General features: G+C 44.9%; 2 protein-coding genes across 3 annotated transcripts; one reads left to right on the plus strand and one right to left on the minus strand.

Moving 5' to 3' along the window:
• Positions 1 to 12,157: 12,157 nt before the first annotated feature.
• LOC136486890 (uncharacterized) lies at positions 12,158 to 23,391 on the plus strand. 2 transcript variants are annotated; one of them, XM_066483951.1, is made up of 6 exons: positions 12,158 to 12,341; positions 19,354 to 19,426; positions 19,812 to 19,905; positions 22,406 to 22,522; positions 22,601 to 22,652; positions 22,730 to 23,391. In XM_066483951.1, the coding sequence occupies exons 1-6, from the start codon at positions 12,309 to 12,311 to the stop codon at positions 23,126 to 23,128; spliced, it is 768 nt and encodes a 255-aa protein (XP_066340048.1). In that variant the 5' UTR covers positions 12,158 to 12,308; the 3' UTR covers positions 23,129 to 23,391. The 2 variants fall into 2 exon arrangements, with proteins under 2 accessions (XP_066340048.1, XP_066340049.1); XM_066483952.1 differs by lacking the exon at positions 12,158 to 12,341 and adding an exon at positions 12,631 to 12,778.
• Positions 23,392 to 23,582: 191 nt separating this feature from the next.
• Positions 23,583 to 27,841, minus strand: LOC136485165 (glutamyl-tRNA(Gln) amidotransferase subunit B, chloroplastic/mitochondrial). Its single transcript, XM_066482102.1, has 8 exons — positions 26,993 to 27,841; positions 26,060 to 26,269; positions 25,452 to 25,592; positions 25,167 to 25,370; positions 24,660 to 24,857; positions 24,455 to 24,523; positions 23,988 to 24,104; positions 23,583 to 23,904 (listed from the first exon to the last, which is right to left on the minus strand). Exons 1-8 carry the CDS (start codon positions 27,617 to 27,619, stop codon positions 23,827 to 23,829), a joined length of 1,644 nt encoding a protein of 547 aa, XP_066338199.1. The 5' UTR covers positions 27,620 to 27,841; the 3' UTR covers positions 23,583 to 23,826.
• Positions 27,842 to 72,089: the final 44,248 nt, after the last annotated feature.

The raw sequence follows: 72,089 nt of genomic DNA on the forward strand, positions 1-72,089 counted from the left end.
CTAGGGCACGTTTCACCGCTCCCCTCAATGGTTCAGCCAAGACCTGTGTCGCCTACCATCATCATCGCTCGGTGGATGTCATCATCATGCCAGGCCTAATGCCGATTGTTGATGACGCTGCGAGCGTCTTGGTGCGGACCGGGCCGTTCATGTACTAGTGGTCGGTGTAGAGCAGGTGCTAGGTCAGACCATGGTGCAGCTGCTGCCTCCCAAGCCACGCTTGGCGGCTGTAGAGGTGAGCGGATGGAGCGATCCGTCTGGTGCACCCCCACTCCCTCAGTGGGGAGAGAGGGCACGTGTTGGAGTCACGATGCGGAGCTTTCTGCCTATTGAATGGTGGTGGCTTCTACTAGTGCCCGGAGGTTTCAATAGACCGCCCACTCCTCGAGGTCGACAGGCTAGGAACGCCACGTAGAAGCATTGCCGCAGCAGCGATGTTCTAGCTAGCCTGAGTGAACTGTGGGGGATCGTTCCCCTCGTTCACAATGTCACGCCGGACCTGGCAGGTGCAACCTCGGGCGGCGCCTACTGGGTCATGCACATGGGGCGCAACGTGCTGCATCGAGCGCACCGGCACAGGTGGCAGCTAGTTCTGCCACTATCGTCGTAGCTCCTTAGCGTGCTCTTGTGCAAGCACGAGGGCCCCCACATGTGGGTCTAGAGGGGTGTGAGTCTGTACAGACTCCACAACCACCGGTGGCTACCCTAGAGCATCCGCCATAGCGCACTCTTGGGACAGACGGTGGCTAGGTGCCACGTAGTCGATGCTGGAGCCATCGCTCTCAACCTCATCATCTAGGAGTTCGTGGAAAGTGGTGGGAGCATAGCTCATCATTCCCACGAATTCAGATGTGAGAGAGGGCGGCGCCAGCATCCTTCGAAGCCCCTGAGCGCACGCGTCCACAGGAGACGTGGTGTCATAGGGGAACCAGTCGTACAGTGTTTGCGGTGCGGAGGTGTAGTACGCCGAGCCTGATGCAGACTACGCCCGATCTTCTGAAAGGTATGATAGTGTCAACTAGTGGAGGCTCGATGTTCATGATCTAGGCTTTGAACCAAGACTGATTTAGACCCCCACAACCGTTACACCGCTGCTCTGTTGGTTATCAACCACGCGAACGTGATTGACCTCGTCGAGAAGGCTTTCCTGCAAGCGAATCGAGAACACAAGCAAGAACGGGATGAACGCAATATGAAATTGCAAATAAATATGAGGCTTATGATAACAAGAAGGAGTTCAAGTCTTTATTCGAAAGGACTAATTGCCACAGGCAAAGAAGATCAAGAACTGAGGCCCTGGTTCACAGCAAGCAGCCTTGGCGGCACAGTTGCAGCAAAATGATGTCTGTTTCACGAGAAAATAAAGAACTAAATAAAACTCAAACCCTAAGGAGAGCGATGGCTACTATTTATAGAGTCTTGGGCGTCACCCCCCTGGACGCGTCCCCTAATGGGCCCAAACACGATACACGGTCCAACAAACCAAAAGACGGTATCGCAGCACCCTGGCAGATTCTAGATGCTAAATTGTTTTGACGATTCCCATTGATTTCGAAGGTCTATTGACATGAAACTACTTGGATTGACTTCCTTATCAAATTATCTTTCCAACCATATGTGGATCATCAAAAATGGAGTCAGGATGCATCCAAGGTGACTAGTTTAAGGCAGACTGGTCCTGGAGGACAAGGCAGACTCGAACTTGAGTTGCTTTGGGCCTCCACCTCGGGGGCTCGAACCGAATTAGCCTTGGGGCTCTTTCTTGACTTGGACACCCTTGCTGGCCTCCTACCCCTCCTAACCATGCACCAAACATGGTTGTAAGCATGGATGTCATGCCCTCATCATCCTCCCCTTCTTGACGAAAAGCCGTCCTCGGCGTCGATTTTGTTTGAAGTTGATCCTACACAACATGAGGACAAACGAGGTTTTCAAAATAATGGGAGTGGACAATGTTGTGAGAAAGAATATGACCATATCTCTAGGTTTGTAGCATGTCATGTCCTACATACATGTAGTCTGCTCGATTGAAATACACACGATCTTTGCCAATACTATCCTGCAAAAGATTAGTACTAACAAGAAACATATGCTCCCTTTCTTTGGATTCCACTTGTGTTCGAAAAGCAAAACTAGAGGAATATGACAAAATAACAGTGTTGATTTTACTGTCCTCTAGTTGATCATTACTTTGCACAACAAAAGAAGAATTCGGATTTGTATAAATGTAAACTCATTGTATCAAATATTATCCTTGGTTGTTATATTTGCCAAAAACATGATATGTATGTCAAGAGAACCATGGCAAATCAACATATGCATAAAGTTTCTCCTCTAAAGAACTAAGATTATACGGAACATCAAATTCAATGTAACCCAAAGTATTTAAAGAAGACAACAATTTCAGCTCATCAACTTCACTAGCATTATGAATAACAAGTCTATTTTCAGCACAAGGGCTCAATTTCAGCACACATATAGCATGATCATTCTTCAATGATTGCATGGAAATAACATAAATATCATCATGCAAGTCATCTTTGTCATAAGAAACATCAAGCAAATCATCTTGTGACAAAGGTAAATCAAGCGAAGGCTCCACTAAAATTTGCTCTATCATAGCATGATTGGTGGAAATATTCAGCGCATCAAGAGAACTCTCACCTTCCGTGAGTTTAGCATCGTGGGCATTACCTTTGCTCTCATGTTCAGCAGGAGTAATAGTTGATGGTTCTAAATTTTCACATGAGGCTATGAGCTCCTCATTTTCTTCTATATTATTCTCCCGCTTCTGTATATTATCCTGTAAAAGGTTAGTCATAGCAAGAGAAATAACAATAGACTCTTCCTCTAAATAGTGCATCTCAGCATATGAAGTCAAAACAGGAGGTGGATTAACAAATGTTTCTCGCATAAGGAGTTTCATATCATTCCAAGTTTGAGGTTTGTTAGAAGGATCTAAAGACTCCCACCAAGATAAAGCAGAATGTCGCAAAACACTAGCTGCATTTTTTACCTTCCTCCTTGGACACATAAAGCGAGTAGCAAATATGTTATCTATTGCAATTTCCCACTCTATGTACTCATCAGCACCTATACCATCATAAGTCGATGGATACGAACAACCTGTCATTGTTAGAAGACAACACAAAAGTACTATCCCTACCAACTACTTAGATTGTGGACAAGAAAAAATAAGGCACTCAACTCTCAAGCGTCTTACCATGGTCTAACAAGTGTTCTTACCAAAGCCCAATAGGGGATGGATGGATCCAAAAAAATTTCTGATCGATTTTGATATATGGAACGTCGAAATCCGAGTCCGTATGCCAAAACTAGACCAGTTTTACAAACTGACTCCAAATTAGAGGACAAAACAGGAACAATGCATGCAAAATTGGTCATGGCAGCAAGGATTTGATGGAAACAGTGAAGACAAGTATAACAAATTAGATGGCGTGGACTAGGGTTTGATGGATATAAAGAAAACTCAACAAGACTTGAAGGTGTTCATGGATTTTGATGAAAAACAAAGGAAAAGACACAAACTGGACTAAAACAATCTAAAACCAGTAACCAGTACTTGACCTAGGGCACAAACTCAACCACGCGACACAGAGACGAAATTACATGGCACAACGAGGCTATAGGACAGGGAATATATGGTGGTGTATATTTTTTTGGTTTTTTGTAGACTATAGGTAATGCAAAAATAATAACAATCTAAAGGAAAAAAACAAAATTATACCTAATGGGCAACAAGGTCTCTAATACCACTTGATGTAGACTAGGCCCGATCTTTCGAAAGGTATGATAGCATCGACTGGTGGAGGCTTGACATTCATGATCTAGGCTTCAAACCAAGACAGATTCGGACCCCCACAGCCGTTACACCGCTGCTTCGTTGGTTATCAACCACACGAACGTGATTGACCTCGCCGAGAAGGCTTCCCTGAAAGCGAATCGAGAACACAAGCAAGAACGGGATGAACGTAATCTGAAATTGCAAATAAATATCAGGCTTATGATAACAAGAAGGAGTTCAAGTCTTTATTTGAAAGGACTAATCGCCACAGGCGAACAAGATCAAGAACTAGGGCCCTGGTTCATAGCAAGTAGCCTTGGCGACACAGTCGCAGCAAAACAATGTCTGTTTCATGAGGAAATCAAGAACTAAACAAAACCCAAAACCTAAGGAGAGCGACAGCTGCTATTTATAGAGTCTTGGGCACCACCCTCTGAACGCATCCCCTAATGGGCCCAAACACGATACACGGTCCAACGGACCAAAAGACGGTGTCGCAGCACCCAGACAGATTCTAGATGCTGAATTGTTTTGATGATTCCTATTGATTCTGAAGGTCTTTTGATGTGAAACCACTTGGATTGGCTTCCTTATCAAATTAGCTTTCTAACCATATATGGATCATCGAAAATGGAGTTCGGATGCGTCCAGGATGACCAATTTAACAAATGTTTCTCGCATAAGGAGTTTCATATCATTCCAAGTTTAAGGTTTGTTAGAAGGATCTAAAGACTCCCACCAAGATAAAGCAGAATGTTGCAAAACACTAGCTGCATTTTTTACCTTTGTCCTTGGACACATAAAGCGAGTAGCAAATATGTTATCTATTACAATTTCCCACTCCATGTACTCATCAGCACCTATACCATCATAAGTCAATGGATACGAACAACCTGTCATTGTTAGAAGACAACACAAAAGTACTATCCCTACCAACTACTTAGGTTGTTGACAAGGAAAAATAAGGCACTCAACTCTCAAGCATCTTACCACGGTCTGACAAGTGTTCTTACCAAAGCAACAGGTGGAGCAATCGGTTAGTGACTGTGATACCATTATAGCTTGAGTGTAACAGTTGCAAGGTGAACCTGTACTTGATTAGAAGAAAGTAGAGCTTGGACAGGCACAATATAGTAGCAAGGAATAGCAAAATTCGCAACTGAATAGCAAAGCTGAATAAGTATCCCAAGTACTTATCTTAGTTGCTGGCCTACTCATGTTCCAAGTAATAGATGTATTAAGTGATGTGAATAGCAGGAATATGATTAGAAACAAGGCAGAAATCAGCATACGCAAACACAACTCAAATGGTGCTCTCTATGTGCTCCTCTAGATATTGTTCCACTTTTGCCCCTCTCTTTTTTCTCTATTTTTGGGCTGTCGTTGTTTTTTGGGATTCTTTAACTTTTTCTTTTTTCTTTTTTGATATTTTTTATTCACTTAGGAGCATAAAAGAAGTAACCACAGAAAATATGAGCTTAAACAAGTGAAAGGCGTGGACTGTGGAAATTTCAGAAGACGTGCTCAAAATCAACAAAAAGCTTATGACCACGAAAAGAGGATCTTGTGACCAGTTTTTGACCAAAATAAAAATCTCCAACCCTGATAAGACAGGGGATGGATGGATTCAAAAAAATTTCTGATTGATTTTGATATATGGAACGTCGAAATCTGAGTTCGTATGCGAAAACTAGACCAGTTTTATGAACTGACTCCGAATTAGAGGACAAAATGGGAACAATGCGTGCAAAATTGGTCACGGCAGTAAGGATTTGATGGAAACAGTGAAGACAAGTATAACAAATTAGATGGCGTGAACTAGGGTTTGATGGATATAAAGGAAACTCAATAAGACTTGAAGGTGTTCACAGATTATGGTGAAAAATAAAGGAAAAGACACAAACTGAACTAAAAACGATCTAAAACTAGCAACCAAAACTTGACCTAGGGCACAAACTCAACCACGCGATACAGAGACGAAATTGCATGGCTCAACGAGGCTATAGGACAGGGAATATGTGGCGGTGTATTTTTTTTGGCTTTTTGTGGACTATAGATAATGCAAAAACAGTAATAATCTAAATGGAAAAATAAAGTTATACCTAACAGGCAACATGGTCTCTGATACCACTTGATGTAGATTAGACCCGATCTTCCGAAAGGTATGATAGCTTCAACTAGTGGAGGCTCGATGTTTACGATCTAGGCTTCGAACCAAGACTGATTCAGACCCCTGTAACCGTTACACCACTACTTCATTGGTTATCAACCACGCGAACGCGATTGACCTTGCCGAGAAGGTTTTCCTGCAAGCGAATCGAGAACACAAGCAAGAAACGGGATGAACGCAATCTGAAATTGTAAATAAATATGAGGCTTATGATAACAAGAAGGAGTTCAAGTCTTTATTCAAAAGGACTAATCGCCATAGGCGAATAAGATCAAGAACTGGGGCCCTAGTTCACAGCAAGCAGCCTTGGCGGTACAGTCGCAGCAAAACGATGTCTGTTTCATGAGGAAATTAAGAACTAAACAAAACCCAAACCCTAAGGAGAGTGATGGTTGCTATTTATAGAGTCTTGGGCGTCCCCCTGGATGCATCCCTTAATGGGCCCAAACACGATACACGGACCAACGGACCAAAAGATGGTGTCGCAACACCTTGGCAGATTCTGGACGCTGAATTGTTTCAATGATTCCTGTTGATTCCTAAGGTCTTTTGATGTAAAACTACTTGGATTCGCTTCCTTATCAAATTAGCTTTACAACCATATGTAAAACTACTTGGATTTGCTTCCTAAGGTCTGGATGCGTCCTAGGTGACCAATTTAAGGCAGATTGGTCCTAGAGGACGAGGCAGACTCGAACTTGAGTTGCTTTGGGCCTCCACCTCAGGAACTCAAACCGAATTAGCCTTGGGCCTCCTTCTTGACTTGGACACCCTTGCTGGCCTCCTACCCCTCCTAACCATGCACCAAACATGGTTGTAAGCATGGGTGTCATGCCCTCATTATCCTCCCCTTCTTAATAAAAAGTCATCCTCGGCGTCGATTTTGTTTGAAGTCGATCCTGCACAATATGAGGATAAATGAGGTTTCCAAAATAATGGGAGTGGACAATGTTGTGAGAAAGAATATGACCATGTGTCCAAGTTTGTAGCATGTCTTGTCTTACAGACGTGTAGTTTGCTCGATTGAAATACACACGATCTTTGCCAATACTATCCTGCAAAAGATTAGTACGAACAAGAAACATATGCTCCCTTTCTTTGGATTCTACTTGTGTTTGAAAAGCAAAACTAGAGGAATATGGCATAACAACAGTATTGATTTTACTGTCCTCTAGTTGATCATTACTATGCACAACAAAAGGAGAATTCAGATTTGTACAAATGTAAACTCATTGTATCAAATATTGTCCTTGGTTGTTATATTTGCCAAAAATATGATATGTATGTCTAGAGAACCATGGCAAATTAGCATATGTATAAAGTTTCTCCTCTAAAGAACTAAGATTACATGGAACATCAAATTCAATATAACCTAAAGTATTTAAAAAAGACAACAATTTCAGCTCATTAACTTTACTAGCATTATGAATAACAAGTCTATTTTTAGCACAAGTGCTCGATTTCAGCACACATATAGCATGATCATTCTTCAATGATTACATGAGAATAATGTAAATATCATTATGCAAGTCATCTTCGTCATAAGAAACATCAAGCAAATCATCTTGTGACAAAGGTAAATCAAGCGAAGGCTCCACTAAAATTTGCTCTATCATAGTATGATTGGTGAAAATATTCAGCACATCAAGAGAACTCTCACATTCTGTGAGTTTAGCATCGTGGGCATTACCTTTGCTCTCATGTTCAGCATGAGTAATAGTTGATGGTTCTGAATTTTCAAATGAGGCTGTGAGCTCCTCATTTTCTTCCATGTTATCCTCTAGCTTATGTGCATTATTCTGCAAAAGATTAGTCATAGCAAGAGAAATAACAATAGACTCTTCCTCTAAATAGTGCATCTCAGCATATGAAGTCAAAATAGGAGGTGGATTAACAAAGGTTTCTCGCATAAGGAGTTTCATATCATTCCAAGTTTGAGGTTTGTTAGAAGGATCTAAAGACTCCCACCAAGATAAAAGCATAATGTCATAAAACACTAGCTGCATTTTTTACTTTCCTCCTTGGACACATAAAGCGAGTAGCAAATATGTTATCTATGGCAATTTCCCACTTCATATACTCATCAGCACCTATACCATCATAAGTCGGTGGATATGAACAACCTGTCATTATTAGAAGACAACACAAAAGTATTATCCCTACCAACTACTTAGGTTGTGGACAATGAAAAACAAGGCACTCAACTCTCAAACGTCTTACCACGGTCTGACAAATGTTCTTACCAAAGCAACATGCGGTGCAATTAGTCAGTGACTGTGATACCATTGTAGCTTGAGTGTAACAGTTACAAGACGAACCTGTACTTGGTTAGAAGAAAGTGGAGCTTGGACATGCACAATATAGTAGTAAGGAATAGCAAAATTCGCAATTGAATAGCAAAGCTGAATAAGTATCCTAAGTACTTGTCTTAGTTGCTGGCCTACTCATGTTCCAAGTACCAGATGTATTAAGTGATGTGAACAGCAGGAATATGATTAGGAACAAGGCAGAAATCAGCATACGCAAATACAGCTCAAATGACGCTCTCTATGTGCTCCTCTAGATATTGTTCCACTTTTGTCCCTCTCTTTTTTCTCTATTTTTGAGCTGTCGTTGTTTTTTGGAATTCTTTGACTTTCTCTTTTTTATTTTTTGATATTTTTTATTTTCTTAGGAGCACAAAAGAAGTAACCACAGAAAATATGAGCTTAAACAAGTGGAATGCGTGGCTTATGGAAATTTCAGAAGACGTGCTCAAAATCGACAAAAAACTTGTGACCACGAAAAGAGGATCTTGTGACCAGTTTTTAACCAAAATAAAAATTTTCAACCCTAATAAAGCGAGGGATGGATGGATCCGAAATTTTTTTCTGATCAATTTTGATATATGGAACATCGAAATCCGAGTTCGTATACGAAAACTAGACCAGTTTTACGAACTGACTCCGAATTAGAGGACAAAACAGGAACAATGCGTGCAAAATTGGTCATGACAGCAAGGATTTAATGGAAACAGTGAAAATAAGTATAACAAATTAGATGGCGTGGACTAGGGTTTGATGGATATAAAGAAAACTCAACAAGACTTGAAGGTGTTCATGGATTTTGATGAAAAACAAAGAAAAAGACACAAACTAGACTAAAAACTATCTAAAATCAGCAACCAGAACTTGACCTTGGGCACAAACTCAACCACGTGATACAGAGATGAAATTGCACGACACAATGAGGCTATAGGATAGGGAATATGTGGCGGTGTATATTTTTTTGGCTTTTTGTGAACTATAGGTAATGCAAAAATAATAACAATCTAAAGAAAAAAACAAAGTTATACCTAACGGGCAACAAGGTCTCTAATACCACTTGATGTAGACTAGGCCCGATCTTCTAAAAGGTATGATAGCATCGATTGGTGGAGGCTCAACATTCATGATCTAGGCTTCGAACCAAGACTGATTCGGACCCCCACAACCGTTACACCGCTGCTTCGTTGGTTATCAACCACGTGAACGCGATTGACCTCGCCGAGAAGGCTTCCATGTAAGCGAATCGAGAACACAAGCAAGAACGGGATGAACGTAATCTAAAATTATAAATAAATATGAGGCTTATGATAATAAGAAGGAGTTCAAGTCTTTATTCAAAAGGACTAATCGCCATAGGTGAACAAGATCAAGAACTAGGGCCCTAGTTCACAGCAAGCAGCCTTAGTAACACAGTCGCAGCAAAACGATATCTGTTTCACAAGGAAATCAAAAACTAAACAAAACCCAAACCCTAAGGAGAGCGACGGCTGCTATTTATAGAGTCTTGGGCATCACCCCCTGGACGCATCACCTAGTGGGCCCAAACACGATACACGGTCCAACGGACCAAAAGACGGTGTCGCAGCACCTAGACAGATTCTGGATGCTGAATTGTTTCGATGATTCCTATTGATTCTAAAGGTCTTTTGATGTGAAACCACTTGGATTGGCTTCTTTATCAAATTAGCTTTCCAACCATATGTGGATCATCAAAAACGGAGTCCGAATACGTCCTGAATGACTAGTTTAAGGCAGATTAGTCCTGGAGGACGAGGTAGACTCAAACTTGAGTTGCTTTGGGCCTCCACCTCGGGGACTCGAACCGAATTAGCCTTGGGCCTCCCTCTTGACTTGGACACCCTTGCTGACCTCCTACCCCTCCTAACCATGTGCCAAACATGGTTGTAAGCATGGGTGTCATGCCCTCATCAGAGCCGGTCGGCGATGAAGTCCAGACTTCCGAAGAGGAAGGCCTGGGATAGCTCGAAGATGGGTGGAACCCACATCCCAATAGGTGGGAGTCTAGGAAACTCCAGTGAGCCAAAGTGAGTCGTATCGCTTGAGCTCGCCATGGCGAATGTGGCAAAAAAGTGGACCATCCGATGACAAAAAGTGTTGAATGTACAACGTCTTCCCCACGGACGGCGCCAACTATCGGTGCAGAAAGTGACAAACACGTAAATATTTATAGTTTTGCCGTATGTTGTGATCGGATATGACCTAGCACTCAATGACACAGGGTTTATAATGGTTCAGGCAACGTGCCCTACGTCCAGTTTGAGTCGGTCGATGACTTTATTCCTGAGCCCAGGTGCTCAAAGTTTGCAGTGGGGTTACAAACAAGAAGGAGAAAGATGGGGGGTACAAGAGGTACGGTCGGACTCTGGTCAGAGGGGCTGAGAGTGCCGAGAGCTCCGTTATGTGCTAAATGTTCGAGCATATGCTTGTAGTTTGAACATAGTGGTTCTGTTGTTGTGTACTAGTGAACTGATCGATCCTTCTGTTAGAAGAGAGTGCATCTTCTTTTATAGATGAAGGGGACGGCCTTATAAGTGAGAGGGAGATAGTACATATGCTGCTAAGTCTTGCAGCCCACGTCGGCGGGTGCAAGATGATGGTGGGTGTTCACAATACTGTTTAGTGTCAGATGCACGTGAGAGGTTGCGTCGTTTTCTTCAGATATGGCAGACGTCGGTGCCAGCCACACTGTTTTACCATGTTCGCCTGGTACGGTAAATACCGGCGCCCACAACACTGTTGATGCCTTAGAGACACGTGAGGGGGAGCTTTTACCATATTTGTCTGGTATGAGAGTTGATGGCGCCCACAATATTATAGGAGAAAATGTCGGCGTCTACAACACTTCTTGGGTTCTATCGTGCCAGGGGGGTAATAGGGTACTGTCTGACAGGTGCGCAGGGTACTGTCTGGTAGGTGCACAGGGTACGGTCCCTGGTATTGCGGTTTGACTTGTGCTCCCTGCCCTACTTTCTCCTTCCATTTCCTGGTCCTTACCGAGCGGGCGTTCCCGGTCGGTTGGTCACAGTCGGTTCTGATTACGTAAGTCAGAGAGGAGCTGTAAGCAGGGGTTCGGTGTTTTCCCAGTCGGAGAAGCGGGTCAAAGTCGGAAGTGGTGTTTTGGCCAGGCCTTCCGATCGAAGAGGCCGTCCGGAGGCGGGCTGGAGACCGAAGCAAGCGCTCCGGTAGGAGAGGCAGGCTGGAGTCGGAAGCGGGCGTCGTTCCTCCTCGGTCAGGCCTTCCGGTCGGAGATTGGATCGCCCTTCTGACCTGTCGTTTTAGGTACTTGGGCCGGCCTAAGAGTTGCACGTTGGTTCGCAACGTTGTCTGTTGGGCCGAGCCTCTGCTGAGAAGTCGGCCCATGAGGGTCCCTGGGTTTATAAACCCGACATGTGGTCTTATTTTCTTTCTTTTTAGTTGTAGAAGAAACATGTGATCTGAAGTGTTATCTAAAGCTTAGTCAACCTCTGTAAAAAAAAACAATTAGTTCATTAGACTCAATAAGTAGGTCAACTAAACTTTAGACTATGAAATCTCAACGTGTCTTTTTTTTTATCTCCTCAACGTGTCTTTTTAGAAGGAAGGGAATCTCAATAGGTTTTTTTTTTCTTTTTAGGAGGGAAGTAGGACATACGAGTAGATTCTTTTTTTTTTTTTTGAGAGGATTGGTATGAGTCCAGGCCGTTTCAGCCTCATAGGCATTTCGGGGCGAGAAACCCCATGTAGAGCCCGGCCCAGTTCGGCCGCCGTTGCGTGATGTGACGCGGTAGGAGCACGGGCGCCTCGGGCGGATGACGCCGTCACGTCGCGGTGGTGCGCTGCGCCTGCCTCCTGCACGTCCTGCGTGCGTTCAACCTGGTGGTGCTGAACAAGAGGACAAGCCGGCAACGCCAAACGAGAAAAGAAACCCAAGCCTTCATCACCGAAAAAAAAAGCGCAAAAAAGAAGAAAAGAGGAGTAGACTGCGACAGCGAGCGTCCGTCGAGCCGGCGAGGAGGCGGAGGCGAATATGAGGAAGAAGCTCGGCACCCGGTTCCCCGCGGTACGTTGCTCCCCTCGCCCGTCCTGCTCGTACCGTCTCTCCCTCTGATCCGCCGCGCGCGCCCGCCCGCGCGCGTGATCTGATCTGATCTGGGTCGCCGCGCGCGGTGCAGATCTTCGCCCTCGCGGGCGGGATCCGGTGGATGCCGGCCGCCGTTGACTTTCGTGGGCGGGGATTTCGCTGGGTGTGGTGGAGGCGGGGCTCGGGCTCAGATCGGCTCCTGTGCTCTCTCTCTCTCGCGCGCGCGGGGAAGTAATTCGTTTTGCTTTTTTTTTTTTTTTTTTTTTTCATTTTTTCCTTTGTTAACTTTTTCGGGGTCTATCTCGGATCCTCAGTGCTCAACAAAGGACGTCGAGTTCTGCGCTCGTGTTGTTTTGAGCGGATGGAGAGATTTTGTGGGCGCTCGCAGCTGACTAGATCAGTGCCGTTGACGTACGGTGAGTGTTAGTCCGTGTGAACGGGACAGCCTGATGTGATCTCCACGCGCCGCTGGTTATATCCTCAATCGCTTCGCTTGGCGTGTAGATCCAAAGGGATGGGCTAGATCCTGCTGTCGGCCTGTGTTTTGGTTGCAAGATCTCCAGATCATGTGAGCATGTACTTGCTGGTCCCATGTATATATTGCTGGGATACTCAACATGTGATCTGGTGCATGAGTACTTATGCAGTGGAATTCATGTGTAGCCTTCATCATGGGGTTGTATTATGGTCTGGTAGGAGTAGAGTTTGAAACGACAGTAACTTCCATTGTTATGTTGGGTCTATATGTGTTTGGTGAGGGATAGTTGGGCACGGCCTAGTCTGATGCTGTAGTGCTGTAGGCTCAGGTGCCCTGCCACCATTCTGGATTATTCCATCTGAACATGCCACCATTTGTTAAGCAGAGCTGTTTGTGGATCTCAGCATTTATTGTATGCCCTCAGGTCGGTTTTGAATCTTCAAAGCCTCTTGTTGTTCTGTTGTCATGGAACCAACGAGAGTTGAAGTTCCAAGCTACACACCAGTTGTTAGTCGCTGAATTCTTACTCTTGTAGTAGCAGAATTCTTACTCTCATCGAGAGAGGATGACACTAGGAGTTAGGGCAATTTTCTGGTTTATTTTCAAATGTCATACCCACCTGAGGGGTTGGGGATACATATTTATATTCTGCTAGCCAGCCAAGCATATGTCAAGATGTTAGTCTAAGATGCTAGGATGTTGTCCTCTCAGTCAAGATGCTGCTGCAGCCAGCCCCACAAAGACTGCCAACAGAGACTTATCCCACCATTCTCCCCCTAAGTCTTGTGCATCGTCTTGTGGGAAAGTTGAACCATCCCGGTCCTGGAGCAGAGCTCAAGGAACTTGATCCTCCCAAGGGGCTTGGTGAGCAGGTCCGCAAGCTGGTCCTTGGTGTTGATGTAGCTCGCCTTGATGCTCCCTTCCTCCAAACAACCTCGGATGAAGTGGTACCTCACCCGGATGTGCTTGCTGCGTTCATGTAAAACGAGGTTCTTTGCCAGGGCCAGAGCGGACTTGCTGTCCACCCTGAGCTCCACCGCTCTAGTGTCTCTGTCGAGGAGATCACCAAGCAGTCGAGCGAGCCAAAGCGCCTGAGTCGAAGCGGTGGAGGCCGCTATGTACTCGGCCTCACAGCTGGACAGGGCCACCACCTGCTGCTTGACCGACTGCCAGCTAACGAGGCACTTGTCGAGGAAGAAGAGGATCCCGCTTGTGCTCTTGTTGGTGTCGATGTCGCCGGCGTGGTCGCTGTCGCTGTACCCGACGAAGTGTGTCGCCCCAGAGCACCTAGGGTAGTAGAGGCCGTGGTCGAGAGTCCCCGCAACGTAGCGGACGATCCTCTTCACAGCCTGCTGGTGCTCCGTTGTCGGTCGCTGCATGAACCGACTAACGTAGCCGACGGAGAATGCCATGTCCGGCCGTGTGTGGGCGAGGTAGCGAAGGCTCCCCACAAGACGCCGGTATTGCGTAGCGTCCACCTCCTCCGTCGTGCTGTCGCGGCTCAGTTTTAGCCTCTCCTCCATCGGAGTGAGAGCTGGGTTGCAGTCGGTGAGCCCAGCTAGCTCAACGACGCGCTTGGCGTAGGCGGTCTGTCGAAGCGTGATCCCGGAGTCATCCTGGTGCACCTCGATTCCCAGGTAGGAGAGAGGCCTCAGGTCACTCATTTGGAAGGTGGCCTTCATCTCTTCCTTGAATGCCGCCACCTCCGCATCCTTGGTGCCGATGATCACCAAGTCGTCGACGTAGACACCCACCAGCAGAGCATTTCCTCCACTGCCCCGTCGATAGATGGCCGCCTCGTGCGGGCTTTGCTCGAAGCCCATCCCCTTTAGCGTGGAATCCAATTTAGCATTCCACTCCCTCGGTGCCTGCCGCAAGCCATAGAGGGCCTTGCGCAGGCGGAGCACCTTGCCCTCCTTGCCAGGGATCACAAATCCCGGCGGCTGGTGCACGTAGACCTCCTCCTTCAAGTCACCGTTAAGGAACGCCGACTTGACGACCATGTGATGAACACGCTAGCCCTCCTGGGCAGCTAGCGCAAGGAGGAGTCGCACAGACTCCATCCGTGCCATGGGAGCGAAGGCGTCGTCGAAGTCGACCCCCTCCTGCTGCACAAAACCTGGTGCCACCAAGCGAGCCTTGTGCTTGACGATGGCGCTGGCTTCATCCCTCTTTAGCTTGTACACCCACTTAAGGGTGATCGCGCGGTGACCACGAGGAAGGTCAGCAAGCTCCCAGGTGCGGTTCTTCTCAACCGCATCCATCTCCAACTGCATTGCGGCGCGCCATGCCGCGTGTCTCTCGGCCTCTGCGAACGACCGAGGCTCGCCGTCGTCACATGCAAGGTGCAACTGCGCCTTCAGGTCCTCCAGGTCGTGAGGCACCAGTTCCGGCACCGACTGGTCGCCAAGAAGGTTCTCCATCGTACGGTACCGCAACGGCTCGCCGTCGTGGTACGCGTCGATGCGCTCCTCGTCGTGAGAGAGCGAAGTAGCGAGCTTAACCGGGCTGTGCTCGACACGAGCTGGTGTTGGAGTAGACATGCCCGGAGAGGTGCCTGTCGGTGCTGGAGTGTGGCGTTGCCAGCTGTGGTGGAGCCGGCGAAGGACTCATCGCAGCTGAGGTCCTGGCTGGAGAGCGTGGTGCTGTCGGAGTAGAAGGCGCCGGGGTCGGTGGAGGCTCGGGGACTGGGGTAGACGCGCTCGCCGAAGAAGAGCTGCCTACTCCCCCAGCTCCCTCGAAGTGGACGTACTCGATAGTGAAGTCGTCGTACGTCGGAGCCGAGCCGTCGTTCATCGCCTTGTCCCACGCCCATCCTCGCCCTTCGTTGAACACAACGTCGCGCGCCGTGCGCACACGCTGTGTCTTCGGGTCGAGGATGCGGTAGGCCTTCGAGCCCTCCGCGTAGCCGATGAACACTCCCGGAGTGCTCCTGTTGTCGAGCTTGCTGATGTGGCCAAGCTCCTTGGCAAACGCGAGGCAGCTGAAGACCCGCAAGTGGGAGACCGCCGGCTTGCGCCCATGCCAAGCCTCGTATGGCGTCCTGCCGTCGAGCGCCTTGGTAGGCGAGCGGTTGAGGATGTAGATGGCCGCCACCACCGCCTCTCCCCAGAAGACAGCCAGCATCCCCTCTGCTTGAGAAGGGCCTAAGCCATCCCCACAACCGTCTGGTTGTGCCGCTCGACGACGCCGTTCTGCTACGGGCTGTACGGCGCGGAGTAGTGGCGCTGAATACCCTCATTAGCGTAGTACGACGCGAATTCAGCCGTCGTGAATTCGCCGCCGTTGTCGGTGCGCAGCACGCGCAGCTTGCGGCCGCACTCTACCTCCGCAGCAGCCTGCGAGCGCCTGATGGCGTCCGCAGCCTCTCCCTTGCTGCTGAGGACCATCACCCACATGTAGCGGGAGAGGTCGTCAACGAGCAGCAGGAAGTAGCGTTGTCCTCCCGGTGTGGCCGGTGTCACCGGGCCACACAAGTCCCCGTGCACAAGCTCGAGCCTCTCCTTGGCTCGAAAGCTTGCCCGCTGGGGAAAGGGGAGTCGCCTCTGCTTCGTCAACACACAGACGTCGCAGAGCTGCTCCACATGGTCGAGGCACGGCAGGCCTCGCACCATCTCCGTGGCACTGAGCTGCTTCAGGGCCTCGAAGTGAAGGTGCCCGAAACGCTCGTGCCACTGCCACGCCTCGTCGTCCCGACGAGCAGCGAGACAGAGGGGTTGTGCCACCTGCACGTTGAGGACGTAGAGTCGATTTGCGCTTCTGGTTACCTTGGCAAGAAGGCGACGACGGCGATCCCAAATCCTCATGACTGCATCCTCAACCACCACGCGTGAACCATTCTCATCCAGTTGTCCCAAGCTGATGATAGAGTTCCTCAACGCGGGGATGTAGTAGACTTCGGTGAGCAGCCTGTGCTCGCCAGACATGGCGGTGAAGATGACGGAGCCGACTTGATCTCCACGCCGGAGGCATCCCCAAACTTGACGGAGCCTCGGACGCTAGAGTCAAGCTCGGTGAAGAACTCCCGTCGACCGGTCATGTGATGGGTGGCGCCGGTGTCGAGGCACCACCCGTCAGTCTTGTTGTTGCCGGAGCTGTCGCCGAGGAGGGCGTGTGCTTTTGGCTCGTCAAGGTGGAGGAGAGCTGTTGCGGCTGGTGCCGCTGGAGGTAGCTCGATGCTTGCATGTGCTATGAACAGAGCTGGCTCCTCTGCTTGTGCGACGTGGGCCTAGCCGCGTCGTGGTTGTCGACAGTCCTTGGCCCAATGGCCAAGCTGGCCGCAGTTGCGGCAGGCGTCGTCTCGTGTCGGCTTGTGCCTGCCGGCGGCGCCGCCCTGGGCGCCTCCGCGGGCATCACCCTCGGCACGTCCTCGCGCCCCGGCCTGGGCATCTCTGCGCGCCTTGCTTGGCTTGCCTCGCTTGCGGCCGCCTGTCGTGGAAGAAGGCTCCCCCTTCTTCCGGTCACCTTGGCTGGCAAGCCACTGCTCCCGAGTGAGAAGGAGCTTCCCGCTAGTGGTGATGGGCCCCGAGAGAGCCTGTGGCTCATCGCTGTCGACGACCTTGAGGCGACCTATCGCTTCCTCGATCGACATCGTGGAGAGATCCAGCAGAGACTCGATCGAGCGAGCCATCTGCTTGTACTTCTCAGGGACGCAGCGGAAGAGCTTTTCGACAGCTCTCTCTTCGCCGTAGGTGCCATCGCCGAACTGCACCATCTTCTACAACAGAGTGTTGAGACGGAGAGCAAAGTCATCAACGTCTGCACTTGGCTTGAAGGCCAGGTTCTCCCACTCCTTGCGAAGTGTCTGCAGTGTGGACTTGCGGGCGCGGTCGCTGCCGATGCGTGCTGCAGCGATGGCGTCCCAAGCCTCCTTGGCAGTCCGCTTGTTGGTAAGCGAGAATTGCATCTCGGGCGGGACTGCAGCGATGAGGGCATCCAGCGCCCGTCGATCTAGGTCGTAGTCAACGTCGCCGTACCGGACTGCCTCCCACATGTGCCGCACCTGGAGCTTTACCATCATCACCGCAGCCCAATCGACGTAGTTGGTCTTGGTGAGGGTAGGCCACCCACCGTCGGGGCCAACGTCCCTGACGACAGCCTGGAGCCCGTGGTAACCACGGTACCGATTCGGGGAGAGAGAGCCACGCTGCCCGTGAAGGCCGCGCTCTCCATTGACCCGTCTGCCACCGTCGCCGTGCGCGCCTCCTCCAGGAGCGCCGCCGGCGCATCCGTGCCTGTCTGGGCTGCCGCCGCGCTCGTGGGCGTGCACGGCTCCTCCAGGAGCGCCACTGCCGTGTGCGCCTCCTCTAGGAGCGCCGCCAGCGTGTCCGCGCCTGTCTGAGCTGCCGCCACGCTCGTGGGCGTGCGCGGCTGCCCCAGGAGCGCCACCGCCGTGCGCGCCTCCTCCAGGAGCGCCGCCAGCGCGTCCGCGCATGTCTGGGCTGCCGCCACGCTCGTGGGCGTCCGCGACTGCCCACTGCGCCGCCCACGCTCGCGCTGCCTCCCTCTCTAGCAGCTCGAGGTCCACGTCGGCAGTGTCGTCAGCGGAAATGGAGCTGCCGATGCTGCCGCGCAGAGCCTCGACCTCCGCTGCCGCCGCACGCGCTGCATCCGCTGCCGCTCTGGCTGCTGCCAGCTCCGCCGCTGCCAGCCTTGCCGCCGCCGCAGTGGTCTCTGTCGCCGCTCACTCGCGTTCCTTTGCCGCGGCAAGTTCGGCCTCCTGCCGCCGCCGCGTGCTCGAGGCGACCGAGCGCTGAGACTGCCCTGCGGACATGACGCGCTACCGGGGGGCTGCTGCGTGGGGAGAGGGCTGCTTCAGCGCAGAGGGAGAGGAGTGGACAGGAGCGGCCGGAGGAGCTGCTGCTGCCAACAGCTGGGGCTGTTGTGGGGCTGGGAGAGAAGATGAGCAAGAGATGCTCAGACTACAGGATAATACGGCTCTGATACCAGTTGTTAGTCGCTGAATTCTTACTCTTGATAGTAGCAGAATTCTTACTCTCATCGAGAGAGGATGACACTAGGAGTTGGGGCAATTTTCTGGTTTATTTCCAAATGTCATACCCACCTGAGGGGTTGGGGATACATATTTATAGGCTGCTAGCCAGCCAAGCATATGCCAAGATGTTAGTCTAAGATGTTAATATGCTGTCCTAAGATGCTGTCCTAGCTAAAGACCAGCTGCAAGGGTGCTGTCCTCTCAGTCAAGATGCTGCTGCAGCCAGCCCCACAAAGACTGCCAACAGAGACTTATCCCATCACCAGTATGGTTTGCACTGCAGGCGCATATTTTGTTGTATTTAGCTGAAGAGATCATTTCTGGATTCTAGCATTTGCTCTATTTTTCATGAAATTGAATAACATGGTTTTAACAACTCCTTTGATGTCTGTACTGATTACTCAAGGTTTGGGTTTTGTATTTGGTTGTGGGATGTGTTTCGTAGATAATTTTTCAAATATATAAGTTGTATATAATGGCATGAAGTTGTCCCCTAACTATGTTCTCTATTATAATAGGCTCGAATCAAAAAGATAATGCAAGCAGATGAGGATGTTGGAAAGATTGCACAAGCGGTGCCTGTTTTAGTCTGTAAGTTCCGCAAGAATCGTTGTGCTTTTGTATGTATTATGTACATATCTGTGTTTTCCCACAATAATCTAGTATATCTACTTAAATAAAACAAGCAAAAAGGGATGATCTTTTAGCACATCGTTTGGCATCCATTCATCTGGTTGACTGGCTAATGGCTCTCTTTGCAAACTGGTTTACTGGTTTCAAGTCCACACTAATGATACAAAAGAGAGATTGACCTTGTAAATTTTTAGAAGTTTGTTTGGTCAACATTTTCAGTTTTTCTTTGTGGGCATCATTACTTTCATTCACGGTTCTCTATATCCTGCTACTATTACATGTAACCATGATGAAGCATACATAAATGAAATTTCTGACATTTTGAGTTTCCATTTGCATGCAGCGAGGGCTCTTGAATTATTTTTACAAGATTTAATTGACCGGACTTATGAAATTACTCTTCAAAGTGGAGCAAAGACACTGAATTCCTTCCACCTGTGAGTTCAATATCACCTGACATTTTGTTTTTTTATAAAATAAAAATTATGAGGTGATGTAATGTATCTTTTAAAATAAATGGATCTCTTTGATGAATTTCAGCTACTAGCCTAATTAAATACACTGACTTTATTTAGCATGTCTAGTGAGGGTAATCTGGATGCTTCCAATTCGCAATTGCTATGTTTCAATGTTTGAACTTTGGTGTACAATATCAGCTGTGAACTGTGATGTTTATATGTCCCATCATTTTTTGACGTGAATTTTGTTAAAAGTTTTTTGGGGTGACAGAGGAGCTGGGATCTCTCCCCCCTCCCTGCCCCAAATAGGATCTTATCCAGAATTCATTTTTTTTTAGAATTATAGGGTGATGCCCCTGTCTTAGCATTAGCAAAGACATCAGGTTTTTACAGCATTCAGGTGGGATACACCTGTCCATACAGTCTTAGTGAAATACCCTCAAGTTTATGACAGAAACCTCAACGAAGCATAAAAGGTAAGCTAGCTAAAACTGATGCAAAACTCTTTCAAAAACAGCAAGCTTTAAACGATTCCTCATCACTTCTTCAGCGTTTCAAAGTCGATCAGCTTCATCCAGGCTCTCTCCTCCTTCCCATCACTTGCCTTAGTACTTTCTGAAAGCTTCCTCTTCACTTCCTCAGGTACAGGCTGATCATCCCAGTTATGCGCCAGCTGGAACATCAGGCATCTCCTTTCTCACTTACTTTGCTCAGCCACAGATTCTTGTTGGATTTGTAGCAATGTTCTTCAACTTCTTCAATCTCAGATGGAACTCTTGTTTTTTTCTCCTGGGGACATAGGACAACCCATGTCTGCAGCATAGCTGCAATTCTCAAAAGCAGGAGCCTCAAATCCACCCAAGACTGTCCCTGAAAACAAATGCCATTCCTTAGCTTCCAAAGCCCCCACAGGGCTGCAGCACAAAAGGAATTGCATACTGAATTTTTTTTATTACTTAACCACAACTGTCCAATAGACAGGAAACCCTGTCCTACATTTCTATCACATACTTCAGAGAAATAAATCCACATCTGCTTAGCTACAGCACACTCAAAGAAAAGGTGCTGCACTGATTCATTTTCAGAACAGAAAAGGCATGTCATATCATCTAATTTCTTTCTTATACTCAGATTATCACGAGTCAAAGTCTTATTTTTAGATAACAGCCAAAGAAAGAACTGAACTCTAGGTGGAACTTTGAGATTCCACACTGCTGGAACATGAACTGGTGTTATGCCTCTAAAATTAATTACTCTATATAGAGATTGTGAAGACTAAATGCCAGATGAGTTAAATTGCCAAATTAAAGTATCTTCATCCTCAGTAAAAGAGATGGTTGAAGCCAACGGTACAATTTCTAACCACATGTTATACAATCTCTGATTGAAACCTCTTCTAAAGGTACACTTCAAGTCTACACCATCCCAAAGCTCAGCTACAGTTCCAGCTTGTTCCTGTACTAAAACATACACATCCCAATATTGAATAGCTAAGCTAGTGGAACCTAACCAGTTATCTTCCCAAAACTTCACCTTCTTCCCATCACCTATTTTCCACCTAAAATCCATGTTAGCTGCAGAAGCGGCCCACATAAGACCTCTAAAAAAAGGTCTTATGCATCACCTATTTTCCACTTGTTCCAGAATTCATCTTGTTTGTGTTGCTTATGACATCAAGATAAGTTGTCCAGAAACAGAATTCATATGCCTCATATAACTACTGCATATTCCATTCCACTGCATATGGCTTTTGGTTGTAGATTCCTTGGTATAAGGTTTACTAGTTAAAAGGTTAGATGTTATCTAAGTTAACATTCATAATATCTGTAGGTGGGATTCAGAACTGGTCGGTCCCTGACTATGGCCAGCTAATTTGTACTATATAAGTTAATAAGGCACTCGAGCTAGACTCATCAAATGTTTTTGCATCACCTCTGGAGGAAGTGATGAACAGATCGCTTTCGGCAGAAGTCTCAACTTCAAAGTAATCTTCTGGGGCATGTTTGGTTCGATGCCTGCTAGACAGCTCACTGGCCAGGCAGTGATCTGAGTCCTAGGCTCCCGAAATCGGAAGCCTGGGAGCGCTGCCTGAGCCAGGCAGCTTCGGCCAGGAGCCAACCGAACACCCCGTAAGATCTGAATTTAAATATGGAAGCAGGTTGGTTTTGGTAACCAATTTTGGAAGTTGGTATTTTTCTTTCCACTGTAAGCGACTTTAGTGTGGTTTCTGGAATTTGAGCTCATGAACATTTCTAAATAAGAGATTTGTAGAGGTTATGTATCCTCGAAACTGAAACTGGGCAGATAGTTATCCCATCCTGCTCATGTAGATCTAGCATACATAGCTTGTCTAGTTTGTTTGGAGTTAAGTTTCATATTTAAATGCGAGTTGTTGTATTGAGGTTAATTTCGATGGACCAAATTTTTTTCTTGTTAAAATGCTAGCTGATAGTTTCAACTTCTGACATCTGATGTTCAGGAAGCAATGTGTGAAGAGGTACAGTTCTTTTGATTTCCTAACTGAAGTTGTCAACAAGGTACCAGATCTTGGTGGCGCTGATTCCTGTGGAGATGAAAGAGGATTGCCTAGAAGAAGGTAAGTTCAGTTGTTGTAATCAGCATTTATGATTCAATTGTATCAAGTACCTAACAGTGTTTGAAATTCACTTTTCAGAAAGTCAAATGGCAGTGACCCAGAGAATGATGAATCAAGATCCAGTAAAATAGTGCGTACATCAGCCATCACAGCTCACCTGATTGTTATATAAATGGATATTTGATAATAGAACCCCTGGTTTTTCAGGCCATAAGAAATGCAAACATCAGCCCCAGAGGACGTGGGAGGGTCCGAGGCAGAGGGCGAGGTCGGCCACCAACCAAGAGAAAGGAAGTTGGTTATGTACAATTTGAAGATGAGAGCAGCATGTTTGCTGAACAAGGTGAGCCCTTACCAGGAGAGGAAACAGTTCAAGAGATCAACAATGGCAACGAGATCATGCCTCAAAGCACGCAACCTCCAGTAGAGGCTCCGCCAACAGCCCCTGCTCAAGCTACAAGTTCTAAGGTGGAAGAAGCAAACACCGATCATCAGTCAGATTGGCCTATGCCAGATGCCATTGGAAACATCGGTATGGGGCCATCTGGTTTTGGACATCTGACAGTGCAGGTTGATGAAGACGAGGACTACGACAATGAGGATTAGTCAGGGCCATCATCTCATTGTATGCACTAACAGGACTGTTCTGGTGTTGTAAAATGTAAATATAGTTTGAAATAGTTGCTGCAGCTTAGCTGTGATTGTTGTTATGCGGTTATGTAGTCCTGTGTAACTTTTGTTTTTCCAATAATTGCTTGGTAGTTGCTTTTTATTTACATGACATGATTGACTGTCTAAGCGTTTTGTCATATTTAACCCAGTATATTTGAGCAGGGATTGGCCATTTTAAGTATTTTGCCTTTATTCAACCTAGTATTTGAGCATTCCTATGATTCTCTCCGCTGGTTTTTGTTGCTTTATGGTGCGGTCAGCTGCTAGTATAATGCTGCTGTTCAATATTTTTTTGGTTCAACGAAAATTGTTGTAAATATTGTATGTTGCAGAGAAAATATATACAGCAGCGCAGACTGTCAACGCAGTAGTACAAAATACGCAGAAATTGCACACATGATTGGTGTAAGCTATTGCATAAAATATAATCAACACGCCATTTCAATGTATCAGCTAAGTACAATGATATCCATATTGTGAACAAAACTTCTACATTATTCACATTCTCAACTCAATGGACTGAAGGTAACGACTGCCAAACGATTGCCTAGCCAACAATATGGTTCAGGGACTTCATTTGAGGTTGCATTCTTCATGGACTCATTGAGATTTTCAGTATGGGGGAAAAATAACTAATTGGCATTCAGTTTCTCTCCAAGGATTTTATTCAACAGAACTGGGTTGGCCTTGCCCTTCGATGCTTTCATCACCTAGAAACAATTGAAGCAAATGTGATCACCCATAAGACCTCGTAGCTGCAGGGACAAACAGTGTTGGTGTTCAATTGACAAACCTGGCCAGCAAAAAATCCTTGTAGCTTAGTTTTTCCAGCACGGTACTGCTCAAGTTGCTTTGGATTATCAGCGATTACTTTATCTACCATTGCCTCAATTGCTGCTGGATCTGCTATCTGTCATTTCAAGTAATAATTTTTTGCCTTTCAGACAACCCAACCAGAGGTTTAAATAATGAAATTGCATCAACTGAGAGCACAACAATGCCTCTGAGTACTCATGAAAGTATAAGATGCAAATTACAAACTACAAACACCGATGAAATCAAGAGGGCATGTCAATATTATCCCAATTTTTGAGCATCTGAGTTAACAGGAATACCCAAAGGAAAAAACATGCATTAGCAATGCCGAAGGACGTTAAGTGTATTTGTGGAACACTTCACACTGGTGGCAGGGATCACAATATTTTTTTAGATGCTTGAACTACTATGGTTCCAAATAGTAACAAATGTGAGCACAGTTACCTGAACCAAATCTTTGTCTTCTATCACACCCTTAACTGTTCCACCTTTGGCAATGAGCTCGGCCAGTATCTGCAAGGACAGATTTAGAGAGGCATTATCATCGATGAGGGTGCAAAGCCTAGAAATGTGTAGAACCTATAGACTATGCCAAAACATAGAGCCAAAAAACAGTAACAAGAGGGAAAGCCCAGTTTAGCAATGTTACCTCCTTGCCGATCTTCCCACTTATAGTTCCATTCTTAATGGATGCTATCAGTTCGGAAAGCTCTAGAGGTGTTAATTTAATTTCATCAATGGAGACTTTTTCATCTTTGAGATAAGCAGCAATGTCACCCATGATCCAGTTGGCAGCCAGCTTTGCGTCAGCACCATGCTCAAGAGTAGAATCAAAGAAATGACCAATCTGGAATGATATAGACCCATCAGATTACTGAAGTTATTGTGAGCAATAGAGAGAATGTATTGCCTTGTCCAGCAAAAAAAACAAGTCCTATGTACTACAATAAGGGACCCCTGGCAAATATGTGAACCACTACCAAGCCTGATGAAATGGAATTTTACAATTGTATAGCCAGTTAAAGATCAGACCATGAATGAGGGACACACATGAATGAGGCTACCATGAATGAGGGAGATCAGACCATGAACTTCTAAATAATCAGTGGACACACATGCATGTGAACCTACACCAACACAGAAGATGGAATCTTACAGTATCATCATTAGCAAGGAACAGAACATCTTGCATACTGAGTCCCATATTCTCATAACGCCTACGCTTTGCTTCTGGAAGCTCTGGCATTGACTTGCTGATTTCATTAATATAGTCACTAGTGAGAACTACTTCAGGAAGATCAGGTTCTGGAAAATATCTGTAGTCAGCAAGTCCCTCCTTTTTTCGCATTGTAAAAGTTTTCTGATGATATAGATAGAGAAAATAATTAGTACTTGGAAGTAAAAAGCCAGCACAAAAGAAGGTTAGAGTTGGGGACAACACCTGAGAAGATTCATCCCACAGACGGGTTTCTTGTACAATTTGATCAGCCTGGCCTTCTTTATGGAGCAGAATCTGCCGGGAGATCTCATAATCGATTGCCCTATTTATCGCAGAAAATGAGTTCATATTCTTTATTTCCACCTGAAGGAATTGAAAGAAGAGTGTGACGCTATTTCTAGAAAATAATGGTGGATAAGCAATTGAAGATGATCTAACTTATTTTCCCTTAATGTGCCATGAATAACTAAGCAGGCAAGAAACCAATGAACTGCAATTATGCATGTTTCTGGGCATAACAAGCAATTTAGCTACATGGATTTTTACCAAATGGCTACATAAGCAACTGCAATTATGTATACTATCAAATATAACAAGCATAAACCATGATCCCCCAAGCCCCCACACGGGTTGAATATTCAAGGCATCATTTAAAGCATGGTAAAATTTTCATGATAATTTAGCCCTCACTGAACAAAGGTTATTTATTTGGCCTGTAATAAGTTGGTTAACCGATGAATCATCAAATCATAACACTGGGAGCAAAAGTTGCCAACAGAAAAACACAGAATAACAATCAGTTAGGGAAGTCCTAAAGATATGAGGATCACCTTTGTACCAAATTCTGATTGCCCAACTGGTCGAACAGAAACATTCACATCACAACGAAGGGAACCTTCTTGCATGTTACCATTACTCACTCCCAGGTACCTAACGATCCTTTGCAGCTCAGCACCATACTCAGCAGCCTCTATCCCTGTTCTCATGTCTGGCTCTGAGACAATTTCAAGCAAAGGTACACCAGCCCTGTTTAGGTCAACCTAGCCAGCCAAAGTAGCAACCACTGATCAATAACTGAAGTTGCTGTACTTTAAGTGATGAGACGCTGTGTAATTCTTTTCATTCCCTCTGGATTTTCCCTGTCAATATTAGAGCAGTGCTTATGGTTTACTATCTGTATCATTGTACGGTGTTCCATATATCATACTTACACAAATCATAATTTCTTGTGTGAGCCTACCGCATGCATTTATAGCCAGAGGATTAAAATTTTGAAATAGTTACTGTCACCAGGAAGATGGGACTGTTCAGGCTATACACAGCTAGCCCATCTGTTCTACAACCAGCAAAAGCAAGGATTATTGTTTGGCCACATTATGATAGCAGTTGTCAGAATTTTTTTTTCACCGCAGTGTTTACTTTTATTTCGGTGGCAAACCAACTTCGCTCCCTTCACAGAGCAAGCTTTTGCTGGCGGTTGCAGATTAGATTGCCCCAAAATCCAAGTCTTTCTTATCCTACAAAACTCCAATCCATTCACAATAAAGCTAGAATTCCCCTGGCCTGAGATCCAAATGCTCCCTGATATCCAATCTTCAATATTTTTCTATGGTTTTATTCACTAATCTATAAGTTTTCTAATGCACTGTGGTAAATGTCAAAACTGATGTTGTGGTTTCAAAGTTGTTAAGCCAGACGGATATGACAAGCCGATCAGAATGTTCCTAACAGAAATTAGGCAATTAGTCAGAGACAAGGAAAACCTGAGAGTAACTGCTGGATTCAGAATGAAGCAGCTTGCCTGCATCTTCTTCCATGTGAACCCTTGTGATCCCAAACTTCCTATGCCCACCACCAAACTCCACCGGAAGGTCCAAATCGACATAACCCTTCTTGGCAATGGGGATGTCAAACTGCGAAATCTGGTACCCCTTGGGGAGGTCCGGGTAGAAATACTGCTTGCGATCAAACTTGGACGTCATCGAGATCTCGCAGTTGAGGGCGAGACCCAGCTTCACGGCGCACTCCACCACCTTCTCATTGAGAACCGGCAGCGTCCCCGGGTGGCCCATGCAGGTGGGGCAGACGGTGCTGTTGGGCTGGGCACCGTAGTTGTACGGGCAGGAGCAGAACGCCTTGGTGACGGTCGAGAGCTGGACATGGGTCTCAATCCCGATGACGGCTTCGAAGCCCTGTGTCTTCTGCTCAGCCGCCTCCTTGGTCGCCAGCTGAATTGACCTACTGGGCGCCGCTTTGGGCTCGGTGGCCTGCGCACTCTCCGCCCTAGCCGTGAAGCGGCACAACCGAGGCCGTAGAACAGTGAAGAAGAGGCCGGGGTTTGAGCTGGACGAGACTGGCGTCCTTATCCCTCGGAGGAGGGTTAGAGCCATCGTCGGCGAGTGTGCCCTGCACAGATTACAATCGCTGGCGGAGAATGAGGGTGGTAGGCGCGGCGAGCAGCAAGTACGGAGAAGCGGAGGGCGTGGGCGCCGGAAGAGGGTGTGGGCGAGGACCGGGGCGCAGAGGAAGAGCGCCGGAGGGCGTGGCCGCGCTGCTGGCGAGTGGCGGAAGGGGAGGGAAGGGGATTGGGTGCGGGCGGCGGAGCGGAGGGGATTGGCTGCGAGAGAGTTGGGCTGTGCCGCTTTGGTGGGCCTGGCCCATTCAGATTGTTTCCTTCCGCACTGAAAAAGTCCCGCCCAATTCGTCGTAGATTGCCAGTGAAAAAAAAATCCATCGTAGATTGCAAGCAAAAAGTAGTTTTTTTTAAAAAAAAATTGCAAGAAAAAATTAGTTTATTTTTTTATCTCCCTGCTCAAGTTTCAATTTCCTCCCAAATCCCTCCAAAAATGATCTCATCAAGATCAGCCGAGATTTCTCTCGTAGTCCCAGTTTGGAAACATGGTTTTAGGGGCAAAACCATTGTAAATTCGGACTTGCTCCGGACGTCGTTCCTAAAGTGGCGCGCAAATAGAGCAAACGAGCGTATCACGTGTCGTGCTCGTGAGGGAGCGCACTAGCAATGGCCCCGTGCTACCTCAAACGTCGCCCACGTCGCCCCCAACGTCGTCCGTGCTGCCGGCTGCTTCCTAAACGTATCCCATGTGCAACATCCGATCTACTTTTAAAACTTCCAGACAAAAAGAAAACAAATAAAACATTTGAAACAAGCGTTTGAAACACTTGCGAAAACGCCTGAAAAAAATTTGAAAAAAATTACAAACATATACAACATCTAGATGAAATACTTGCAAATATACGTATGAAACACATGAAAACACACATATGCTTGTAACATTTATGTATATGCAACATCCAAATCTACTGTTACAACATCCAGGCAAAACACTTGCAACATTAGTCTGGAATAAATGAAACATTTGATGTAGCCATTACAACATGTGCAACATCTCGATCTACTTTTGCAACATCGATATACAAAACTTGCAACATATATCTGAAATATCTGAAACACTTGAAACATACTAATGCAACATACGCTTTCAGCATAGCATTTGCTTGCTGCTTGGACGAATGGAGGCTCGTCGACGCAGAGCTCGATGCTGCAGAAGTGGTGCGGAGGTCACCGGTACGGAGCTCGTTAGCGGCACGGATCTTGACTGGGGTAGAGGCAGACGGATAGAGCATGGCTGCCACAGGCAGCGCGCTACGCGAGCAGGCAACGCGGCCAGGCGGGGGTGCAAAGGGAGCGGGCGACTTACGCACGACCTATAAGTAGCATTGGCCCCGTTCGCTTGGAGAAATTTTGGATGAATCTGAATGAATTTGTGAGAGAAAAATACTGTTCCGGATGAAAAAAAAAACGGATCAAGCAGGGTTTAAGGGCGAACGAACGGGGGCCATTACCGTTGTAATTTACATGCCCATATTTTTTTTACAGTCCACACTCCAAAATATTCTTTAGATGAATGGTTAGCCCACTAAATTAACTCCCGGATTGGATCAAAACCATCGGAAGAAACCTGTTTCCTATGAGGCCTGAGAAATAATACAACAAATGATGTCGGCCTGCTCGACTCCTCTCTGGTTGATGCCTTGCTCTGCGGAAATCAACGAATGGGCAGGCGCATCGGTGGCGGCTCCGAATGACATCCACGACACGCACAAGCACGTCGACGTCAGCTGCTACGGTGCGCGACTCAGCGAAGAGCAAATCCACGGCGAAGGCGACCTAATCTGCTGTAACACAAGCAAATGCATGGTGATGGCAACTGACAAATCCACAGGCGAGCGCACCAGTTTCTCATTTTTAGGTACATTCTCTCTTGTTCCCCATCCCACCTTGCCTTGTGTGTCATTTGATATATGCCGAACCGATGAAATTTCGGAAATGTTTGAACACGGTTGTCCGTCCTGTCAGGAAACTTGCCTTCCTGGCACTACTAAAAATTTAACCGAGGCGGACAGAAACAATTAATCGAGGCGGGCATCGCAACCGCCTCAGTCGAAAGTTCACAGTAAATAAATCTTAACTGAGGCAGTTAAAACACCCGCCTCCGTAAATCAAATAAAAAAACAAACAAAGAAAACCCATGGACAAACCCAGTTGTCCGTCCTATCAGGAAACTTGCCTTTCCTGTGATGCTTGTTACGGTGTTATTTACAATTTTAAGTTTGACATAAAAGATCACACCAATTTGAATATAATCTTATCTAATTCACGCCAATGCAATCACACGAGTACAATCCAAAATATCACAAAAGATCTCACCGAATCATGTAAACAGAACAACATTTTATACTAAACCTGACAATGAGCTTAATCAAGAATCTTGATCCGTGAAGTGCCGCCCTGTGTATACATAAAGCCTGTATACTTCACAGCATACAGAAGGTTTACCTTGTGTATACATAAAACCTAGCCTCGCTCCCATTGTTTGATTCCACCTTGCATTGTGCAAAAAACCTTGCCTCGCCTCGCAAAGTCCCAAACTCCGCCTCCCCGTTGCTTGCAACTAAGGCTGTGCCCATGAAGCGCTACTCGAGGAAGGGTCGCCTGGCTCTGGCCCCCGCTTCCTCCAGTGTACTGGCTCTTTCCGCTTCGGAGGAGGCAGGGCCGATGGTGCGCCCTACTTCGGTGTCGGCGGAGGCGGCATCAACGTCCATTTGCGGGAGACCGGTGTTCCCGTCGCGCTCCCACCCACCATCTTCTAGATTGCCATTGCTCTCCCCATCGCCCTCGACGATGACGCTAGCACCAGCGGCACCGGTTCCCTTGCCACCTGCTACTCCCGGTGTGCTCCACTTCGCCGTCGTTGTAGGCTGCGTGGACTCCTCTGTTCTTGATGGCCCATGCCACCGAGGACATGTCTGAGTGCTCTCCGACCTGCATTACGATGGACTTGGAGGATGATCAACTGGCATGGGTACACAACTCCCAACCCCGAGAGCCGGAAGCTGATGATACGCTGCCAGCCGCTATGGCTTGCTGGTCTGCCCCCTTTGCCCAGAGAGTGTGCCCCGTGGTTAGACACAGTCCGTCATCAGGGATCATGTCCTCGCTTGGGCCAACCTGCTGCCCACACAGGATGTATGCCATTGACAAGAAGATTGCCCATCATCATGCACTAGTGATGAACCAGGGCTGGATCGTCGATGGGGGCAGCCACCGGTGATTCCGTGCCATGCGACACCGGTTAGATTGGTTAATCGTTTGCCATCTAAATCTAATCGCTCTCCCCCTTATCACTGGGCTTGAACTTGTCTTCATTGTGCAGCGATTCCTCCATGGCGGTGCCACCCCCGTCGTGGGGCTTCCTACCAGGTGGTGCCGGAGAGTCGTCCCGTTGCCTGTTCGCTGTCCGCCAAGCCCATCTGTCCCCGCACAACCCTCTGGTTCTAAGTGGGCGAATCTATAGGCGATGAAAAAAATATCGTAAGTTATTGAAGCATTACCACGAGGTCCGAGCAGCATTGTGTGCATCCAGGCTACACACCAACATGCTATGTGGTGACTTGGTGGCCATGCTCGCTACACTTGTCGTGGTCCTACAGGAAGCCGCCTAGGCGCGAGAAGACAAGGTGGTTGTGGTGTCCGAAGCCATTCATCAAGCGGCTGCCATGGTGCTGGCCGCTGCCTAGCTTTAGTTTGGCGAGGTGGTGAACGTCAGGGTGGTGGAGCAGGGTTTTCCATCGAGATCGGATGACAATGAAATTGATGATCTCGTCGAGAGCCTCCGGCCAGCCGCCAACGGCATCTTAGTGAAGCTGAACGTGGAGCAGCTCCTGCACGCCCACCTCGACCCTTGATCTATGGGACGTATCAGTAGTACTAGTAGTCATGACTTGGTTTGATCTGTGGGATGTCCTTGCAAATATGTGAACTCTTATTTGCATGTCTGTGTGAACTTTTGCTGCATTTAAGTATTAGGTGGGTTAAACTCTATTGAGCATGGCCTAGCCCCCGTTGGTTGCTTTTCGCTGCAGATTTCTTTTTGCAGAGTTCATACAAACATGTGTCATTTTTCCTTGTTTTCCTATGATGCTTGTTACCATGTCATTTACAATTTTATGTTTGGACCCTATTTTTAAATCTGGGTCGCGCAGGATTGTTCGGCCGTTGAGAAACAACACAGGCCGAACTTTAGTGCACCATGCAACGTGACATACATCAAATGGACTTTGTGTACTCCTATGCTAATTTTCCAAGAACAAGGGAACATAGGGAAGGTAGTAAGGTCTACTGATGAACTCTGGCAGGACGCTACATCTACCATACAAATAGGTATGGACTAGCAAACTTGAAGCACCCCCAATCGAGTATGGAGCCCCAGAATAGGAGAGAACCAAATGATTACATATCTTCTATTAACACAAGATCTGCAATCATCAAGGTCAAGCTCCTATTCAACGACAGCACCTCACAAAGGATGGAGAAGGAGCACCTCGCAAAACTTGCACCAACATCTCTGTGAGGTGCTTTATATTCCATAATCTTGCTACCTCTGAGGATCGAGGGATGCAGATCTACATCTCAATGCTCAAATGCAACAAGATTATGGAATCTAAAGCACCCAATCTTGAAGGCCTTCTCCAAACACTAGCATCCTTGTGATGTTCTTTATCTCCATCTTGAACCTCTCACTGGGCTCTAGGCCATGAGAGGTGCAAGGAGAAAGACAAAGCACCTCTAGGCGATGAAGAAAGATGATTGCCTCATGAGTGTGTAGATTCAAGAGTGTGTGGATTCAAGAGTGTGTGGATTCGAGAGTGTGTGGATTGAGCCCAACAGGTGCATCTAGACCCTGGTTAAATAGGCCAGCCAAAGATGGAGAAGTGCAAGTAATGGTGATGCAAGTAGTTGGGAATTAACTCACGGTGGCTTTACCGCCGATAGACCAAATCTGACCGAGCCAGACCCATCACACTCTTCACTCTTTAGTCTACCCCTTGACTGCTGTGACTGCTTGGATTGGAATAAAAAAAGTATAGAAAAGACCTATCACAACTGCACCTAGCATTCCTAGTCTCAAGCATGTCAGAAGCTCTTTTTCTCGATTCACTTCTTGTGTCTAGCTTTCCTGCTGCATTCGCTTCACTCTAATATTTTACTGCACTCATATGAAAGTCCGATGCGGCACATTTCATCTCGTCGGACACAATACAGTATAGATCTGTGAGTAAAACTATTGCCTACGGAGTGCACTTGATCAATTTGTATCAGTGTAGTAGTAGTCATGAGTGGCTTTGATCTATGTTGAACCCAACTCATCTTATTTTTGTGTATTTGATAAGATTTGTTGAACTTGCAAGAACCATGCATCAAAGATGATTTTTATTCAGAATTTTTATACTTCATAGGATCATACAAGGTCCGGCCGTTTGAAATCTTGACTACCCGGATGACACGCTCCTGCATTCCCACGCACGCGCGCGCGCGTGGGTGGCGCTAGCAGCCTGTTATAGTAGGGGATGTCGCTTTCGGCCCGTCGCATTAACGTGATAGGGCAAAGCCCCAGCGCCCACCCACGCAAACATCTCGGGCGTGGGGTGGTCAACAGGCCCCAAACTATAGCAGTAGAGACAAGGGGCGAGAGGGAAGGTCATCTACTGCCTTCTCTCTCCAGAGCTCCTAATTCTATCCCAAAGCTTTTGCCTTCCACCCTACTACAATGTCAACGCCTCCTGCTAGGACCATGGCGGAGCTAATGAGGCCGTCTGTCTATGGGGAGGCCCCGGAGGCCTTCCACACTAGCAATCCTCCACAGACAGACGGAACCTCTTATCGGCGTGGTCTCTCACCCGCCAGGTTCCCCCTTTGGAGTTGGATCATTACCGTACCGCTGTTCATGTTGTTTATCTTCATTTAACTAGAGTATATGCAAGCAATGCTCACACTAGTATTTGTGTTCATGCTATTTAATTTAACTAGTATTTAGAATTTGCCTTCTATCTCAATAGAAGGACATGGGTGTGACGACATCTCGAGCCTCATTGGCCCTAGAGCCTGATTCTTTGTTCGCGGTCTCGCTCGAGAAGTGGCCCCAGCGAGGCATCCCCCGATGGAGGCAGTCGCCTGCGATTCTGTGCCATGCTGCTTCCGGTCAGTTTGGTAAAAGTCATTTGCCTTCTCAATTAGATTGCTCTCCCCCTTATCCTATATGGGCTTGAACTTGGCTTACATTATGCAGTGTTTCCTCCATGGTGGCACCATCCCCAGTCATAGGGCTTTCCCCTGATGGTGCCAGAAAGTCATTAGAAGAGCGTGAATCCTCAGACGATGTAGAGTACTGTGAATTATTGAAGGATTACCGCTGAGGCCCAAGCGAATTTGTCATAGGCCCAAGCGAATTTGTCATCGACTAAGCTGAACACCGAGATGCTGTGTGCGGAGGTGGACGCCTGCATGCGACACACTTCATTTTCCCATGACATAGGTCTACAAGGTGTGAGTCGACTGGGAGATCCACCTAGAGCAAGGCCAAAACATGATAAACCTTCTTGTAGATCTAAGGATGTAGGGTTGAGACCCTCGCCCTGTGCGTGTAAGATGCCATTAACTCAGGCTTCCTCATGAGAGCAGTGGATAATCTGTTCACCGTAGAGTAGTCATTCTGAGCCCTGCCGACCCGCCTTCGAGCCATGGTGACCGAAGTCAGTTCGTTAGGGGGCTGCTGCTGCGCTGGCTGCTTGCATAGCTTCATATTGGCATAGTGGTTAACATCCAGGTGGCGGAGCAGGGTTTTCCACCAGAAATTGAAGGACGATGACATCGTCGATCTGGTCGAGAGTTTCAAGCTAGCTGCCAACGCCGTCTTAGCGAAGGTGACGTGGATGAGATCCTACATGCCCACCTCGACCCTTGATCTAGTGGGATGTACCAGTAGTACTAGTAGTCATGACCAGGTTTGATCTATGGGACACCCTTGCGAATATGTAAACTTTTATTTGCATGCATGTCTGTGTGAACTTTTACTGCACTTTGTATTAGGTGGGTTAAAACTCTGTTGAGCATGGTGTAGCTCAGGTCATTTGGTCATTTTGTAGATGGTTTCTTTTCGCTATAGATTTCTTTCTGGTTGTCTTTGATCTGAAACTTAACTTGCTAAACATTCATGAGTGCCTTTGATCTTTGTTAAAGCCAACTCGTGTCTTCGATAAAAATTGTTGAACTTCAAAGAACCATGCAACAAGGAGTTCATCTAAACAAGTCTCACCTCGATCTAATGCAGAACGGAGGAGCCAAAGTTGTTGACTTTTACTGCAAATGCAAGAAAGTCTAGGCCGCTGCGTATTTGATCTCATAGGATAGTAGAGTGTCATAGCAATCAGTCTACCCCTCGACTGCCATGACTGCTTGGATTGGAGTGAAATAAGTACAGAAAAGACCTATCACAACCGTACCAGGCATTCAAGTCTCAAGCGTGTCATGGTGGTCAAAAGCTCTTTTTCTTGATTCACTTCTTGTATCCAGCTTTCCTGCCACATTCAATTCATTCTCATATTTTACTGCGCTTGCAAGAAAGTTCGAATGCGGCACATTTGATCTCGTCGGACACTATACAGTACAAAGCTATGAGGAAAACTATTGCGTACGGAGTGCACTCGGTCACAACATTTGTATTAGTAGTAGTTGTAGTCATGAGTGGCTATCCCCTTCCGTCGATTGACAATAACCGAAATCATGCTTACAGATGCCAACTAGTTACCATACCATGGATGTGTACTCTACAACAAACGATCACAACTTTTCCCATGACCATGTCCCTCTAGTACATTCGATGAAATGATGTTTACCTGTTTCTTGTAAACCATTTGCTCGCTTGATAGTTCGAGCAACGTAAATTTGAACGGGCCGGACATGTAACTAGTTTCAATTTTATTTGTTTCCTTTAGGGATTCAATGAATGTATTCATACAAAATAGGTTTCCCTGTATAATATAATATGAGATGTGTCTAGCCTAGTTAGATTTATGATGCTCAGACTTTCTTGTGTGTGCTATAAAATTTGAATAGCTATGTGGCTCCTCCGTTAGGCATTACATCGACGCGAGACTTGATCAGATGAATTTTGTTATGCATGTTTACCATACTACAGATTAGAAAGAGTACCAGAAAGAAAACTACAGGCAAAACTAACCAACATGGGCTAGAAACCAGCTACCAATTGACCAAATGACCTGATCTACACCATGCTCAATAGAGTTTAACCCACCATAATACAAAGTTCAACAAAAGTAAACATATACATGCAAATTAGACTTCACAAATCAAAACCTCTGTACATTTGAATGCATCTGACATAAAATACAAGGGAAGATATATAAGGAAGAGTAACAACATAAGGAAAGAGTAACAACATGTACTCCATCCGTACTCCCAACGTAAGGAAGATACATCAAATGCAACGTGAGATACATCAAATGGAACTTCATTTACTCCTCTACTCATCGTCGATATCACTATCCTCATCCTCATCCTTGTCATTGGTATCAACATCATTGTCATCCTCCTCTATAGATATGAGACCCTTTTGCTCATCAACGGTGATGCGGTTGGCCACCTGCTCAGCATCGGCATGAACCAGGTTGCGCTAGTGCTTCTCGGTGTTCTAGGGTGGTGCTGATTCCATGCGTCGTGATGCTAGTGTCAAAGCCATCTATCCAACTCCAGTAGCAGGTGAGGATGTACTCTGTGTTGTCTGCGCGATTCTTGTTCAGGTAGGTTGGTAGTTCTTCCATGACATCGGCGGGTTGGTAAAAAATGAAGACATAACTGCTCACCTTTTCCTCCCAAGGCGGGTTGAGGGTGCCCCCCTGGTGTTCTATAGCACATGCCAGATCTTCAAGAAAGCCTTACTCATGATGCCAACGGCCCTAATCGTCTCTATCTCCAAAGGGATCCACCAGAGCTTCATCTAGATTCACCACTGGACACGACGTCATCCTCCTTCACCACGAGCATGGCATCATCCTCCTTCACCATGGGCACAGTGTCATCCCCCTCCCATGTGCGCTTCGTAGAAGGCTCGCCCTTCACCATGGTGGTGGCTAACAGTGAAGTAGGTTTGGAGAAGGCAACGGCACATTCCTGGCGATTTTAGATCTGTAGTGGGAATGGTAGGGCTCGGGGAGGGAAGGAAAACAAGCAGAGTTGTGGAAGAGATCGCCATGTTTAACATATTACTACTACAGAGGAGCCAGCTGGTTGCAACTGATTCAAATCGCTGTCTTTCTCAGATAGTGAGAAACTCGACTAGTCCCAGCATCATAGTAACTGGACTATAGAATTTGATGGTTATATTGGACATGGGAATGCTACACCGACTATGGTTATTATTGTGATGCTATATAATGATATATCACATGTTTGGCATAGGTTAGTGGTTAATCTAGAGGTGAATAGCTATAATTAACTTGATACCGAATTATAAAGTGTATAGTTGAACTAGTGGCTTTTTATGTAAAATATTGTCAAGCTAGGTCCACTTATAAAGCCTTGCATGATCCTTAGAGTCACATTATTTTTGGTTTATGATGGGTAAGTCTAGCTGAGTACCTTCTTATACTCAGGGTTTATTTACCCACTTGTTGCAGATAATATAGTCTATCATGGATATTGTAAGAACTGCTTCTGACATAATGCATAGACCTTAGCTTAAGCCTTTGGTGTTAAAATGTTACTGCACACGCAAAAGCCATTGGTGTTGAAACACGTCTGACACAATGCATAGACCTTAGCTTACATTACAAACAAGTTAAAGTTGCTACAAAATAATGACAACACCCATCCAAGAGGAAATTAACATGTCCAAAGACAATCAAACAACATTAATCCATGTAAACATGTCATGACAGAGAGATACATCAAATGCAGCTTTATTTACTACTTTGCTAATGACTCCAACTCCGAGAATAAGGGAACATAGGGAAGATATTAAGGTCTGCCGATGATTTCTGGCAGGATGTAACGTCTACCATATGGAATGTAATTTGTAGGGATGACATGAACTTTTTTGTTGTCCATGTTATATGCGATGACGACTCTTTCCACCCCAACCCCAACAAAGAAAACCAAATTCCATTCTGGGTGAACTATAACCGCTATGTAGCATGACTCAAAATCAAAGTAACCCATTTATTTCTTAGTGTTTCCAAACAACTTACGCATGCTAATAGTATGCTTCGATGTCCATTTATTATTAGTACCATAGTCTTCAAGGATCCAGATTGAAAGCTTGGACATATTGTGACCACCAACAGTACATTAACACAAGTGACCCTGAGCTTGATGGATGGTGCGTGAAAAACCACGTGGCTAGTTAGGAATTTTCCTCCATGCCTTTCCCTTCATATCCACAGCAAGTATACGATGGTAACCCTGGCAGAACCCAATATAGTGCAGACAACTGTTAAGAAACATAGTTGCTAATTTTGACAATTTCCGCTCAGCCTCCTCGCCCCATTTAGATTCCTTAAAGATCCATGCTATAGTTTTAGATGAGTAGATATCCACACCCATGCACTGACCATCCTTCTCCATGTATTCAAACACTTGGAAGTGCGAGGAGGCTATCGGATCGAACCCCAATCGAACCTCACCAACAGAATGGATTCTAGGCGGTAGTACCTTCAACTCCTGGGTTGCTGGATTGCAGACGACATAGCAGTATCCATCAGCCCCAAGGCACCAGCATAGGATGAGGCCATTGCAGCAATCTGAGATAGCTACATTGTTCATGGTGAAGGGCAAGAAGGACAAGGAGGGGTAAACATCGGTGATGCTAGTGAAGTTTCTTTGGCCATAGATTCCATCGTAGAAGAAGCCGGCCACAGTCTAAGGCATCAACTTATTGTTATCCGAGATGAGTCATCTCCAGGAGTGACAGACACATTTGCAGCAGAACAAGGAGCAGGCAGGGAGGCAGCGGAGGATCTCGACAAAGACATCGTCCATGAGGCTGGCCAGTGCATTCCTCTTGTTGGGGGTCTCCTCCATTTTGTCATGTGCATGTAGTAGGATGACAGCTTGCTCAGTAATGAGATCACTGAGGAGGAAAATAATCCAACAAAGATCCATCAGTGAAGTCCACAACTCATACCAAAGTGCAACTTTAACAACCATTAACAATTTTCATGGTACGACCTCATCTAAAGTTAAAGTAGCACCACATAGATATATATAACTCAAACTAGAGTAGCAGTTAATGGAGCTATAACCATTACAATTCCAGCTAAACCAAGTCCAACCATCACACTTATAATCAGTACACGAGCTCAGAGCTTCTTCCATAGGAGACAGACAAAGATTAAGAGGACTACAATTACAATAGTTTTGAAGGATGAAGAGGGTGGAGCAGCTGTTGGGTTTTGAAGATAGAAGTCATCATCATGAGCTAAGACTGGGTTTGAGTTGGTTCTTGACTTGAAGGCAACAATTCCTTCTTCACAGGAGTTGTACTTTTTGTAACAAGCACCATGAAGCCTATGAACTTGTCTATGGCAGTCAGGCGCCAGTTGTAGTAAACTCCTAGCTCATGGCCATCAAACACAACATAGCAGGGATGACTCATCTCAAATCTGCACAACCCGAATAGGCTGCCTCAGTTTTCACAAGTAGAATATCAGTGAATAAGTGGTAGTGATCATCATTGGCATCAGTAGCAACATGTGTAGCTTAGACATTAATTAGTGGCCTCAGTCATGTGAATGATGGACACAAAGCATTGATTTGCTTTCGATGCCTTCCTCTTGTTTGGACCCAAATGGATAACTTGGTTGTCAAGAAGGAGAAGCACACAGAAAGCAAACATATGAGTTGCATCCTAATACATCCAACATCCATGTAGACATCATTGGCATAGAAATGTGGCCTTAGATATGTTACAAGTTCAAAATACCATAAGGACTCACTGGTGGCACTGGAGCATACAAAACAGAAATGTAGAATCAAGCAATCACTGGATAGGAAAAATAGTTTAAGGCAAAAGCAAAGGGCCTGTTTGTTTGCCTAGATAGATCTGCAAGTGACACGCACTGGTAGAAAACCAACCAGTGCCACCTCCTAGTTCTTTTCATCATCATTGGCCTAACTAGATCTGAAACACTATAATGGTTCTTGTATACCTCATGTTCAAGGAAGGACCAAAATAGTGAAACAAACAGGAAAAGGCGAGAAAGGAGACCTACAGATTAGATCTGTCGCCTCTGTCGTGGACAAGGACACCAATGCCGCCACGCTCCACTAGGAAGACCCGCCACCTAGCCTCCAAAAGGAAGCCTGAGCCACCACAGCACACTGGGGATCCTCCGTTGCCACCGCCGTCGCAAGTCCAACGGGCACATATTTGTTTCCACTTGTAGGGGATAGGGATATATTCAATATATAAGTCAACCTATCCGCACAGAGAACATATACTACTCCAAAGACATGTCAACACAACCAGGCATCTAGCACAATGGTGAAGATGGTCAATTCCTTGCTCTGGGTCCCGGGTTCGACTCCTAGGTCTCATGGTTTTTTTAGTTTGAATTTATTAAACCCCAGCGACAATAAGTGACACGCAAGCCATCGGGTCCCACAGGTCAGATGGAGATGGAGAAAGGTCCCATAGGTACACGTGACATGTAAGCCGTTGGGTTCCAAAGGTCGGATGGTCTCATAGGTACATGTGACATGCAAACCGTCGGGTCCCACAAGTCAGATGGAGATGGAGAAAGGTGCCTTCGGGGCCCACTAGTCGGATGGAGAAGTGTCCACAAGCACAAGTGACATGCAAGCCGTCAGGTCCCATAGGTCGAATGGACATAGAGATAGGCCCCATAGGTTTGGGTCACATAGGTCGGATGGAGAAAGGGTCCCACAGGTACATGTCGCATGGAGAAAGGATCTAGTAGAGACTTTTATGATGAACTGCAGGCGTCACGGATGAGTAACTGTAGGTTCCACAGGTGCACGTCGGATGGAGAAGGTACCGTGTGGAGATCTATGACGAAGCGCCAGCGTTACCGATCAAATATTGTTCATCATAGATCAGTAATTAATTCAATGACAAAGCCCTATTCGTCACAGTTTTGAATAAGATCACCACAGACGAGCAGGAATAGTCACCCGATTGATCTATGATGAAATGATGTGCTGTTCTATGATGTTTTTTTGTGATGATACCCGATTTCGTCATAGATAAGGGGGTTTGAGGTTCGTCACAGTGATCTAAGATGAACCAGAAAATTTCATCATAAAAAGCAATTTTTATGATGGTTTTGGATTCGTAAATAAAGTTTTCGTCATAGAAGTGGATATTCCTAGTAGTGATAGGTGTTTCACAAACCTAGCCCAGCACAAGGGCACCGCAAGAACCTTCCCACAAGTAAGGTAACTCAATGACACGAGCAATCCACTAGAGTTACCTTTTGACGCTCCGCCGGGATAGGTACTAGGCCCCTCACAATCACCAGGAGACGGCCACGAACAATCACCAACTTATGCTGATGCTCCTCTGCTGCTCCAAGCCATCTAGGTGGCGACAACCACCAAGAGTAACAAGAACTCCATAGCCACAATGATCACAAGTGCTACTAGATGCAATCGCTCAAGCAAATACACTAGGAATCACTCCCAATCTCACTATGATGATGAATCAATGATGGAGATGAGTGGGAGGTATTTGCTTAGGCTCACAAGGATGTTAGGAATGTCAAAGTGCCAAGAAAGTGAGCCCCAAGCCGGCCAACCCCTTTAAATAGAGCACCAAAGCTCAAAGAGCCGTAGGCCCTCGCAGGCATGACCAGACTCGCCTAACTGGATGCACCCCAGTGTTCGGTCGCTGGCGTTTGGTCCACCGATGTCTGCCATGTGTCCCTCCGTTCAACGTCGCCCATTCATCTCTAACGGTCACTAGCTGATCACTCATGTGTTAAGTTGTGACTGGACGCGCCTAAGGAAACGACTTGATGCCGTGCTACTCAGGCTTCGGTCAAGTCCAGTAAGGTATCAGAGACAATTTTTAAGGACCAGACGCGTCCGGTCACTAGGGACCTGACACGCCCCAGAGTCCGGTCAGCACTTCACCTCTCTGCTCATACCTGCAATGCTAACGCCAGTGTACGTCACGCCTCGACCTGACATAGGCCCTGCGCGTCTGGTCGCATGGTTTCTCCTACGTCCAATCACGAGGCTACGCCACACCACCTATGGAACAACTGACTGGACGCTAGACCAATGTCTGATCCCTACGTTAGGTCAGCTTGCCACTGCTGACCAAGACCTAGGGTTTGCCACCGGACGTGCAGGTCAACGTGACCAACGTCCGGTGAGGCACCCTCACCTCCTTTTCTTTTTCTATCTCCTCAAACACTTCACCCTTGCTTCCAAGTTGCTAACCACAAAGTGTGTAACTTGTGTGCACATGTGTTAGCATTTTTCCAAGTATTTTTCAAGGGTTAATTGTTAGCACACTAGGTCCCTAATGCATATGCAAGAATCATGTCACCTAGTGGCACTCGATAAACCACTTAGCCAAAGAATTCTCCTTTTCATAGTACGGCTATCGATCCTAAATACACTCACACCCTCTATGGTGTCTTGAGTGCCAAAACAAAAACTTATTTGATACCTTTGCCTTGATCAACCTTGGTTTTTGTTTTTCTCTTTCTTCTTTTCCAAGTTGGAGCACTTGATCTTCAAGTTTGGTCTTCACCATCATCATGACCATTATCTAGCTCCATCACTTGGCATGGGACTGTCCTTTCATGTCTACACACTTAGCACAAGGATTAGTCCCTAGGTTTCATCAATTATCTAAAACCAAACTAGGGCTTTTAGCCATTCCAATGAAATTTCCCTTGTGAATGAGCAAGATCCAGTGATCTCAGTGCAAAGAAAGATATAATGGTACCCTAGTTAACCTTCCCTAGTACCTAGGAGCATGTTTTTTTTTGAGGACCTAGGAGCTGATTCTACATCCTCATGACGCACAAGGCTGCCTTTCCTTGATGCAGGGAGTGATAGTTTATTTGTAGCTTTGTTTGTTGGTCATCCACTCATGTTATGTATGCACATGCATAATTCTCAACTCAGGGAAGAATACATACTGGCCGGCTAGAGATAATTTTTGTTGATGTTCAAACGATGCTGAATGCACAAGTGGCCTGAGCTGTAATGGTGCATTCATCATTCTTCTTCTATATATCCCCATCAAAGCTGCATTCATCATTCTTCTTCCATTACCAAATTCACATATACTATAAATTTCCTCCATGGCAGCGCAATTAGTTTCATATACTCTTTGTTCCTTAATATTATATCCTTAGGCACCAGTCATGTTTTGTCATTATTGGTGCTCTCACTTCAATTTAGTATCCTTGAGATTATGCTTGCTGCACTACCTATAAGTTGTTCACCAGAAAGTTATTCAGTTTATATTATAAAAGAGTTGCATTTTAATTTGTCCACATTTTTCTGAAACAGCATACAAGCTCATTGCCCATTCTTGTAAGCTCTTTCTGCACTACCAGTGTATTACCATTTTTTCTATTCTCATTTTCATTGTCTGCACTACCTATTAGCATCTAATGCAATAATGTCTCTGAAAGTGCTTATTTCTTTTTTATTTTTTACAATGTTTCACGCTCAAATTTATAACTGTGTGTTGTAGATTAGTGGCTGCAAAAATGTGATGATCTTACAAGGTTAGTGGCTGCAAATATGTTTCAATATTTGTGTACTGTTCTCTGATTGACATCTATGTATGTTGCTATTCTTGTGTTTATCTCTGATCTTACTCAAATTATTGCATTGCTCTTCTTTCCCCAAGATGTGTTTATTGTTGCCTATATACTTGTGTCTGAACTTTGAGGTTCAGTCTTGCATCAGCTATGAACAATGAACTGCTCTGAGATGTGTCATTTGGTCTGAAGAAATGGGTGATGGCTAGTAACAGCTGTGAACAGTGACTGATCTGAGAAGAGTCATTTAGTCTTAAGAAATGGGTGAGGGCTTGTAATAATCTTATTTCTGGGCTTGTAATAATCTTGTTTCTGAATTACATCTTGTCGTTCTGGTTTATGTGATTGTGTAACTTGCTGAGAAATTGCTATTTGTGCAAAGCACAACAGAAGCAAGAAACTCAGTAGCTGATACGCGCTGGAAGCTAGCTGTTACCCAAACACCATTTTTCAACTGTTTTTCTCCTTCTCTCACAAAGACCACTTCATGAGCAGACGTACAGAGTAAATTACAGGCGACAACAGCTTCATGAGCTGTTTTTTTTTGCCAAACACCCATTTCCAAAATAGCTTCGTAGGTGAAGCTATTTTTCTCCTCTCACAAAGACATGAGTTAGGATGAAACTAAAAATAGTAGCTTATCCTAGCTCTCTCCCTCATGAGCCGTTGGTGAAGCAATTTTGCCAACCATTTTTTCCAAAACAACTCAGCTTCACTAAAAAAGCTGCTTGTGAAACTGTTTTACAAAATAACAGTTTCACTAGTGAAGCTGAGCTATGCCAAATAGGCCCTAAGATTGGTCAATGACTCAATGTTCAAAACCTAAGATTCTTTTATTATCACCCACTAAGTAATCTTCATAAAATTTACAGGTTGATCAGTTTTCTTTTGTCGTATTTTAAATGGTTTGGTCCAAAAATAATATTTATTCTCCAAATTAGATATATCACCTTAAAAGATTTTTTGCTCATTGTTTTATTTGCTATGATTTGCACATATGCACAACTGATTTGCAATTGAGTTTTTTAAGCCTAAAAGGGCTAGACTAAGTATGGCGTAAATACATATATTGATGACTAGACATATTGATAAATATAATTTTACCAGAAAATATTGCCAAATCAATGATAAATGCATACTGATTCTTATCTTTTGTGCACCACGAAGAAGCCCCCATCTGATGTTGAGAGGAGGCTCATCTGTTGCGCCTAGAGGAGCCCATCAGAAGGGAACATCGTTGTTGGGTGTAGGGGAAGGGATATCATGGCCATGTGTAGGAGATGGGACGTCGCCACCAGGTATGGGGAAGGCAATGTTGCACGCTATCGCCGATGTGGGGAAGGAAGCCGCCACCGCCTCTAGTTATAGGGGAAGGGATGCCGCCGCCATGTGTAGGAGAGGACTACCGAAGTCACCGCCAGGTGCAGGGAAGGCGGTGTTGTTTTCACCGATGTGGGGAATGTAGACATCACCGCCGCTTAGTGTAGTGGAAGGGCTGCCACCACCATGTGTAGGAGAGGGGACGTTCCCAACAGGTGCAAGGAATGAGATGCTGATGTAGGCGATGTGGGGAAGGAAGCTGCCACCACCAATGGGGGTGAGTGTGAAAGCTCTAGTTTGGTTTTGGTGAATTGATGAAACCCAAAGTGCTAACCTAGTTTATCAAGTGATCATGAGATAGGTAGCACATTCCAAGTGGTGAACCAAATGAAGATCATGACATAATGATGGTGATTGCCATAGTGATGATCAAGTGCTTGGACTTGAAAAGAAGAAAGAGAAAAACAAAAGGCTCAAGGCAAAGGTATAAGTGGTAGGAGCCATTTTGTTTTGGTGATCGAGACACTTAGTGAGTGTGATCACATTTAGGTTCGACTAGCTATACTATTAAGAGGGGTGAAACTCGTATCGAAATGAGGTTATCAAACTTCCACTAGATGCTCTAACTCATTGCATATGCATTTAGGATCTAGTGGAGTGCTAACACCCTTGAAAATGTTTGTGAAGATATGCTAACACATGTGCACAAGTTGATACACTTGGTAGTTGGCACATTTGAGCAAGGGTTAAAAACTTCACCGGTGGAGTGTCCGCCCATAGAGTGAGGACAGTCCGATGGTGCCACCGGCGCTCTATATAGAAAAGACAGGGTCTCATAGAGTGGACCGAATGCTGGCCTCAACTGGACCGGCGCGTCCGATCAGTAGAAGCAGTGAAGACGCTGGCATCGGTCTTCGACCGAATGCTGGGTCACTTCGTGGCTGGACGCTAAGTGGGTGCGTCCTAGTCCCACTGACGTGGTAGCGCACAGAGGAGACATTGAGTGACCAGATGCTGGTGAGTCGGTCGGGCATGAGCGGACACGTCCTGTCGTGATTTTTCGCTTCTGGTACCATATTGGAAACGACCAGGACACTAGTGTTGGTGCGTCCGGTCACTTTGAGCAGCACGTCCTGGTCACTACATTAAATGTACTAATGAACATTGAGATCGGGCAATCAACATTTGAAGCCGATGACACATGCCAAGCATTGGGCGACCGGACGCTGGGGTCCTGCGTCCGGTCGATATGACCGGAGCGTCCGGTCACCCCGAGCAGTGCCCTAGTGAAGGGGTACAATGGCTCTATTTCGTGGGGGGGGGGGGCTTCTATTTAGTCCCCATGGCCTGGCTCTAGCTCACGTTCTTGGCCATTTGCATTGACATAGCAACCTTGTGAGCTTAGCCAAACCCTCCCACTCATCTCCATCATAGATTCATCATCTTTGTGAGATTGGGAGTGATCCAAGTGCATTGCTTGAGTGTTTGCATCTAGAGGCACTTGGTGTTCATGTTTCGCTGCAGGGATTTCGCTTGTTACTCTTGGTGGTTGCCGCCACCTAGTCGGCTTGGAGCAGCGAGGATCGTCGAGCGGAGGTTGGTGATTGTCTCCAGCTCCGATCATGGTGACTGTGAGGGGGTTCTTGACCTTTCTTCAGCGAAGAGCCAAAAGGTACTCTAGTGAATTGCTCGTGGCTTGTGTGATCCTCATCTTGTGTTGGTTGTGCGGCACCCTATTGAGGGTTTGGCGTGTGATGCCAATTAGCACTGTGAACCTCCAAGTGAGTGAATCGCCACAACGAGGACTAGCTTGCCGGCAAGCAAGTGAACCTCGGTAAAAAATTATTGTGTCATCATTTGATTCCAAGGTGATTGGTCTTCATTGGTATTCATTCTTGTAATTGATTGGTTCACTCCTCGACTTGGCGGTATAACCAGTCTTCCTCACTCTCTTTACATTACCACAAACTAGTTATCAAGCTCTTTATTGTAGCTAGTTGTGAGAGCTTGTTAGTTTGGTTAGTGTGGCTCTTTAGTTAGTCTTTGATAACACACTAACTTAGTGTAGTGACATAGCCATTGTGTGGATAGAAACTATAGAAACTAGAATTGTGGTAGGTGGCTTACAATTTTAGTAGGCTAGTGCAACACTTGCTTCACCTCATAATTGTCTAACCGGTTTGTTAAGTGTTGTTGTAGAAATTTTTAATAGGCTATTCACCCCCTCTAGCCATTAGGACCTTTCAAGTGGTATCAGAGATGAGGTCACCGTGATTTGAGGCTTAACAACCTTCGGTGTAAAAATGGCTCAAATCAACAACACCAAGAAGGACACCCCAATTTGATGGCTCAAATTACCCCTATTGGAAAGCTAAGATGACAACTTATATCAAGTCAATCAATAGGAAGGTTTGGAAGGTGGTAGAGACAAAGATTGAGATTGAAGATAAAGAGGCTCCCACCGCCGCCGAAGAGATGCTACTCCAAAATAATGACATTGCTCTTAGTGCCATCCATGATGCTTTGGATGATAGAACTTTTGAGCAAATAAAAAACGTTGAGAGAGCTCATGAGGCATGGAAGAAATTGGAGGAATCATTTGAGGGTACTCAAGTGTGAAGGGTGCAAAGTCATACATTCTCAAAGATAAGTTTGCAAGCTTCAAGATGAAGGAGGATGAGAGTGTGCTGGAGATGTTCCATAGGCTTCAAGTGCTTGTCAATGATCTCAAAGCACTTGGAGAAGAGGTGAAGGACAAGGACTTCTCCCACAAGTTCTTGAGATGCTTACCTTCAAGATTTGGCACATTGGTCACTATTCTAGTGAGGAGTGGTTTGGACATCATGACACCAAACCAAGTGTTGGGAGATATAATGACCAATGATACATATAGAGATGATGATGAGAAGGAAGAAAATAAGGAGAAGAAAGATAAGAAGAGTGTGGCATTCAAGGCCACATCATCCAAGGGCAAGGCAAAGCAAGATACATCAAGTGAAGATGATGGCTCATGGGATGATGATGATGATGAGAAGATGGCTCTCTTTGTCAAGAGATTTGGCAAGTTCATGATGAAGAAAGGCTACCATGCGAGAAGGAAGAAATCTTCATCCAATAACAAGGAAGAGCTCAAGAAGGTGCTTCAATTGTGGAAGCAAAGATCATCTAGTTGCTCAATGTCGATACAATAGTGACAAAGATGATGACAAGAAGAACAAGAAGAAGGACAAGAAGGAAAAGAAAGAGAAGAAGGACAAGATGACCTTCAAGAAGAAGAAGGATGGTTCATATGTGGTCACTTGGGATAGTGATGCTTCCTCAAGTGATGATGATGATAGTGATGATGACAAGACCACCAAGAAGAAGGCACTTGCAAGCATTGCTATCAATGAGAAGCCTTCTCTCTTCGACACTCCATCATGCTTGATGGCTAAGGCCACTAAGGTACAAATTTGTGATGATGAAAGTGATGAGGAACATGATAATGAAATGAAAATGAAAGTGATAGTGACGATGATGAACCTACTAAGGATGAACTATTTGACATGCTAGAAGATGCTAAAGAACACTTTAGCATTAAGAGAAGGGAATGCAAAAGCTTGCGTAAGGAACTAAAAGCCCTTAAGCAAGCCTTTGATGAGCTCAATACATCTCATGAGAGGCTAGAGGAAGCCCATGAGAAGCTTGGCAAGGCTCACAAAAAGCTTGAAAAGGCTCATTCCTCTTTGCTTGATGAGCAAAATAAAAAGAAGCATGTAGAGACTTGCAATGTAGGCTTAAGTTGTGATATAATTGATGAATCATTATCTATGCCTATTATTGTTGCTCCTGCTAACCCTTCTTGTAGTACTTCTACTTCCACCTCATCTAGTAGTGATGGTTTCACTTGTGATGCCTCACTAATGGTTGAGAATGAGAACCTCAAGAAGGAGGTCAATAAGCTCACTCACACCTTGGCTAAGGCCTATGGTGGTGAGGACCGCTTGCTTATGTGCTTGGGTAGCCAAAGAGCTTCTCTCTACAAAGAGGGATTGGGCTATACCCCCAAGAAAGGCAACTTGCTCCTCACAAGACTAGTTTTGTGAAGAACAATGGTCGATTTTGCACTAGTTGCAAGTAAGTTGGTCATGTAGAGCAAAAGTGCATGAACAAGAAGTCACAAGCTAATGTATCCTCCATTAAGCTTGATTCTTTCTATGTGCTTACCAAAGGTACAAATGGTGTCAAGGCTAAGTTCGTTGGTAAACCATGGATGGGCTCAAAGAAGAAAGCCATTTGGGTGCCAAAGAGCTTGGTCACTAACCTTCAAGGACCCAAGCAAGTTTGGTTACCTAAAAAGAATTGATCTTCTTTTGTAGGTCAATTACAAAACCAGAGAAAGGCATTGGGTTCTTGATAGTGGGTGCACTCAACACATGACCGGTGATGCAAGAATGTTCAACTCAATCAACACCAATGGCAATGATGGTTATGATAGTATCACATTTGGTGACAATGGCAAAGGCAAGGTCAAAGGACTTGGTAAGATTGCAATATCCAATGACATGAGCATATCCAATGTGTTGCTAGTAGAGAGCTTCAACTTCAATTTGCTATCTGTGGCTCAATCGTGTGATCTTGGATTCAAATGCATATTTGGGGTTGATGATGTAGAGATCATAAGTGTAGATGGCTCTAACTTGATCTTCAAAGGTTTTAGATATGAGAATCTATACTTGGTTGATTTCAATGCTAGTGAAGCTAAATTATCTACATGTTTGTTCACTAAGTCTAGCATGGGTTGGTTATGGCATAGAAGGCTTGGTCATGTTGGAATGAAATAATTGAATAGATTGGTTAAGCATGACTTGGTTAGAGGCTTGAAAGATGTTGTGTTTGAAAAGGATAAGCTTTGTAGCTCTTGTCAAGTCATCAAACAAGTTGGAAACACCCATCCTAAGAAAAGCATGATGAGCACTAGTAAAGCATTTGAGTTATTGCACATGGATTTGTTTAGGCCAACTCAATACACTAGCATTGGTGGTAACAAATATGGCTTTGTGATAGTGGATGATTATACTAGATACACATGGGTATTCTTTCTAGTGGACAAAAGTGATGTGTTTGCAACATTCAAATCATTTGTCAAAGACATTCATAATGAGTTTGAAACAACGATCAAGAGAATTAGAAGTGACAATGGTAGTGAGTTGAAGAACACTAGAATTGATGAGTTGTGTAATGAATTTGGAATTAGACATCAATTCTCGGCCAATTATACTCCACAATCAAATGGCCTTGTTGAGAGGAAGAATAGAACACTCATTGATATGGCAAGGTCTATGCTTAGTGAGTACAATGCGACTCAATCTTTTTGGGCCGAAGCTATCAACATGGCTTGCTATTGTAGCAACCGCCTCTATTGTCACCCATTGAAAGAGAAGACACCATATGAGCTCTTGAATGGTAGAAAGCCCAACATTGCATATTTTTGGGTCTTTGGTTGTAAATGTTATATCTTGAAGAAAGGCACTAGATTGGGCAAGTTTGACAAGAAATGTGATGAATGATTCCTACTTGGATACTCAACCACTAGCAAAGCATATAGAGTTTGGAATTTGGATAGTGGTACTCGAGGAAGTTCACTGATGTTGAATTTAATGAAACCAAGGGTTCACAAGAAGAGAATGAGAACTTGGAAGATGTTAGAGGCATTCAACTTTCAAATGCCATGAAGAACATGGATGTTGGGGAATTGAGGTCTAGGCAAGTGAATGATGATGAAGATGATCAAGTGCAAGTGCTCTCCAACTCAAATGTGCAAGATGATACAAATCAAGCTAGTACAAGTGGTTCTCATGACAATGAACAAAATCAAGTGGCTAGTACATCATCTCAACCCAATGATCAAGCAAGTGCAAGCAATCAAGTTCCAATACTCCAACCAACAAATATTGCAAGGGATCATCCATTGGACACTATAATTGGAGATATTTCTAGAGGTGTACAAACAAGATCAAGATTGGCTTCATTTTGTGAGCAATTTTCATTTGTGTCATCCATCGAACCAAAGAAGATAGATGAAGGATGTGGATTGGGTGATGCTATGCATGAAGAGTTGAATAACTTCACAAGAAATCAAGTATGGGAATTAGTAGAGAGACCAAAGGGACACAATGTGATTGGAACCAAATGGGTCTTTAGAAACAAGCAAGATCAAGATGGGATAGTAATAAGGAACAAAGCAAGATTGGTAGCACAAGGCTATACACAAGTTGAAGGTCTTGACTTTGGAGAAACATATGCCCCAGTTGCTAGATTGGAAGCAATTAGAATTTTGCTAGCCTATGCTTGTGCCCACAACATCAAGCTCTATCAAACGGATGTTAAGAGTGCATTTCTCAATGGTTACATCAATGAATAAGTATATGTTGAGCAACCTCCCAGTTTTGAAGATGACAAGAAGCCCGAACATGTGTATAAGTTGAAGAAAGCATTGTATGGCTTGAAGCAAGCACCTAGAGCATGGTATGAGAGATTGAGGGACTTCCTACTCTCTAAAGGGTTCATGATGGGCAAGGTTGACACCACTCTTTTCATCAAGAAGATTGGAAAAGATTTATTTATGTTGCAAATCTATGTTGATGACATCATATTTGGATCAACCAATCAAGACTTTTGTGAAGAGTTTGGAAAGATGATGGCTAATGAGTTTGAGATGTCCATGATTGGAGAGTTAAGTTACTTCCTTGGTATTCAAATCAACATTTGAAGGCGATGACACGTGGCAAGCATCGGGCGACCGGACGCTGGGGTCCTGCGTCCAGTCGATATGACCGGAGCATCCGATCATCCCGAGCAGTGCCCAGTGAAGGGGTACAATGGCTCTATTTCGTGGGGGGGGGTTCTATTTAGGCCCCATGGCCGGCTCTAGCTCATGTTCTTGGCCATTTGCATTGACATAGCAACCTTATGAGCTTAGCCAAAGCCCTTCCACTCATCTCCATCATAGATTCATCATCTTTGTGAGATTGGGAGTGAATCCAAGTGCATTGCTTGAGTGTTTGCATCTAGAGGCACTTGGTGTTCATGTTTCACTGCGGGATTCACTTGTTACTCTTGGTGGTTGCCGCCACCTAGACGGCTTGGAGCAGCGAGGATCGTCGAGCGGAGGTTGGTGATTGTCTATAGCTCCGATCATGGTGATTGTGAGGGGTTCTTGACCTTTCTTCGGCGAAGAGCCAAAAGGTACTCTAGTGAATTGCTCGTGGCTTGTGTGATCCTCATCTTGTGTTGGTTGTGCGGCACCCTATTGAGGGTTTGGCGTGTGATGCCAATTAGCACGTGAACTTCCAATTGAGTGAATCGCCACAACGAGGACTAGCTTGCCGGCAAGCAAGTGAACCTTGGTAAAAAATCATTGTGTCATCATTTGATTCCGAGGTGATTGGTCTTCATTGGTATTCATTCTTGTAATTGATTGGTTCACTCCTCGACTTGGTGGTATAACCATCTTGCTCACTCTCTTTACATTACCGCAAACTAGTTATCAAGCTCTTTAGTGTAGCTAGTTATGAGAGCTTGTTAGTTTGGTTAGTGTGGCTCTTTAGTTAGTCTTTGAGAGCACACTAACTTAGTGTAGCGACATAGACATTGTGTGGATAGAAACTAGAATTGTGGTAGGTGGCTTGCAATTTTAGTAGGCTAGCGCAATACTTCCTTCGCCTTATAATTGTCTAACCGGTTTGTTAAGTGTTGTTGTAGAAATTTTTAATAGGCTATTCACCCTCCCTCTAGCCATTAGGACCTTTCAGAGTGGGCACCACACACCGAATCCTCCTTGCCCTAGGAAGGAAGACGCCACCGCCGTCACTTTGTGATCTGGGTGGGAGGAGAATGAAAAGGGGAGAAATGAGAGATAGCTAGGGTTATGGGTATTTGGTGTCAGTTATATGGCACACATTTGAGGTTTTGGTTGTTCTTCTTACAATTGTGGGTGGTACACACACATTGCTGTTCAAAAGTCACCCTTCCATTTTTTGCATGGATTCATTGCTGTCCAAAATTCACCCTTCCATCCATGGACCACGGATGACGTCCATCACAAGGTTGATAGTGTGAAGCCTCGCTGCCCCGTTGGACTGTATGGTGGGGCGGGAAGCGAAGCTGTGCACCATTATAGACTATGGGCGTGTTTGGTTGTCTGGGCTGCTATTGGCAACATAGGCTTGTTTGACGGGCTTGGACAACTGAGATTGTTCATCCTTTCTTGGTCCCTAGCTGTCATTGGGCAAAAGGAGATCCCTCTCCTGTAGATTGGCATGCGCCTAAATCTAACAAAAAGCTAGGCACTGATGACTACAACCAGGGCTGCTCCTATAATAATTAGCCAATGACGTCTAAGTGCCGGATCCATAACACTAAACAAGACATGGGATAATAATTAGTATGGCAGCTGGTGCATAAGTATGAATAAACCTTAATCACTGAATATAAACAGCTGCGACATTCAAGATGTGCCTCCAAGATCCACAAACATCATGGACCATTCCCATGGACTCAGCAATAAAATCAAGTACATATGGCGGAGGACTAAGAACAAACAACGAATGCGAGTAATGGAAGTATGCATTGCTCATCAGATCCAGTCATAATCACCACTAGAAAAGGCAAGAAAACAGCTGGATCTAAACAAAAAGAACGATTTGCCCTATGAGGAGGAGCAAATAGAAAGAGTTCAAGGCTGCATCCTCTGTTGCGGACCACAGCATCTCACCGACGAGCAGTTGGGGAGGGGCGATGAGCTTCTCCGATGGGCTCCCTTCTGGGAACCCAGCGGACGGCTGAGACTGCACAAGGAGAGAGCAGGTAGACAAGAGCAAGAGAGCGGCGACGAGTGAGCGAGTTGTGAATGGGAGAGATAACCCAAACATTTGGACGCGGAAGCAGGCGTTCTATTCGGTGCACTGTACAGGGCAATGAGGCCCACCCCGCGTGGCCAAGCCAAGCCTAGCTCTGCAGAAACAAGCCCCTCAAACCCCCACCCCCGCTTCCAGGAAGCCTGGCTAACACCCCCTCGTGGGCTTGTGGGAGCTGGGCTAGCAGGGCCTTACAGGAAACCAAATAGGCCATGGTTGTATTATGGAAGTCTGGACAGGGGAGTGTAGGGAACCAAACACACCCTATATATATTGTACTCATGCATAAAGTTTGCCTGCTTGATGATTGCAAGAACCATATGCATTTGATAAACACTAGATTAGTAAGAATTGTGATCAAAAGCAGTGCCAATTCTTTCAGTGCAAACTACAAAGTCATCAATCTGAAAATTCAAACCATTTTAGTGAAGCACATGTTTTGGCCAATGGACCATGTCCACACACACACACATGTAATGTGTTTGGTGTTAATATAAACTCTTAGTCATTAAATATGTGCATGAAGAATTTACAGGCTGTTCTTTGCATGACAACTAAATGCATTAAGTCAAGTAGGGCAATGCATTTGAAGTTTTATTTGTCTGCAAGGCTGGGAGCATCCTGTGGTGGCCAGATTGGTAAATCACTATAAATGCATATATAAATATATGTTGAAGATATTTTTTTTGTTTTTTTAAGAAACAGGATTGCCCTGGTTATATATGCATACAAATATTTGTTAAAAAAAGACAGGTTATATACAAGTAAAAAGGATGAAAATAAGAGAGAAAGACAAGAATATTGTAGAAATTCCATCTAGATGAAATAACTCTATTTTGCTCGAAGCATAAACATGGTAAAAGTTAGGATGCATATGCCCAATTGATTTGCAATTGAGATTTTTTTTCAAGCCTAAATTAAAGGGCTAGACTAAGTATGGCTTGAATCCATATATTGATGACTAGACATATTGATAAATATAATTTTACTAGAAAATATTTGCCAAATCAATGATAAATGCATGCTGATTCTTATCTTTTGTGTATCACGAAGAAGCCCCCATCTGATGTCGAGAGGAAGCTCATCTGTTGCGCCTAGAGGAGCCCATCCGAAGGGAACACCGTTGTTGGGTGTAGGGGAAGGGATGCCACAGCCATGTGTAGGAGAGGGGACATCGCCACCAGGTACGGGAAGGCGATGTCGTGCACTATCGCTGATGTGGGGGAGGAAGCCGCCACCGCCACTAGTTATTGGGGGGAAGGGACGCCGCCACCATGTGTAGGAGAGGGGAAGTCACCGCTAGGTGCAGGGAAGGTTGTGTTGTCTTCGCCGATGTGGGGATGGTAGTCATCACCGCCGCTTGGTGTAGGGGAACGGCCGCCGCCGCCGTGTGTAGGAGAGGGGACATTGCTACCAGGTGCATGGAACGAGATGCCGATGTCGGCGATGTGGGGAAGGGAGCCATCACCTCCAATGGGGATGAGTGGGCACCACACCTAATCTGCCTTGCCCTAGGAAGGAAGCCAGCGCCTCCACTATGTCATCTGGGTGGGAGGAGAGTGAAAAAGGGAGAAATGAGAGATAACTAATGTTAGGGGTATTTAGTTATGTGAGGTGTCATTATATGGCAACACTTGAGGTTTTGCTGGGTGTTTTTAAAATTGTGGGTGGTACACACTCACTGCTGTTCAAAAGTCACCTTTCCATTTTTTTGCTTGGGTTCATTGCTGTCCAAAAGTCACACTTCCATCATGGACTATGGATGATGTCCATCACAAGATCGATAGTGTGAAGCCTTGCTGCCCCGTTGGACTGTATGGTGGGACCAAGGGAAGCGAAGCTGTGCACCATTATAGACTATGGGTGTGTTTTCGTTGTCTTGGCTGCTATTGGCACAGGCTTGTTTGGTTGCTAGCTCTGCTCCACCAGGCTTGGACACCTCGAATTGTTCATCCTTTCTTGGTCCTTAGCTGTCATTGGGCCATAGGAGATCCCTCTCCTGTAGGTTGACTACAACTAGGGCGAGGGACTGAAACCTAAACTAGGGCTGCTCCTCTAATGATTAGACAACGACGCCTAAGTGTCGGATCCATAACACTAAACAAGACATGGGGGTAATAATTAGTATGGCAGCTGGTGCATAAGTATGAATAAACACTAATTAGGAATATAATCAAGGACCAACTGCGACATTCAAGATGTGCCTCCCAGATCCACAAACATCATGGACCATTCCCATGGACTCAGCAATAAAATCAAGTACATATGGCGGAGGACAAGAACAAACAACGAATGCGAGAAATGGAAGTATGCATTGCTCATCAGATCCAGTCATAATAACCACTAGAAAAGGCAAGAAAACAACTGGATCTGAACAAAAAGAACGATTTTCCCTACGAGGAGGAGCAAATAGAAAGAGTTCTGGGCCATGTCCTCTGTTACGAACCACAACGTCTCACCTATGAGCACTTGCGGAGGGGCGACGAGCTTCTCCGATGGGCTCCCTTCTAGGAACCTCAGCCCAGCGGTGGCTGAGTCGGCACAAGGAGAGAGCCAGCACACGAGAGCGAGAGAGCGGCGGCGAGTGAGCGATTTGTGAATGGAAGAGGTAACCATGATGGGTGGACGCGAAAGCGGGGTTTTATTCGGTGCACTGTGCAAGGCAATGAGGCCTACCCCGCGTGGCAATGCATTTGAAGTTTTATTTGTTTGCAAGGCTGGGAGCATACTGTGGTGGCCAGATTAGTACATCACTAGAAATGCATTTATAAATTCATGTTGAAGATATTTTTTCTTTTTTTTAAGAAACAGGATTGCCCCGGTTATATATGTATACATACTTTTTGTTAAAAAGACAGGTTATATACAAGTAAAAAGGATTAAAATAAGAGATAAAGAAAAGAATATTGTAGAAATTCCAGCTAGATGAAATAACTCTATTTTGCTCGAAGCATAAAGATGGCAAAAGTTAGGAGCATATGCACAACTGATTTGCAATTGAGATCTTTTTTCAAGCCTAAAAGGTCTAGACTAAGTATGGCTTGAATCCATATACTGATGACTAGACATATAGATAATATAATTTGGACGCGGCTAACACCCGGCCATGTGTGCGTTTAGCGCCTGAAACACACACCTCCTCGACCCTGCCCTCCTTGCCTTCTTCCTCCTCATGAGCCCACCGCCCGACTATAGGCTATAGGGTCTCGCGGGAGCTCCTTCTTCCTCTACCCTCCTCTCACAAGCCGTCGCGAGCTTCGGCCATGAACTCCTTCTTCTATGGCAAGCTCTGGCCAGGGGCATCCCTACCTAGACTGGGCTCAGCCGCCTCCACCACCGCCTGAACCCTAAAGCCGCCCTCTCCTTGTCCCCGAGCCCCTTCTCTTCTAAGCCCGCCAAAGTTGGGGAAGATGAGAGGAGAGAGAGAGAGAGAGAGAGAGAGAGAGAGAGAGAGAGAGAGAGAGAGAGAGAGAGAGAGAGAGGAGAAGCCCGCTGAAACCCTAACTCCCAGATGAACGAGGGAGGAGGAGGAGGAGGACACACCTCGCCAACGTAGAACCTGCCGTCGCCACCGGATCCCTAGCACCCGCTCAGTTGGGAAGAAGAGAGGAAGGGACATGGGTGAGACAGTGGGCATGCGGTGAGTTAAACACCCACACACCTATAAAATAGCTTTTGCCATATAATTTTACTAGAAAATATTTGCCAAATAAATGATAAATGCATATTGATTCTTATCTTTTGTGCACCACGAAGAAGCCCCCATCCGATGTTGAGAGGGGGCTCATCTGTTGCGTTGGAGGATCCCATGCGAATGGAACACCGTTGTTGGGTTCTTTTTATAATTGTGAGTGTTATGGGGCACACACTTACATTTTTTGTGGATCTTTTTACAATTGTGGGTGGCACACACTTATGGTTTTGGTATGGCTTTTTATAATTGTGGGTGACTGACCGGCCTAGGAAATCTAATGGTCATCTGATGACAGGCCTTCTTCTTCTCCCGGGACAGGTCGTTCCTTTCCTTGTTATTTTTTGCTTCCTTGGGCGCCATGACCTTCAGGGTCTGCGGTGCAGCGACGTTCTCCTTGATGGTAGGGCTGTTCAGCTTGGAAGATGACGCAGACATGGTTGACGGTGTGATCAGCGATGGCTGTGGGCGTTAGCTGTAGAGGACAGGCTTATTACGCTAGGAACCCTTTTACTGCTAGTTATGCTTGCATCATGACATGAACCTTTGTCATAAGGAACGTGTAAAAGGATGTGGTATTTTCTTTGTTATATAAATCAAACATTCCAATCTTTGTTTGTTGAATGTCCACCTTAAGCACTAGAACACGACACACACTGTTACTACTAACTTCTTACCCTTATGCCACGCTTTTGTGTCGCAACGCCAAGATTTGGTTGCAACAAGGGGTATTATTGCAACCATCTGCACTTTCGGTTGCGATAGTGGGATTTTTGCCACGCAAATTGTTTCGTGGCCCTAAGTATGGAAATCGTTGCAAAAAGTAAGTGTTATCGCAACCAATTGTAGAATGGTTGCAATAAGTTGTCACTATTGCCACGATTTGATTTGCGTTGTGGGTAGTTTTATTGGCGTTGCAACACTAAGATGATATTGCAACTCTTTAGTTAATGGTTGCGATAGCCCATCTATGTTGCAACAAAAATGTTTCCTTGTATGTAATAGTCGCTTGCGTTGCAAAAGAGTTGTACATATAGCAACGAAAAAATAAATCATTGCAATCACAAAGGTTGTACTGCAACATTGCTTAGTGGTTGCTGTAGCAGCACATATCATGGCAATAGAAGCTTGTATCCCGACCCATGTATTCAAATGGACCATTGTTAATTTTGGTGTTTGCATACAGCCCATTGTGAAGGAATCTAATCATGGCAACAGAGCTAGGCACGAAGAAAAATTGCCTCATCAATCACATACGCATCATGACCCCTTGCACAAGAGGTGTTGCCCATCTTGCACATGAAGCACTACCACTTGCCCTCGTTCCTTCTACGCACACAAGAGGTCATGAACTAGGGGGGCAGCGAGCATATCATGCTATCAAAAATGGCGTGAAGAAGGTCGGCACCTTGGTACTACGTGCACAACGACAATAATCTCCCAACTCATCTCAGACCTCGACATGGACAATTTAGGTATGCTTCTGATGCAATGGCAACATCACACTAGTGGTTTTAGTTTTGCATGGTCCTATTATTAATTGGTGCTCTTTTATCAGGTTGTGTGAAAAAACATGCCTTATGATGACTAGAGTTGATGCGTATAGCTACGTAAAACATACGAGTGGCAAGAAGGATTAAAAAAATTATTAATAATGCATTCGATGGAACCTATGGAGTAGAAATTACAACATGTCCATGTACAAGGTGTTGTTGCATGACATACTTAACAAAAACTAAAGTTCAAAAAACATTTACTAGTAAGAGGCTTTGATGAGAGTTTCATCAATGCTAGAGGTAATGGTGAACCTTCTGTTGATGAAAAAGATTGCAGTTAAGGCATAGTAGATGTACCATGCCCACAAAACTACTACTCTTTTAACTTTCAATTCATATAAGTATCCATTTAGCATAGCGGCAAAACATACGTAAATCACTTTTAGTTCATATACATAACTTTGTAGAAAAATAAAAAAAACTATAGACAAATTATCCAACTTCTCAATACTTGTATGACCCTGTCAATTGGAAAGCACAGAATGACCTATTGTTCAATAATTATCCAGGAAGCTCATCTCATATTGAAAATTTATTTGATGTCATTGGTCAACAAGTTATGCAAATCATGTTACCTAAAGTAATCTTGCTGGTCACTCAATAAGCCAAAAAGTGTATTGACAAATTCCAAATATAAATTTGTAATTATAATAATGAACCATAATAGTACATTTGTTCAAAGAATTATTGTAGAATATATGCCCAACATCACTGAAGACATTGCTTGCCTACACTTGCATATCTATCCAATGGTCAAAGGATTCTATCTCCTGCCACAAAACATGTTAAAATGAAATGTCAAGAAGGTCCTCACCAAGTAGCTACCCTAGTGTTGACGGTAGTTAATAACAATCATAAACCGTCAATATACCTTGCATAAATGACTAAAATGGATCACCAACATAGACTTAGGGGTTTTAAACTAACAAATTCCACGAGTTTTGATGAATCTGTGTTTTCAGCAGGATTAATCAGAAAACCATCAAGGGGGACTTATTCATCAAAGGAAATCATGTTAATCCGTGATGGTACTGACATGGGAAGACTCCAGAAGGCACTCCACTGAGGCAGACCACATGTCTTTGACATGTGGGGCGGGCGGCCCCACATGTCAACCCCTCCTTGCTACGTCGGTTCTCCACCACCTTGAAGATCACATCTACGCCGTTCTTTTAAGTCGGTTGGATCCAAGGGTCAAGAATTGATGTACCCCCCTATATATACTTGCCTGCAACCCCTCTCCTGAGGCAATGGTCCTGAGTTCTTAGAGCCAGAAACCCTAATTCATATCTTCACCAGGATCAGAGCTAGCAATCAAGAGAAGATTAGTCCTCCAATATAGGATCTAGTCTTGTATTAGAAATAGAGAGATAGAGTGTGAGGGAAGAGTTTGGAGGAAGTGCCGGCCCGTGGGTGCTCTCTCTACGGCTTGTACCTTGGTAGAATCAAGTTCTTCTTGAGCTTGCTTCTAAGATTTCTCTGGTAATCAACTTCTAATTCAAGTAAGTAACGTGTTTATATTGTTCTTCAGGTTTGTGACTTTTTTTAGTACTTTAATCCTTGTCGCTCCTAGGTTAAAGTAGTATTCGTAATGTAAGCATGGTGTTTAGACTCGGTTACTTGTGGATGTATCCTACATTCCGGATCGGTGGTAACTCACGAGGGTGACTCTTATAGCCTCGTTGAATCCTGTGTAGACCACCTCCCATTTGTAGGCCGAGCAGGACTTTTTTACTATAGGAAACATACTTTGCCTATGTTTTCCTTAGTAATATCCCTAGAACTGAACAATAGAAGACATAGCTTACCGAAGTTAGAATTAGAAGACCTTAGTGATCTCCTTTATACTTCCTAGTCATCTTAAGTCTTGTTGCTACTCCAGATTAAGTTAGACTTAGTTATTCTCACACATGTTTCCTTGAGTTCGATATTCTGGAATACTTTCCGATGAAGTGCTACATCGGTATCCGTGTGCTTGTGGATTATTCTGTGTGCGTTAATATATACCAACAAGTATTTCTGGCGCTGTTGCCGGAGAAACGGTTGTTGAGTTAACTTTGAACCTAGCTTAAACTTGTATCATTATTCTTTTATCTTTTTCTTTTCTTTTCTTTTCACTATGAATTTAGAATCCACTCCTATCCATCAATATGCTGCACCTACGAGAGCACGCCTAGAGCCACCAGAATCCTCAAAACCTATCCTAACACCTGGCTATGATTTGTGCCCATGCTTAATCAACATGGTCCGGGATCAATCCTTTTTAGGCAAAGATGATGAAAATCCTTATTCCCACCTAAATGAGTTCGAGCAGACCTGTGCATGCCTATGCATTGTGGGCATGTCAGACGAAACCTTATGATGGAAGCTTTTTCCTTTCTCTTTGATGTGAAGAGCTAAACATTGGTATAAGCAAACCATAGGGAGTAGACAAGGAGATTGGGAAGCTTTGTGTTCTATCTTTTGCTTGTATTTCTTTCCCATCTCTAGAGTAGTCAGCCTTCATTCAGAGGTTCTTTCTTTTAAACAAAAACAAAAAGAATCTCTAGGCATGTCATGGGATCATTTTAATGCTCTCATTAATACTGGCCCTGACCTCGCCATTCAAGACCCCATTCTTAACATTTTTATATGGGTCTTGATAGGGAAACCTCGAAGCACCTTGATACAGCTTTAGGAGGATCATTCATGCATGTTTCTGCCAATTCGGGGAGAAGCATTCTTACTAAAATCCTTGAGAACACCCCTAAAGAAGTGAAAGAGAAGCCGCTAGAGGAGGAATCCCAGATAGCTGAATTAGAACCTTTGCCTAGCACATCACCAACTTCAGCTATCCCAAATCTCGAACCACCGGAAAAGGAGGAAACTCCAATTTCAGATTTTATGCTTGAATTCAATGATGAACTTTTTGCCGAATATGGAAATATCTCGAATTATCATACTATGAGGAAGCCCCAAAAGCCTAGGAAATCATCACCCCATGAAGAAATCTTTGACCCTTCTGAGGAAGCTTTCCTTAAAAATACTACAAAAGAGCTAGTATCTATAATAAGCAATGAATGGTTAGAAGAATCAGAGTTTTCCTCTGATGTGATTCATTTAGATTCACCTTCTATTTCTATTCACTGCAAAATTAACAAAGCTCTTTTCGATGCTCTTTATAATCTAGTTGTAGGTGTTAATATCATGTCTGCATCTTTTGCTCATGATTTATTGAAACACATGCCATTAACTCCAACAACAAAGATGTTGAAAAGTCTTTCAGGACACATTCTCCCAAGTTTAGGGATACTGTATGTCCTCCCTATCTAGGTAAAAGGAACCATGGTTCATTTGGGCTTTTATATCTTTGATATCATGGTGTTCGACCTATTGATAGGACAACCAATCAAAAGACTTATCCAAGAAGGACAAACAGGGAAGTTGAAAATAAGCCTTAGGAAAAACTTTAAAATTTCTTTACCCGTTACTCATTCTCTAAATGCTAAGACTGAGCTAATTCATGAGCAAGACCCAATGGATGAGGTTAAGGCTACATCTCTTGATGACTTGATCGAACCCAACCTTGAAGATGATGCCCAGTTCTTAATCGAAGAGGAATACAAACGTTCTATAGAACCCATACCCTTAGATGAATTGCTGGAACCACCTAATCCCACCATGGAGCTAAAACCCATGCCTTTTGGTCTTAGATATGCTTTTCTCAATAATGATCAGGATTCTCCTATGATCATAAGTGATAAACTCTCTTAGGAAGAATCCCTTCGCTTGATAACTATCTTAGAAAAGCATCGCTCTACTTTTGGCTACTCGCTCCAAGACCTTAAGGGAATTAACCTTGCTCTTTGCACACATTGCATCCCTACAGACCCAAATTCTATACCATCTAGAGAGCCTTAGTGTAGGTTTAAGAATGCGATGAGCGAGGTTGTTAAGAAAGAGGTTTTGAAACTCTTGCACACCGAGATCATTTATCTCGTTCCGTACAGTGAGTGGGTAAGCCCTGTTCAAATTATGCCTAAAAAGGAAGGCATGACTGTTGTTAAAAATGAAAAGAGTGAACTAATCCCCCAAAGAACCGTCACTGTATGGCAGATGTGCATTGACTATCGAAAACTTAACAAGGCAACAAAGAAAGATCATTTTCCGTTGCCCTTCATTGATGAAATGTTGGAGCGACTAGCAAATCATTCTTTCTTCTATTTCCTTGATGGGTATTCAGGTTATCACCAGATACCGATCCATCTTCATGACCAAAGCAAAACCACCTTTACATGTCCATATGGAACTTATGCTTATCATAGAATGTCTTTTGGATTATGTAATGCTCTAGCTTCTTTTTAAAGATGCATGATGTCTATATTTTCTGATATGATTGAAGAAATCATGAAAGTTTTCATGGATGATTTTTCTGTTTATGGAAAAACTTTTGATGATTATCTTGAAAATTTAGACAAGATTTTGCAAAGATATGAAGAAAAGCACTTAGTCCTTAATTAGGAAAAATGTCATTTCATGGTTAGAGAAGGCATAGTGCTTGGATACTTGGTGTCTGAACGAGGGATTGAGGTAGACAGAGTTAAAATTGAAGTAAATGAATAGTAACCTCCTCCTGTAAATATCAGAGGGATCTATAGTTTTCTTGGCCATGCGGGGTTTTACTACCGCTTTATAAAAGATTTTTCACATATTGCTAGTCCACTTACTAATCTTTTAGTTAATGATGTTCCCTTTGAATTTAAAGATGCATGCTTAAAATTGTTTGAAATTCTTAAGAAAGCACTCATCTCTGCACCAATCATTCAACCTCCTGATTGGTCGTTACCATTTGAAATCATGTGTGATGCTAGTGATTATGCTGTGGGGGTAGTTTTGGGTCAAATAAAAGATAAGAAGCATCATGCAATTGCTTATGCTAGCAAAACTCTGACATGACCTCAACTTAATTTTGCAACATCTGAAAAAGAACTCTTGGCTATTGTTTTTGCTATTGACAAGTTTAGATCTTACTTAGTAGGAGCTAAGGTGATTGTTTATACTGATCATGCTGCTTTAAAATGCCTGCTCACTAAGAAAGATGATAAACCCTGACTTATAAGATGGATTTTGTTACTCCAAGAATTTGACTAAGACATAAAATATAAAAAGGGAGTAGAAAAATTTGTTGTGGGTCACTTGTCCATAATGCAGTTTGAAAATCCGTTGAAGCTGCCCATCAATGACTCTTTGCCGAACGACACGCTCTTCAAGATTATGAAATCTGACCCCTGGTACGCAAATATTGTCAATTTTATGGTTGTAGGTTATGTACCACTAGGGAAGAACAAAAGGAAGCTCATCTATGAAAGTCGTCTCCACATATGGGATGAGGCTTACCTCTTCAGAGTCTACTTTGATGGCCTACTCAGGAGGTGTGTACCAGCAGAAGAAGGCATCAAAATCATCGAACAATGCCACACATCACCATATGGAGGGCATTATGGTGCATTCTACACTCATTCAAAGATCTAGCAAAGTGGATTCTTTTGGCCAACCATGTATGAAGACATGAAGGACTTCATCTGGAGGTGTGGATCATGTCAGAGGCATGGGAACATCAATTCAAGAGATGCCATGCCACTCACCAACAACCTCCAGATCAAGCTTTTTGATGTCTGGGGAATCGACTACATGGGATCATTTTCAAAATCAAAGAACTATGAGTACATCTTAGTGGCAGTTGACTATGTCTCCAAGTGGGTTGAAGCCATGCCATGTAGAGCTGCTGATGCAAAGAACTCCAAGAAGATATTTGAAGAAATAATATTTTCACGTTTTGGAGTTCCGAGAATGGTGATTGGTGATGGAGGCACTCACTTCATTGACAAGAACTTTCGCAAGTACTTGTCAAAACATGGGATCCGTCACAACGTCACTACTCCATATCATCTGTAGACAAGTGGCCAAGCAGAAACATCGAACAAACAAATCAAGAATATTCTGTAGAAGATGGTCAATGAGATGGGGACTGTATGGAAGGATAGACTACCCGATGCACTATGGGCTTACAGAACAGCCTATAAAACACCACTGGGAATGTCACCATACCAACTCGTCTATGGGAAGACATGTCATCTACTTATTGAGCTAGAATTCAAGGCTCACTAGGCCATCAAATGATGGAATATGGACTTGGAAGATGCAACTCTCTAAGCTTGATGAATGGCGTGAGAAGGCATATCACAACGCCAAGATATACAAGGAGAGAATGAAGAGATTGCATGATAAGAGGGTCAAGAAGAAGGAATTAGCCTCGGGAGATAAGGTATTATTTTTTAATTCCATGGTGAAATTATTCGGGCACGAAAAACTTCGAGCAAATGGGAAGGACCATTCAAGGTTATAAGCACCTCGTCGCATGGAGCAGTAACACTTCAAAATGATGAAGGTACATTATTCAAGGTAAATGGTCATCGTCTCAAGATCTTTCTAGAACCTAAAAAACTACCTGAGGATTTGGATGAGGTAGATTTTATTATTTTGCCATAGATATTTATCTCCACCCACCTGATTTTGATTCATAACGTGGTAGCATATTCTTTGGGATAAGTTAAGCTTTAGAAACCGTCGAGTGAAAGATCCCCATGAGGTGGCACTAGGTGGGCCGACCGGCCCCACTGTTAGGCTAGCCGGCCCACATGTCAGCCACCTCACCTCCGCTCAATTGGCTCGTGATCCTTCCAGAATTTTCTTGTAGAAATCTCCCATTTTTCGAGCCATTCGGTTTTTCCTCGATACGAGACCCCTAATGGATAGATCTTGATCCTTGTTGACTGATTTTCTCCCTTATATAAACAAGCCCCTGCCTATCTCCATAGCCATTCTAACAAGCCTCTCATCTCCAGCAGCAACAAAGATTTTCTGCTCCCAAGTTCTAATGGCTGGTAGAGAGATCGTCCCCTACGGAGTTGATCTAAACAATAAGCCCAACGCTCTAGCACTGAGCATCATCCCACTACGAGAGATAGCTCCCATCCCTAGCTAGTCCTACTTTGCCCAAGTCGTCCGCCGTCTGGCAATCGCTCTACCACCGCCGCATCTACTTCTTCAAGACAAGCCACGCCAGCCGAAGGCGATCAAGGTGTCAAAGGAGATCAACCTCCTTCCATGCTAGCCGATAGAGACGCTGATGGGGGTGAAGACCAACAAGTTCGGGGATGTCACCTGTGCAAGGTACAAGTTAGTCACACCTCGTGTGACCATAGATGGTGTTCGTGCTGCACCTGAGCAAGTCAAGACGTGCCGCCGAAGGAGAAGAAGAAGAGGGCACCACCCGCTGCCTTAGAGAATGATGAGGAGCGCCAATGGATGACCGTCACACTTCTAAATGACAAGATCAAAACCCTTACCGAGTATACCCATGCGTTGCCGCATAGGATCGATAAAGAGCATATCTATTGCAAGGATCTAGAATACGAGCTTACTATCCTCAGCCGCTATGTTGTTAATAAGGAAAAGTACCAAGATTGTGTAACACCCTAAAATTTGCCTCTTTGAAAATAGGATTAAAATGAATTATTTGTGAATTTTTGTGCACATAAAATGTAGGAAAATAAAAAATTTCATTAAATTAAAATTCATCATAAGGTTTAGCAACATGGATGTGCATACATGCCGATGCATTTGATTTATTTGGTTGAGTGGTTTTGATTTAAAATTCAAAATGGTTTGAATTGCTTTTGAAAAGAAATTAAACATGGCTATGAAACAAAAGAAAAGAAGGGAAAAGAAAATTTGAAAGTAAAAGAATTTAAAAGTTGTAAAAATTTATTTTTGGAAAACTTACCAAAATTTCTCATTTTTATTTGAGGGAAAAGTACATTTGAAACTCTATTTGAATTTGATTTAGTTCTGAAAACAAAATAGAAAAACGATTTGGAAAAATGGAAAGTCTTTTCCCACTCAATCTGGCCCGCTCAGTCTTCCCCGGTGGCCCATCTCTTTTTCTCTCACGAAGCCTACAACGCTACATTGCCCGCTCCTGCTCCCGCAGGCCCATGCTGCATGCCCCGTGGCCTAGTCTCCCCAACCTTGCAGGCCGGCCCAGCCGAACGGTGCGTCCATGCCGTTCTCCTTTCTTTTCCCCCATGACGCTGACCAACTAGGCCTGCTGGTCAGGCATTATCGTCTTCCTCCCGTCCTGAAGCCGGATTCCACTGCCATCGCCATGGACCCCATGTTCGTCCCGTCTCCGCGTTGAGAGCCCCACGCCACCACGGCACCATCTTGCCGTGCTGCCCACGTCGCTCCGCCCCTATAAATCTGGAGCCCTAGTGCCGCTTCGCCCGAGTCACAGCGCCGCCGTCGAGCTAGGAGTCCGCCGCTGCTCCGACTCCACCCTGGTTCCTTCCAATTTGGCGTGACCTCCACGCCAAGCTTCCTATAAAGCTCTGTGACCCCTCTGCATCCATCTGCGCCACCGCTCTAGTCTTGGCTTCGTGTTGCCACCGCATTCGGATCTCACTGAGCAGAGCATGTCCGGCTACTGCCACAGAAGACGCCGTTCGCTGCTGTGCCGACGTCCATGAGTTGCTGCTGAGCTTTGAGTATAGGTGAAGAAGCTACCAACGTCTTTCCCTCCTCTCTTTCTCTCTGTGTTGTTCTCATCACCGCCGTGGTACGCAAGAAACCGTCGTGCTCCTCTTCGAGCCCCACGACATCACCAAGCCTTCTACGCCCGTGATAAACACCTAGGTGAGCACGCCATCCTTCGCTCTGTCTCCCGGTGCTCTTCGTTTGGTTAACCATGGCCTTTGCGCTATTTTTACCGAGCTCCGGCGAGCTCTGGTCGTCACTGGCCATGGCGTCGCCGCCTAGAAACCGCACGCCAGCGACCTCATCTACCCCTTTCACTCTCGGCCGTCCGATATTAGATGAACCGCCCAGATTAGAATGAGTGTACCCTATCATAACCAGTGCACGGCATAGTCGTAGACCTCGCCTACCGGACGTGTCAGCTGGCCACGTAAGCCGGTCCACCACTGGTCCATTAGCTTGAACCAACCCCGTCCCACCACATGTGCACACATGGACGCCACGTCGACACCATCGCTTATTGCGCGGCTATTTTGCTTAAGAGACCCCCTGTTCCATGGAAATCAACCTGCCATTCTCTTCCTTTTCAAAAGTAATTCGAAATATGCCCCTAATTCTTCTATTTTTAACCCTAGATTTTTCTAAAAATTATGTCTGGTCCACAGGACTGTTTTAATTCAGTTTTTAATTATTTTTAATATGAAATTGATTTCAAAATATTTACAAAATTGCCACTACCTTCTGTAGGCCATATTTTCTCCGTTTTAACTCCGATTTGACCCGTTCAACTTGCGTTAGGTTCATAATTTCATAATCTACATGTTTATCCTACTGTTAAATATATTTTCAACTTTTGAAATTTGAGGTTAGGTTTAATCTATTATTTTATTAAAGAAAATCTTGTTTAATTCATAACTTTTTTGTTATAGCTCCGATTAGCGTGCTTTTCGCGTCTGTGTGTTCATAACAAGACGTAGATTCGTTTTACAAACTTTTCATCTTGATTTTATGTTTGGTGCACTGTTCTAATTTAGAACTATTGTTTGCTTTGTGTATGATTGTATGGATGCTTGTGTGGTGCTTTATGATTTTGTCCAGTTGGTGAGATATACGTGGTGATAAAAAAGAACGTTGAAGATTAAAGCTTACCGAAGGATCGGTGTTTTAAGGCAAGTATAATATGAGGCTCCTCGTTACCTATTCACTTTAATGCAATCTCAATTCATATGCATATGTTAATGAACTGCTTGGAGTCTACTTACCTTGATATTGATTATCCTGTCCTTGATATACCTATGGGTTTTGCATGTGGGTAGTATGCTCAGTATGCTTCAACTAATATTGATTAAAGAATACACTTAAAGGTATATGCAACATGGTATTAAAGATGCTTTTTAGCAACATGGAACAAGGGGGCTAGAGCATTGGGCCTTTTCTTATGGTGCTCTAGTTTCTCTCCATAAGGACTCATCTTTAAGTGACAACCCAGGACTTATAGTACAACCATGAGGACTACATGGCTCTAGTCTTAGTCTAGTACCTTGCTCTTTCTAGTTTGTAAGAGTTTACCGAAAGGGCAAGAGGGGCATATCGGGCTGGGTATGGACCTCATCCCCAGGGTGTGTACTATGTTGCATGTATCAGTGCCACTTTTGGAGATGACTCCATAACACTTGGGAGATGGAATCCTTAGCGACTGCTCCTTATTAGAATGACCGAGGAAAAGCTTCGTAGTGTACCCTGCCTGCTCACCTTGGAAGTGTTTTGGGAGTAATTAACCCAGGCATATGGGCAACACGACTCATGATGAAAGTGTACAACCTCTGCAGAGTGTAAAACTGATATATCAGCCATGCTCACGGTCACGAGCGGCCTGGACCCTTACTGAATAGTTGGTTACTCGAATGGTTTGGGTTATGATTAAAATTGCTAATGTCTCTAATTATTCATATTTGAGAGCCTAAGCATAACTTAGCAACTTATGATTAATAATAAAATATGGCCAACTAAAAGTGCTTACCACAGTTCAACCATGTCAAGTCTTTTGAGCCTGCATCCCCTCATGTTATGCTTGCTAAGCGGTAGTGGCCTACGCTTGTTTTATTTCAATACTTTGGCAAAATCCTGGATGGGTACCAAGTGGAGATTCTTCAGTGGAGTTTTCCAAGAGGAATTAGGCTTGTGATCAACCAGTCAGTTGTCCCTATGGAATTAGAGTCTTTACCCAAAGATCGGAGTTGTCTTTCCGCTATTTATACTCTGAGGTTATATTCTTTATACTAGTACGTTTTATATTGAGCATTGTCTTTTGATATTACCTTTATTTGTAGCTATCTGTGAGATTTAACTTCTTGGGCTCACATATGGTGTGTATCTGCTCGTTGATGAATAAGGCATGTTTAGGTCGATTATTTAGTTTGTTTGCTTAGCTCAATTGTTAGGATGGTTAAAATTTGTGATAGGTAGTTTGTCTAGGTTGGATTGTAATAAAAGTGCCTTATGGTATCAATGAAATCTTATTGCTATTTTTTGCTCTCTATTTTTTCTAGTATATGTGTTTGTCTCCACATGTTGTGCATAAAGGTAAACAGGAAACAAGTGTGGGGGAAGCACACCGTGACAACAAAATGAGATCCAATTGCGAAAATCACGAATTTCAGAAAGCAACGGGACAAAAATCACGCTCGCCAAAGTTGGACTAAAATGGGCTCCATGGCAGGCTGCTCGTTCGGCCCAACCCATCACCGCCTCGCCTCGCGCTTCGTCCACGGTCAGGTTTGAGTCTTGTATGATCTATTTTCACATGTTTAGCTTTCTGTTTCGAACCGAATTGAAAATCCTTTGATAAAACAACTTTAAAACCCGAGGAAAGATTATTTCAATCATGACTTGAAGGATAGATTCACATAATACTTTTCCTAGAAGTCTTGCTACTATTAGGAACGTATTATTAGGGACCCCATGTTACTTAAGTTGTTGTGGAATGAGATATAGTAGAATAATGAGAACTTGATTCTTGATGTCTCGTTATTGAAGAATTTTATTTCCAAAACTCTAAAAAGAATAGCTACACCTCTCCTTTGTGGTAAAGCATTGCCCAAACAAGAGCCAAGTATGATATATAGACTAGGAAAACCTTCTACATATACTGCTTGTCATTGTATTGAGTTTGGTCCAACCTTGTGACCCTTGTTGAGAAACTTATCATGCTCTCAAGATCAAGATCACGTACACACCACATATATATGCTTCCAAATAGAAAGGTGAATTGTAGCTGTTAATCTAATGGTACTAACTATCATGACGAGGCACACTCTATACACTGATCTATAATGAAATGGGTACCAAGTTAAGTGTTAAGTTTAAGTCTAAAGTTTAAAGTATAAGATGAGATCAAGGGGGAGAATGTTAGTATTGATCTCATCCGACTCGGTCCAATGATCGAGTCAGAGTCCTTGATCGCGCCCTGATCGGGGGCGCCCAACCCTACATGGTTGGTGGGCCCTCATTGCACAACGCTATAAAAGGGAGGTGGGAGCCATGGGGGCACGCATGCCAAGGTTCACCATGTCCCACTAAACCCACCTACAAACCCTACAGATCTAGGAAGCGCTGAAGCGGTGGGAAGCACCGCCACCGACTCCGTGCTGCCACTCACTGGACTTTACTGCCAGGACGTCGCCATCATCGGACACCGTCACCATGGCCACCTCCTCCAAGCACGATGGTCAGCCACTTCTTTTCCCCTATCTCTCTCTCTCTAGTTCAAGTTCTAGGATGAACTACTTGTTTTCCTAAGAAGATACCCTCTGATCTACACCTAGGTGATCCTATGAAGTCTATCAGCTGGTCACTAGACATCGACTTCATCCTCTTCGATGGGCACCTCTATACACCAGCAACATCACCACTACTTCCAGCCCTCATAGAAGCACTACTCTGGTGGTCGTGTCAACAACCTCAACTATCTAGCGTTTGGTTTCCATACCCCACCAATGACATGACACAAACCTATGGCACACCATCCAGCATATTGCTCACTCGCCTTTGGCCTAGGGGCACCCTGCTATCAGCAACGGTCACCTTCTTCGACAACATGGGTTGTCGATGCATGACAGTCAACAATGTCATCATCAACATCAACACCAACTCCCACGGCCACTTGATCTCACTATATGACCTCAACGGTGTCGACTTCATGTTTGGCAAGTTGCTCCTGACAAACACGCCCCATATGCATGTACCTTCTACCATCTGTCGTCGAGTGCCTAGCTACATCCTCCCCAACTCAGTCAATCAGATATGGGGTTTGGAGCAACCTCCACAGGGCATGCATCACTTCGACCTCGTTGCTAGCATCCCAAGGTCAACCCCCATATGAGCACAGCAGCAGCTCTTCCCTACGACGGCCATAGGAACTCACCACTATTGGTTCTACAGCTACATCGACGACCTCCAATACTGTTTTGAGTTCGCCATCAACCACGACCGCCACAATCTGCTATCCATGGGAGTTTTGCAAGGACATCTACTCGTTCATATTGAACAAGTCCCAAGAACACATCCACCATCTCCTGGCATCGATGACTAGATGATGATTCGACACAAGGACGTGCTGAGTGGAGAAGGAGGGAGATGT

This window comes from Miscanthus floridulus, chromosome 10, assembly GCF_019320115.1.
Source record: "Miscanthus floridulus cultivar M001 chromosome 10, ASM1932011v1, whole genome shotgun sequence".
NCBI lineage: Eukaryota > Viridiplantae > Streptophyta > Magnoliopsida > Poales > Poaceae > Miscanthus > Miscanthus floridulus.

Excerpts from the sequence above, each read along its gene's own strand:
- LOC136486890 (XM_066483951.1), top strand. The coding sequence starts at position 12,309 with ATGAGGAAGAAGCTCGGCACCCGGTTCCCCGCG. Across the intron at positions 19,427-19,811 it reads AGCGGTGCCTGTTTTAGTCT|CGAGGGCTCTTGAATTATTT; the intron begins GTAAGTTCCGCA and ends ATTTGCATGCAG. Across the intron at positions 22,523-22,600 it reads AGAGGATTGCCTAGAAGAAG|AAAGTCAAATGGCAGTGACC; the intron begins GTAAGTTCAGTT and ends TTCACTTTTCAG.
- LOC136485165 (XM_066482102.1), bottom strand. The coding sequence starts at position 27,619 with ATGGCTCTAACCCTCCTCCGAGGGATAAGGACGCCAGTCTCGTCCAGC. Across the intron at positions 26,270-26,992 it reads AATCCAGCAGTTACTCTCAG|GTTGACCTAAACAGGGCTGG; the intron begins GTTTTCCTTGTC and ends TTGGCTGGCTAG. Across the intron at positions 24,524-24,659 it reads GTGGGAAGATCGGCAAGGAG|ATACTGGCCGAGCTCATTGC; the intron begins GTAACATTGCTA and ends CTGTCCTTGCAG.